The 72,089-nt window shown below is 36.9% G+C and overlaps 1 protein-coding gene across 3 annotated transcripts; it reads left to right on the top strand.

Annotated features, from left to right (window-relative positions):
- Positions 1-58,567: 58,567 nt before the first annotated feature.
- On the top strand, positions 58,568-70,207 carry LOC102229144 (T-cell leukemia homeobox protein 1-like). Of its 3 annotated transcripts, XM_023328365.1 has the most exons (5): positions 58,569-59,642; positions 65,116-65,328; positions 65,538-65,775; positions 69,172-69,352; positions 69,838-70,207. In XM_023328365.1, exons 1-5 carry the CDS (start codon positions 59,183-59,185, stop codon positions 69,847-69,849), a joined length of 1,104 nt encoding a protein of 367 aa, XP_023184133.1. In that variant the 5' UTR covers positions 58,569-59,182; the 3' UTR covers positions 69,850-70,207. The 3 variants fall into 3 exon arrangements, with proteins under 3 accessions (XP_014324833.1, XP_023184133.1, XP_023184134.1); XM_014469347.2 differs by lacking the exon at positions 69,838-70,207 and having other exon boundaries at positions 58,568-59,642; positions 69,172-69,388; XM_023328366.1 differs by lacking the exons at positions 65,116-65,328; positions 69,838-70,207 and having other exon boundaries at positions 69,172-69,388.
- Positions 70,208-72,089: the final 1,882 nt, after the last annotated feature.

Genomic DNA, 72,089 nt, shown 5'->3' with positions numbered 1-72,089 from the left:
GTATTGATATAATTTACATAAAATAATTAAAAAAACATTACTGTAAAGAAAGCAACGTTTATGCTGGGCCCATTTGTTTTCATTCTGCTCTCTTTCTTTTTTCTTTGATGTGTGTGACGCTGATGAAAAGGCTGCACCCCGCTGTTCACCCAAAGAGCAGCTTTGTAGCAGGAGGATGAGGGAAGACTCATCTCTGTGTTACTTTGATGCTTGTGAACCTGCAGCAGCTGTTTCCATCCACTAACTGACTGCTCAGAAGCTGAAGAATGACACATTAATCCTCTGTCTGATACGCGCTCATCTTGTTTTTTCTGCTGTGGTTTTGGTTTAAGCGGGAGATGATTGGCTTTTAAAAGCATGCAAAGCGTCAATCTGAAACAAACCACAACATCAGAGGCAGGCGAGTAACTTGCTGTGAGAGAGAAAGTGGGAAAGCGATGGAAATTAAATTTCCTCACAATTAGAACCTCTCCCTCATAATGAAATCTGAAAGGGGATTCTTCGGGCGTTGCTCATTATTTTCTTAGAAATCGCAGGCTTTTGACACAGGAAATTCAATTCATCAGGCACTTGGTAGACTTCATTTTGAATCAACGGGAAGTGAGAACAACCCTGCTAAAGGCGTTTTAATTCAGTGAGAGCTTTAGGCTGAGAGTAAAAAAAAAGAACAGAAAGAATTACAAATGTTAACCAGTTGGAAATACTTGAAAATATAGTTTGTTTATTTGAAGCAGTGTTCTGTGGTGTAGTAATGAGCAGTCAGTATCTTACCCACTGTAGACAGTAGTCAGCATGGTCATGAATCAAATAATCAGGGATAAATGGTGACATGAATGTCAGGCAAGCAGCCATATGTTTTAAATCTCTTCACCTATCACTTTAGTGTGATATATTTTTTTTCTTCAGTATTCTTGGATGAACATTCTCTTTCTTTACCTGTAAGTCAGGGGTCTGCATCTTCAGTCCAGTCCAGTACAACTCACCTGCAAATTTTAGATGCATCCCTGCTCCAATGGAAAATGGCAACAGCTTGGTCATTAGATGCAGAGATACATCCAGAAGTTGAAGGACACGGCACTTGAGGACTGGGATTGTGGAGCCCTAATGCGAGTTCTATGAATATGTTGAAAAGATATTTCAAGGCTATAATAAACAAATCTTCATCTCAAACTGATATAGTTTGGTATATTCTGTCAAATCAATGTTAATCACAGGCAGTCATCAGATTCATTCTCAAAATGTTTGGTATCCCAGTGAACTACAGCAGCCGTGAAAAACAAGTGGGTAACTAATTGGCATGCTTTGCAACATCAGTTTCCCTCCAATAAACATGTTTAACAAGTCCAGTGAACCACCTGGTTTCATGTTAGCAGTAAATCCTTGTTGGTTAGGGCAAGAAAAACATAATAGAGTCACCATCATCTCTGTAAAGCAAGTTACAAAGCTGAACAAACTCATACTGATAATATTTTAGTTTTGCCTGATAATGTATCACTCCACCAGTCGTTCACAGTTCAGTTCTGCTCAGTTTCCTCCTTCTAAGAAGAGTTAATTCTCTCCGCTGTCGCCAGATGTTTGCTCACAATGAGGGATTGGTGCAAAATCAGTGACTCACTGCAATTGACTGAGCCACTGCCTATTATGTGGCTATAATGTATGAGTTTAATATATTATAATTATAATCCAAGTGGCTTGTTATTACATATGAATGTAACTGTATTAATATGAATTGACTCTGGACTGATTTGAATTCTTTATACCTCAAATGAATTACAGAAGTTTGATTTGTAAAGTGCCTTGTGTCGAAAAATACAGTTAAAAGATATTTTATACACTTTATAAATATATGAGTACGGTAATCTCTTTGTTCCTCACTGTCTCACATTAAGTCAGACTAAACATTTTGTGTTTTTGGTCAGTAGAAATTACCTAGACAATTTGCCAAATGCCACAGTAATAAGAGGTTTTTTTTTTAAATTATGTTTTTAAATCAAACCTTAAAAAACTGAAATCTCTAAAATCTATTTATACTCAAAGAGAAAATATTGGCAATCCCTAAGACTACTTTAAATTCAAATCTTCATTTAGAAATTGCTTTTCATTTCTTTGTAATGCATTAGTAAAAAAGCAAGAAGAAGTCACATGTCCATCACTTAATTAATTTGTTAAAAATACATTTGTGATGTTTAAATTTAAACTGAAACTAACAGGTGGTTTGAAAAAAAATTTCAGGAGAGCCAGATTTGTGAACTTCTTCATTATTAGTTATTAAAACAGTTTCTTTGTGTTTTACATCCACTGAACCAAATCTTTGAAAGAAATATTAATACTTCATATTATTTTTTGTATGTTTGACACATCAAGACTTCCAGATTGTCACGAACTAACTTTAGGAACAAGACACGAGTCTGCTCAGGGTTGGTAATCAATGCCTGCAAATAAATCACCTGACCGGAGAAAAAAAAGACGGCCAAGCTCCAAATCAGAGATCAGGTTCACATGACTTGCAACAACAGAGTTACTGGATTTCACCAACAGGTGCACTTGACAGAATTTCTGCGTGTTTTCTTTTTATTTTGAAAAACACCTGCTCTTGCAAACTTTTCTGTTCTTTCAGATCAAGTGATCTTGTTTCCAGCAGTTATCCAGGGCAACACTAAAAGCCACCCAACCCAAGAGCAACCGGGAAACATTAACTGGCCGCTCCGCTACCCACTAATGGATCGGACCCATTTCATCAGCAATCTGACATTTAATGAATATATATTTTATCTTCCCATGCCAGTTATCGGAATTTCCTCCCCGTTCCGAGAAATGGTCGTCCTGGGACTCTTTGGAGCGGACCTTTTTTCTTCGACTGGCACCTGAACACCAATGATATTCTCTGCAACTGCTCCACAACCTTCCCTTGTTTTTCCCCCCTCTCTTCTCTCTCTGACTTCAATATGGTTGGTGGATTAATAATTCATGGCCAGTTATTAGGGCCAGTTCAATAGGAGATCTGCTGATGGAGGGCCGGTGCTCGGCGAGTGTGCCCGGAGGGATGCTGCGTGTTGTTGTGTCAGCCCCCATCTGCCAGAATGCAATAAGGCAAACAATGGAGGCCTTGATTTCCACCAGCAGGCCCATAATCTTTAAATGGCTATTAGCTGAAGAGTGCAACCAGTCAATAACGACAAAATCCTTTTAAAAGCCTTTCTCTCTCTCTCTCTCCATCTCTCTTTCAATCTTTCTCCTCTCAAGCTCTTTCCCTTTTTCACCATTTCTCAGTCTTGTTCCTCTTTCTGTCTTCTCTCAAGCTGAGGTAAGAATACAACTAAGCTCTTAATTTGAGAGTATAAAAAGCAGCCAAAGAAAGTGGCAGTAACAGAAGGAGCATCAAATCAGATCAAAATATGCTTTTAAATCATCTTATTATTTCTTTTCAACTCCAGTAACAATTCTTTCATTCATACTGTTGTGGAGCTTTTTGACCTTGTGGTTAACATTTTTCATACTGACATATTTTCAGGGCCAGAACTGAAATAAGCAGAAGTGAAAAAGGAATTTTCTCTTCTGTCAAGCGCTATTCAACAGGAGACAAGTCTTGAACCAGGAGGCAATTTTCTCTCTGACATTCTATGGATGACCAACTTCTGCTTTTGCCATCAATCACAAGAGATGCAGCTTGAAAAGGATTGAATTACTGTTTACAAGGATGAGATTAAATTGTTTTTAATATACAATGTTATGAAAGCAATAACCTTTTTGATGACCACAATCATATCCTAATAAAACTGATATTCATTAGTGTCACAGAAAATTCCCTGCTTCCAATCCTGTTGAGCTAATACGCTAGCTGAATCCCAGCAGCTGGTACACAACAAAACCTGTTGTTCCTCATGGCTGACGAGGTAAACACGACCGGTGCAGGATGTAAGACAGATCAGCCACAAGGGAGACATTGTGGTTTTGAAAACAAAAACAACACAAACTCTAAATTCTAGGACTCATACAGATCTAAGCAATTTACATCTGGAAACTCCTGATTCAGATGTTGAATCATTCTCTAATTCTGTTAATTTTTGTTTATTAATGTAGCGCTTCTCAACTAATGTCAGCTTCCAGGACTTTCCAAATTTAAATTCAATAAAACAAAATCAAATTAAGGCCAAAACCAATACGAGTCAATCTAAATTATTCCCGTTAAATCCAATCATGTAGTCAGATTCATATCCAGTTACATACATTCAAATGTAGTGGATCATTTAATGCCAACTGATGACAAGTAATTTAAGAATTGCATTCAGTCGTTGACTTTGCAGCAATTTCTTATCTCAAAAACAGGGCCTAAATGCTAGGCTAGGAATATTTCATATAGGAAGAAAAATCAGTGTAAGCAGAATTAGGGGCAGCATTATCTGCATCGACGGGTCTGTCCAGAATAAAACCAGAAAAAAAGAAAGTTATATTGTGTATGTTGGTGGACGACCCCACTTGACAAAATGTCCAAAATGTACACAATCAAGTAACAAGGGCAGCATAAAATGAGGAAAACATGGATGAGAAGAGGTTCCGAGACTGAAAGGGAACCTACAGGAGAAGCTGACAAGGAGAGAAAGAAAGTCTGCAAGTGAGTTGCTATGAAACTGGACAGTCTAGCCTTTAGATTTTTTCCTGCCCTTACCTCGGCATATGTCCTGTTGCCTAGCAACACTAGCTGGTAAAAATGAGGCTCAAAATCTTGCTGAGTTTTTTGTTATTTAATTTTTTTTATGTAGTTAAATGAATGAATAAAATAAATCAATTATTTTTTATGCAACAGCGCAACTGCATTGAGAGATTGTGTTTGGTCCTGCCAGATGGTGATACACTCATATTTAAAATTGCACTCCTCTTCTGCTTTGTCCACCACTTTTTGACAGAAACAAAGAAACAATGTATCCCAAGATTCATTTGGCTACAATGAATCTTGGGATACAGTGGGCTGAGAAGGATCACCTTGTCTGTCCTTCAAATCCTATAAAAAGGACACATTTATGAATTCAGTTGGAGAACCATTGGTGTATCGATGTGACGTAATCAGCATTTTAAATGGAGCCTTCGAGGGATGCAGCCCTAAAATTAAACCAAACTACATCAAAAGTGAATTAAAACAAAAACTCAAAGCTAAAGTAACAAAGGTACATCAAAGTCAAGCAGATCAGAACAAGAATGGCTAAATATGTGGTAAATGGGTCAGGCATACTTTCAATACAAAACAAAAAATAAGAGAGCTACCATGGAGTTAACAGCAGCAATACCTGCAAGTAATACAAACATTATCTCAGACTGAAGAGGTTCTACAGCCACCTAAACTTAAAGCAGCATAGCTACAGAAATAGCGCAGGGTTATCTAATTATATACTTTATCACAGTAGATAATATATGTGTGTCCGGTTCCACTGAAATGGTTCCTAATTAGTGGTGATCTCGTACTTTTTGAATTTCTAAGAACCGGGGGAACATAAAGAACAGTCAAATATTTCATATGAGAAGAAAATCTTTCAGCACTTTATATGTCAGAACTGGTAATATTAGTAGAAATATGATCTCTCCTATTATTTTTTTCTTATCGTTGTGTGATCATTCCTCCTTCTTTATAATACATTATTACAATAGCTATGCCTTGATATTATAAGTGCATTGAGAAGATTTTTGTTTCTTTAACTGCTTACAATTTTAAAGCCTCTACTTCAACTGTCTTGCACTTTGGTGAACATAATGTGCAAAGTATAAGTCTGACAAGACCCCCGAGCAAATCAAATGAGTAGATGAGACATAAAACATAAACTAAAGACTGGAAAATGCTGCCTCCAGTGGCCTTTCTAGGAACTGCTGTTATTGAAGGCACCTTGTGCTGAACGCATCTGACTGCAACGTCTTTCTTAAAATCTCTGATAGTAAGACGTTTACTTTACACAACCCAGAAAAGGAATTAGACCAGAGAATACTTAGTTATACTTTCTACCAACCGTGAATAGGAGTATCTAGTTTATCTAGTTTATATACTTTGAATCAACATCATTAGACTACTTTTTAGATTCCCGTTCTTCCAACCCAGAAATGGAATTAAACCAGAGGATTCTTATCTAGCAACCCTGAATAGGAGCACCTAGTTTACATACTTTAGATCAACATTAGATTATTTTTCTTCTGTTGCTCTTTCCTTTGGTTTGTTATTTTGTTTGTATTTCCCCTTTAGTCATGTAAAGCACTTTGTATTGCCTTGTTGCTGAAAATGTGCTATATAAATAAAATTACCTTCAGTTTTACCTTTACATAAAAATGAATTAGATTCCTATCCTCAATATGGCTTAAAACACTTTAATTGCAAGACTTAGTGAAACTCTAAATTTAAAGGTTGGCTTAATTTGTTTAGTGTGTTCCACAAATTTTAATTTTTGTGAAAATATGATTAATAAACTTTCAGTTTCTTTAGCCTATTCCTCGTGACAGGCTGGCGACCTGTCCAGGTGTACCCCGCCTCTCGCCCGAAACGTTTGCTGGAGATAGACACCAGCACCCTCCAGACCCCATAGGGACAAGGGGGTACAGAAAATGGATGGATGGATGGATGGATAGCCTATTCCTAAAATTGCGTTAATTTATTATAACTGTGTACTTTTCAAAACTGTTGCATAAAAAATGAAGCAGGACAGAAAACAATAATCCACCAAAAGTATTAGCTTCGAGTCACACAAATCATATTACAAAATTATGCATCATAAATGTTTCAGAATTCCACAAATTCTTCTGAAGCTAAATTATGCATTACCATTTTCCCATTATCTGAAACAATAACTCTGTGGTGCATCGCTCATTAACTCCCTCCACCACTCCCAGTCTACTGAAAACTGACAGTGTTGACAGGAGTGGAGTCAGTGAGTCATTGTCATGCGTCAGAGGTGGTGTTTTGACAAGCCAGTGTGACCCCTGTGTTTCACTATCACATGATCACAACAAGTCAGGTCAAAGGTCACTGCTAATGGATGGAGTAGCGAAGGGCAGCGGTTCTTTATGAAGGTGTGAACATATATGTGTGTGTGTGCTTCAAATGCCATTTTAAGGCCATAATTTATTCTGTAATCTGTGTATTTGCTTTGGAGTAAAGCCTAAAATAAACAAACTGAACAAGAGATACTCACTGTCAATTCAGTTCAGCTAATTTCAGCTCTTTTTCTTCAGTTCAATACGGCCAGGGGCAGGGTACCTGCTGTAGAGGTCACCAGTTCATAACAGTGAAAAGAGACAGGTCTGATCTTTTAAGAAAAGAACTGTTGAAAATGCTTCAGATTTTCACGCATTTTATGGTATATTTACTGGTGAATGTGACTCAAGTTTGTCTAAAAAGCTTCTCGGTTTAAATATTTAATTCACCCTCATGTAGATTGCTGTTTTTGATGGCAATCAGATCTAGCCTAAGTTGGACAACAGCAATGTTATTACAATCTGACTCAAACTTAGATAATAGATATCAGATATAGTAAGGAATAAAAATGGGACAAATGTGATGTATTTTCTCTGAAGTAAAGAGTGAATGTGTTAAGTTTATCTTTTAAGAATCAGTCCTTATTCTCTGGTTTTGGATCAAGTTGTGTCTCTGAACAGGAAGCTTCAAAGTGAAGGCCTAGAATGAATCGGAAAATTTCCATATGTTCTCCAACCTCCCCCAACTTTCTATCTCCTGTTTCTCTCACTACCTTGTATTCATCATCGCTTCATCTTCCTCGCTCTCATTTGTCTTTCCTTCCTCCCTCCCTTTCCGTTTTAATCTCTTACTTTCCCCCATCTCCTCCTCTGCCTTGCTTCAATTCGTTTTTGCATTCTTTCTTCATCCTTTCCCTCTCCTCCTTCCTTCTCCCACTCCTCCTCCGAATCCCTTCAGCATCCACCCGACAGAGAGTCATCCATCTTCATTGGGGTGACACATGCGCTGTTTTGACAGAAAGGGCTTTGGTGGAGCCAAAGGAAGGAAAGCAGCAACCCCATGACAGCAAAGACACATTATCGGTGGGAAAAAACACATCCGACCATCAATTACTGAAGCCCATCCAGCTCCACCAACGTTTAGGGTGTTAGCTATTGCCACTGTCGATAAACTCACTGACTCCATATCCTTGTGATGGTGTCAGATCTGTTTACTGGTACGATTCAGGGGTTTTGCTAACTTTATTTGTTGCAAATTTCAATCTGTCATATTTTTATATTATTATCTGAAATTAGTACTCACAGTTTTTCAACAAATACCTGCAATTTCTGATTCTGGAAGCATGATGCAAAGAGTTAAAGTGAAAGTCACCAATTATTTCTAAAGCTGCGAGTTATTAGTTCACTGACTGACCACTCATCAGGTTAATACCTTCTACAGATGTCAGTGAGAGTGATACAGGAACAATCAGCAACGCAGCTCATGTGGGCCTGGATTTGTTTGTAATTGCTGTCAGAGGTGATCCGAGTCGATGTCCTGCTCTGACATTTCTAGGACCATAAAGATGACATTTCAATTAAATAGTGTGTCTTCAGGCTGAGAGGATGTGACAGGAATGTCCTTGATAGTTGCCACGAGGACCGGGCGAACATCGGTGTCAAGCTGTCACTGCCTCTCCATTGTTTCGGTTTGTCATCTTGGAATTAAAAGAAGGAAAATGGCAGATGCAGAGTCAATAACTCAGTAAAAGTCTGAGTAAAGAGTTCTGATTTGGGGAGAAAATGGGATAATCCAATTTTAGTTGAGGGATTAGAACCATACGTGTTCATATTTGTAATAATATATTTTTTTTCTGAAAGCTATTTTGCCAAAAATCTTAAATTGTTGAAAATATTGAATCAGAACAAATAAATGACTGTGCAATTAATAAGAAATAGCAGTAATTTGGTGAATGAATGAATGAATGTAAAATTAATACAATTATTATATGTCAGTCATTATTTAATTCATTTATGGCTCCTCTGTTACACTCAATATATTTAATAATTACATTTGTTTTTTTCAAAGTATGTTTGTTACATTATTATATTTTATTTCACTATTATTTTTTAATTTTATTGAATGTGTCCCTTTTGAAGCTCTAGCATGAAATTTTGACATCAAATATTTTTTACAATTTAACAACTTTTTCCCACTGCTTTTTTCCTTGAAGATATTGCTTTGTTTTTTTTTGTCTATGTTTTTCCACAATTTCTTTTCTCACCCAGTGAGGGGTTTTGCTTCATGACTGCATAATAGCATGATTACTCTGTTAACTTCTTTATTTATTACAATTAATTAAAAATGATCAAACTTTGCACAAGTTAAGAATTTATTTTTGTCTTTTATGATATTTTATGTGAAAGTGTGGCTTTGAAATGTCAGAAGTGGACTTTAAAACATAAACTGCTGCTGGTTGTGAATGTTTTTAGTCAACAAGGTTTGAATTTGTTTTATAAATCTTGATCCCTTGTTGTTCATCAGTTTCCTCTAACGGTTCTCATGGTCGGCCTGAGTTGTTCAGTTTATCACAGTTAACATTAGGTCTGCTTTTATTTTCTATTATCAGTCAGAGGTAATGCAGAGCAGATGCTTTAAATCTAATTCATCCTGTCTCAAACTGCTTTAATGCAATGATAATGTAACACTGACAGAATGAAAGAAAACTTGATGTTGACAGGGACGGATTATGTAACTCAGGCAAGACTGATGGATCCAGAGATTTTTCATATTTGCTTTGATTGAAGTGGACTGGAAAATGCTACAGTAAAGATCATGTTTCAAGAATCACTAGAATCACTGTTCAACTATTCCTGCTGCTGTGAAAAAACAGAACCAAAAATCAAAGTTCTCAATTAACCAATCGATCTGTGTTCTTATCGCAGTTCCCAGCTAAAGAAAAGTAAGTTGTGGCCTCTTTCACATAGGAGGCCTGGGGAGTTCAAGGGCAGCGTGAGGATGATGTCACATGAACGTGAAGACCATGGCATTGTAATATGGCACCAAGAATGTGAAAAGTCACCTCACTGATGGAGAACGATCTGGATGAAAACTGTTAATGTTCTTGAAAAATGTTCCTGAAACTAGTTTAAACTAGTTTGCAACTAGTTTAAACTATGAGACATTGGTGCCATTAATACTCCTTGAACATATTAAACTTTATAGTCAAAAACTTGTATATGAATTATATACTGCTCAAAAAAATAAAGGGAACACTTAAACAACACAATATAACTCCAAGTAAATCAAACTTCTGTTAAATCAAGCTGTCCACTTAGGAAGCAACACTGATTGACAATCAATTTCACCTGCTGTTGTGCAAATGGAACTTTGTACAGAACAAAGTATTCAATGAGAATATTTCTTTCATTCAGATCTAGGATGTGTTATTTGAGTGTTCCCTTTATTTTTTTGAGCAGTGTACTTTTTTTAAAAATAAATATTTACAAAGAAATTTGAAAAGAATTTTATCTCACTTGAAGAATCAATGCTTCTTCATCATTAGCACTGATTATAAAGTACTAGTTCCACTGGTAAATTCTTTTTCACTTGTAACAGAAAAAATATCTTATAATTAAAAAAATTACCAGTGCACCTTTTTTAATCAATATTAAGAAATGTATATTTATATGTTACTGAATAATTACTTGTAGTGTAGAGGGGTGAAAAACAAGTTAGTAAACAAAACAAAGAAGTAAGAAAATAGGCACCCCAACATAATTTTTCATTTTGTATCTTTAATTTCTCATCGTAATAAGTTCTTTAGTGTTATTTCAGTTAGTGCGTGCAATTCTACACATGGCCGCTAGGGGCGCTGACGCGTTAGTGACCAAGAAAAGATTGAGCACACCAGAAGAATAAATCTTCCTGTTGAAGTTAAAATGAGCTCAACGTGTGTGTCGTCTTTTCTATATCGCAGGTCAGTAAAAATGTATGTTGATGCATAAATGTGGTGTCCTTTAAGAGTTAAGAGGTTATAGACTCGAGAATCAACGGTTAGGTCACTTTGTGCAGCTTTGGATGGACATTGTGTAGAAGGAGGCTAACTAATGCTAATGCGAGCGAACATTGTACTTATGTGTTGAGCTAGCTGAGAAACAGTTGAAGGACTAGAGATTTAATTCATTTTGAACTTATTGCATTTTTCACTTTTGAAACGGTAAAATACATTTTTCTGGTGTCTTTATGGGTTATTTCAATAACACAGAAACAATGTTGTCAAACTCAATGAGTAAATATTGTGCAGAATAAAAATTGTAAAAGCTATTAAAACAGTTAAAAGCAAATCCATATATTTTTATTTTGAAAGTTACAAATATAAAAGGTCTGAGGAAAAGGGACAAGATATTTGAGTTAAAACAAAGCTAAATGGTTTGGAGAATTAAAAGCTATCTAAAATATTTTGTCATTCAATAAAATTCATGATGGAGCATGTTAAAATAATTCTCGTTCGGTTTAAAGGGATATTGTGGTCATTTGTAATGTACTGAATCAAAGGGTTATTTGTTGAAGTTATACAGTGATACCTGAAGTATTTGATATGAAGTATTGCATATGTAGTGTTGTATATGGAGTACGGTTATCACGAGAAGAATAAATCTTCCTGTTGAAGGTAAAAGCTCAATGTGTGTTTCTCGTCTTTTCTATATCGCAGCATCACACGTTGAGGGAAGATCACCTACTACATTACTCTCAGCCAAGGTTGCAGGGTAACATAATTTAGTTTTGTCTCAATTCAAGTGTGCTGAGATATTTGCACTCAAAACTAGACAAAAAAATACTTAGTACAATTTTGTATTGTTCTGGTGTTGACCTGTTAAGTTCTATTCCTTGGTTTTCCTCATGATCTTTTCTGATGTTATGTAACAAACCCGAGGCCTTCACAGAGCTGGTGATTTATTCACATCACAGTCATGTGTTGATTTTTCTTGATATTACCAAAGAATCCCTACAAAATACATAGACGTTTGTGATTGTAACATTATAAAATGTGAAAAAGTTAGAGCAGTCCGAATACTTTTACGAGGCACTGAAAATATTTCAAAATGACATATTTTTACATGGAGGCATAAATGATTCTGGTTCATTTCAAACTTCTCGTCACTCAACATTTTATTGGCATAAAGAGGCAAGAAGTAATGCACCTACATGTTCTGATAATGAATTTAGTCAACGTTCATCTCCATAAAGTCTTGCATCATTACTTGTAAATGTGTTCTGCAAAATGCTTCCCTGCCATCTTGACATGATGTGGATCTCAGTAATAAGTCCTTGATTTACTAGCAAAATGATCCTTTGTGATTTTATTTGTGCCTAATGTTGTTTTTAAAGTTGTCACATAAATCAAGTCGAATCAAGAGGAGGAAGAGGTGATTCTCCCTTCCTCCCTCGTGCATTAGCTCATCCTCCTCCTGCAGACGCTCTCCCTGCCTGGCGCTCACTTCCCGTCTGTAGGCGCTCATGCCGGGACGGTGCTCGCTCAGCGCTTCCTCTTGACGACCCTCTGAGGTACATTTGATGTCAGTGTGAACAGCTTGTTTTCCTTTTCTACCACAGATTCCCCATCCTCTGCTTGCTCTCCGTATCGCCGTCCTTTTCTCTTCTTCAGTCTGAAGTAGCGTCATGTTATTGGACTCAGGTTTGAGTGGCTGAGGTACCAGATTGATGGCCACCAGGGAGTGAGTCCATGACATGCCGACCCTGAGAAGAAGCTCAGAAAGAGAGTGTTTGTGCCCCTATCCATCATCCCAGAGCCTTAATCACCCAGTGATGGAGAACATACAGGATGGAGGAAGAGAGCATTCAGGATGACAGACGTCTGCTGTACCAGGAAAGCCGTTCAGACATCTAGCTAAGTCTGAGATCTTTTCTCCGTCAACATATTGTCTTAAGTTGGCTGTTTTTTCATCCTGAAATACACAGAACTTTGTGATTGTAATTGTCACAAACATCTGCACTTGAGAGGTTTGTGACAGAAATAATTCTCTTTTTCTGATTTCAGTTTAAAAAAAAAACATTTTCCCCATGAATTGTTAGGATATTATGCTGTGGAATATTTTCAAAAACAATTGTGAGGAGGCGCATGATGCTTAACATTGTTAACTTATACCAAGGCTATAAAAGTATCAAGTTTCATTTACGCATTTCCTACAGTTTAAAATCCTCTTAATGTGATTCCAGAGAAAGTTCTGGAGTGTCTGGTACTTCCTTGAGCTATAATAATAAGAAGAAGAATCTAAAGGAGTTGTTCAGGACACTGATGTCTGGGAAAAACTTTTTTTTTTTCCATCAGCTGACTCATCAACTGATGTCTGTGTGTTAGATTCCCATCATAATACAAGATGACATAATGCAAGAATATATATTAATAAGTATTTTATCAAATTTATTGGGAGTTTTGCATATGTTTTACTTGAGCTTTGTATAACAAAATAATAAAAAATATTAGTAAGTGCTATACATAATATTTTAACAACTAAAATGATCATTTACAAATCACCAGGAAGCAGGGATTCATTTTCTCTCTTTTTTATGATCCACTTTTTTAATAATCAGGGATCTACTCAATCAATTAGGTCTTGGCACCCTTGATAATATTGAAGACCAGGAACAGCTCAACATTCTGTGCTACTTTCATAACTAATAATAGGTGATGCATCTACTGTATTAGTCTCCATGTACAAAACAATTTGATTAAAGTATTTAAGTTTATTATTAATTGTATGTCTTTTATTACATGTCTTTTTTCAGTTAGTTTCCAGTTTTCCTTAATTCTTGTATTACTTGTGATTTTTCACACTGCTTTAAGTGCTCTTCTTCTGCCTGACAGAACAGAAGGCGGTTTCAGTAGGTGTCAGTGTGGAACGGTTTTTGATGAGATCCAGCGCCGACTGCAGCGGATGTACTTGAAAAAAACACTCATGACATCCAGCCACACTCCTGACATTCCTGTCAGTTCACAGTCGGTTTGTTTTGTCAGACACTGTCGGGTAAAGATCACCGTTTGACTTAAAATAAACACTTTCACAGCATCAACCTCACATCAGAATGTAACCTCTCCCAGTTTGTCACAGAAGTCCCTTCTTTCTTGATAGATGAGTCCTGCTGACTGTCATGGCATGACAGCAACCCAAGCTCAAACTTTGGATTTTTGCCATGTTTTCCACTTTAAGAGTGCTGAAAGTAAGAATTTGAACAACCCTCCTCTATAATTGGAAAACATGCACTTGACAGGTTATTGTTGAGTATTGCAATTTCTTGTACATGTACTGAAAGAGAATCATCTGAAAACATTGAAAGTCTGTTTGAATGTCATCTGTTGGTCAAAAACAGAGAAGTTAGGGAACACATGGATGCATTTCTGACATTTGTCAGAAAGTAAGAGTCAGCAGTGTCAATGGATCAAATGCAGCAGCTAATCCAGGAGCACAACTACATAAGCATCAGATCCTGTAGCTAGAAAAATATTAAAATCCCTTAAAATTTCAAATTTTGTGCTGTGTAAGGCTTTTAAACCAGGCTGGAAGACCCCAGATATGCTACTCCTCCAAAAATGTCACCAATTAATAGTAATGTATTTAAAGAAGGATTTTAAAAAGAAAATGTGTTCAAAAGTTAATTATCAACCCCCCAGGCCAAGAAAGTCTGTTCAGCAAATATTCATCCATCACTTTAATTCATAATGTGATCAAATTAAATAAATTTCTACACACTGACTTTACAATGATTACTAAGCGCAAAAGGGCTACTTTTGTGTGGTTTAAATAATGCTAATTATAAAGGACCACTGAAATCTCATTTGTCACTTCTTCTAGATGCTAAAAATAAATCAAGCCAATACAAACATTGCTGTCAGTTCATGTAATTATCACGTCAAAGAAGAAATTGATGATGGTTATTGAAGAGCAGATTACATTGTGCACAAAAACGTAATATTATCAATCTTTGAATTTTATTTTTACAAAATGATTTTACATGTAGCAGCAGTTTTGTCTGGCTTAGTTTCAAAAATAGTTGAAGATTAATTTGCAAAAACAAATTTGGAATTTCACAATGTCAAGTATGGAGAAGATTTTTCATGGCCAACATCAATCAAACCTTTGCCTGCTGACATACCTTAGCCTCTTCTTGTTATTTGTCACAGAGGTGATTAATAGTCACTTAGCCTGTTACTGCACAGCATGCTGAAGCAGCACCTGCAATTACACAACATTTAGCTTCTCAGCTGTCAACGCTGCATGAGAAGAGGATGCTGCAGGCCCACATGTGCAGAGAAACGTCACTCTCAGCTTGTACATTTGCGTGATTGTCCACTTGAGTTGGTCCCATGAAGTTCAGTGTCTAAAGCAACAAATATCACCCTGAACACTCAAGACAGGGTGTTCAGGGTGATATTCCTAACACATTCCACTGCAGGAAAAAAAAAAAAAATCTATAATTAAATGATGGATTGTTGCAAAAAAAAAAAGTTTTGATTTACTGTAAATTTCTAAATTTGGTAGATTTAAACATACAGATAGATCCTGGGGTTTTCCTCAACTGATCTGCAAGTTAATGAAAGAAAACAAAGAAGTCTTGACATGAATTTGCAGTGGTGCGATCTGAAAACCCAAACAAACAGAAACCCCTGACCTCATTTAGTCATGCCATTAACATTGAACTAATGCATGAGCTGTTTTTCCAGGTAGGACTGCGCCCCATTTATCAGTGTCAGATGAAAGGTTCTGCAAGACAAACATCCATTAAGTGCTCAGACTAAGTGTTTCTTCTTTCGGAATATCATGTGATAGTCATTTGTTTTTTTTCTAGAGTAAAAAAATATTGATTTTCATTTAAGAAGGCAAAGAGTTTATTTCAAACTCAACTAATTTGCAAACATGATTTAATATTGGGATTAGAGTCAGTGTTCTTGTTAGAAGATACCTTTTCTGATTAATAAAAAAAAACATGTATGTATTTATTTTATTTTTTTTTACAATAAATACTCTTTAGGAGTGATGGGTAATAATAGGCTGCACTAAAACAGACTCATTGTGAAAAATCTCTTTTGCAGACATGTTGAAGAATGATCTTGGGCAACACTTAGTGATAAGTACAGGCAATGACAGGAGCACATTTATCTTAGTGCAGAATTTTACTCCTATATGGATTCACAAAGATACCATCAAACATTTGTGAAGCTATGACTCTTTGTTGTACTTGGACAGGGCATGTGTGCATCACAGACAGGCATCTTTCAACACAATTTTATTTTTACCAAACTGGGAAAGTTCCTCCCAGGACCCACATTTGGTGTTTTTAGTTATTTATTTTCAATCAAAACTTGGATGAATGGAAGTTGGATCAATTTTTGAGGGAAGTACCTTCTCTTAATTGGGTGTGCATGCAGGCCACCAAAATAAAGTCTGAATTATGTTAGAAAATGTGACTACATGTTAGTAAAGGAGGTAAAAGTCCTAGAAATGTCAATATGTTCGCCTATTTGAGCCACACAAAGACAAAGTCAAAACTTGACTCATCCTCAAGGTTTTAGCGTCTCAGACTAAACTCTGTAGTAAAATAAACTCTGACTTGAATTGTACCACTGTCCTGAAAAGAGTTTTCTATGTGGAACATATCAAATGGCAATTTACCCACACACTGGAAACACAGAAGAAGTATGGTGAGCCTTAAAGATCTTTTACGTATTAAATGTGGGCAAACTTTATCAAACTAAACAAGTGTGAAAACTGGATTTTTCTTTCACACTCCACAAAAAACCTCATTCAACATTTAATATATAGAAATGGGTAAAGAAACTAATTGGCCCTAACCATTGCTCAGCCAGATGAAAGCTTAAACATGTTTTTCAAATAAATAAATGAACCGTAGCAAGTGCTACTGGGTCACGCTAACAACAACACTCCTCTGTGAGAACACTTTTATTGACTGAATCAGTTAACTGTATTTATCATCACTGATGTGTTGATAAAATCACTTCAGAAAAATGTAAAGACCTGCTTACAAAGTAAACTACAATTTTTAAGAGAGAGAGAGCCCAATGTTTTCAGCCAATAACAGGAAGGGAGAATGTAATGTGTGCTGGATTTGGAATTATTGGCAACTTTTTTGGAAATGTTGCATTCAAGGAAGAATCTCTGAAATACTAGTAGCTACACACCCAAAGATAGCAGATTAGCTTATGTAAGATGCTAAACTCTGTTTAAAAAGTCAGCTCAATAGTCATTTAGTTTTATTTAAAAACTGTTGTTAAAGGCCATTTTACAATGGCGTGAGAAAGCAGAATGTGTTTATCCTTTTGTAGTTGTGAAAGGAAACTCAGAATCAAGAGACATTAATTAACAAAGAGATATTGGTCCAAAACAGTACATGCAGGAAGGTTTAAAGAAAATGTTTTAAGTCACCGAGACAAGCAGCAAAATATACATCTGGCTTGAAAGTTTTGCCTTACGTGACACGTGTTTACTTTAAAAATAGAGAACCTTTATTATTTGTTTGATTGACAAATGATGTTCTGTTTCATTCTGACAGAGTCACTGAAACAAAGAGAGAAAAACAAACATGAATCATCAATCCAGTTTTCTGAGAAAAGCTTTTAATTTGAAATTCATGTTTGTTTTGGCCTCCTGGACTGAAAGATCAGCATGGAAATCCCCCAGTTTTAGAAAAAAAAATCATGCATCCTCTTTGCATTCACTGGCCATTAAGGTGCTCAGACTGTTCACTTTATCATTCTTATGACTTCAGCATCGGTGCCGAGGCTTTCCTCCGCCTCTGCCTCTAATTCATCATCCTTTATAGAGACTAATAGGCGAGAGGTGACACCAGGGAGGGCTGCAGATGACTCCTGGCTGCTCAAATCCACTCAGAGTGAAGGGTTTTCATTTGCCTCAAAGACACGGTGGTATTCATTTGTTGCAATGGCACACAATTTTGTTCTGGCTCCGAGCACAAACTGTGTGAATCTTTACAAGACCTCCTAAACAGAGACGTACGGCAAGAGTTCACAAATGCTGATCCTGTTTGCCTCTCACTGTTATTATTACCTATTCCATATTAAATGGCTTATATTTTATTCAGTAACTGGAGGAAACATTGGGATATGAGCAAATTTATGGCTCTGAGGTAACAGATGTATAAATAAGAATATTCAACAAATAAAATGATGACACTCTGCATTTATTGAGCTTTGAGGAACATTTATTTGGATTGCAACAAAATGAGATGTACTAAATTTCTGCAAATTTAACTGAAGGATATGAATTTGTTACAATTTCAGCTGACAAAGTTTCTTCAGAAGTAGTAGAGGTAGAGCTGTGCAACTTTTCAGCTGAAAGCCACCAAAATATCTAAAATTAAATATAAATGAGAGAAACCGGTAGTCTGCACATCCGATTTCACTTGGCTCATGCTGGATTTTCACCAGCAGGAGTCTTTTGGACATCTGATTTGAAATTGTGTCACAGTATGCATCCGTCCAGATCACTGCTGAGTTGCTGAGCTCAGCAGGAATTGTGGTACTTTACTAATAAATATTCATCCTGCCCTGAGGAACCTGCACTCCTTTGTGAACTTGCAAAGTGTTGGATATGACAACTGCTGACCTCTGATTTGAGCTTCTAAATGCTGACTTTTGCCTTATCTGTACGCATTGTTTTATTAAAGTGTTAAATAAATAAATGTATATGGTGAGAATCTAGAATTAAAATGTATGAGTCATTTAAGAGTTATTCAGGTTGAGAGTGACTCAACTGTTGGTAGAACCAGAAAAGCAGATTGTTCAGAGGAGTGATTATTCGAAAGCTCATTTAATTGGACATTTCATCTGTTTCTCTTTTGCTGTCACACTTGCATGTATCATCAAACTAATTTTAATATTTGACAAAGACAACCTGAATAAATGTAAAAAGTTGTTTCCAAATAATGATTTTATTTACTTACAGGAAAGACTTTCTAAACCAACTTGGTCTATGTGAAAGTGTGCTACTGCTTACTTCTAAATCTAAAAACCTGATAAATGTTTAGAACATCAAGTGTTTATAACTGCAATGAGTGTTTTGTTTCACTGTGGCCCACCTTATTTCATCACATTGCAGAGTTTTCCACCATTAACTGCTTATTTGAAACCACTGATTATTTAAAGTCATTCAAATCATTCAAACTTTGACAAAACTTTGACAATGCAGATTTTCTGATTTCCTTCTGATCAATGTGCTGCAATACAACTTGGACTACTGGAAAATGTTATTTTATTTCATTCACACTGCATTTTACAACATGCAGGCACTCATTACTGTTGATCTTGCTGTAGTTCAGAATAATCTCTTTGATACGTCAAAATGAGTAGAATGTGACTCTTTCACACTGTGTAGAATTTTACGAGACACAATTATTTGTTATTTGCTACTGGCTTCGGAAAAGGAGGGACATCTGTGGTGCTGCTACTGTATATATGTGCTGTCATTCCTGTAAATAAATGAGAAATGTTCATTTTGCATACATTCTGATGTGTGGTTTCTCCCTCTGTAGACAACTTTAAAACAATCAAGGACTGTAGGGGAACTAATTTGAGTTGCCATCAATTGACCCTGAGCCAAACTTATCTGCTCCAGAACCAGCTTTTTTAAAAGTATTTTTAATATGTATAACCAAAGTACGTTTGAACTTAGGTTCACAAACAGATTCTGTCATGGTTTCCATGTTTCTGTCATGTTTCATCCTGGTCATGTAGTTTGCCCCTCCCACTCCTACTGGCTGCTGATTATTTACATTGGTTCTGCTTCCTATATAAACTCCTGGTCTGCTCACTCAGTGATTCCATTTATTTTGGAATATAATTACATCTATGGTAATCTTCCCTGAATACTGGGACTGTTTGTTGATACTAATCAATGCATAAACATATTGGCTGCATGGGATTTGGCCATATAGACATATTTTTTTAAAACTAATGTCCTAATTTCATCACACTCTTGTACATCTGCTATAAATTTCAATGGGAAAAGTAATATATTTCCAAAGCCACATTTTCTTTAATTTACAAGTATATAATTAACTGGCCGAGGTGAGTTATGAGCCTCATCATCTAAATAAATGAGAAATTATTAGATGAATTAACGAAGCTCTGATAATATCATTTTACCCCGCGCAGTTTAGGGTAACGTGGGAAGAAGATGCTAAATGGCTCCACTCAGAAACCACTCGTCTGTTAATGGTATTTCCAATAAAGACTAATAAGGTTTGACTAACCAGGACAGGTTCCTTTGGGAAAAAAAAATTAGCTTGAGAAACAATTTATTTCTATAAACTGGGAGGACAGAAGATCTATTCTTAACTTTTTCCTGAGTTGTGATGATTCTTGTAATTACAATCGTACTCAACTATAATTTATCTTTTTTAAAGATTAAAGGTAAAAAGGTAAAGGTAATTTTATTTATATAGCACATTTTCAGCAACAAGGCAATTCAAAGTACTTTACAGGATTTAAGAGGAAATACAAACAAAATAACAAACCAAAAGAAAGAGCAATAGAAGAAAAAGCTAATAATGTTGATCCAAAGTAAATAAACTAGATACTCCTATTCAGGGTTATGTTTACATATTTTCAAGGAGATTGGAGAATATGCAGCCCTTCCAAGGCAACATGGGGAAAACCAATTCAGATACAGAATGTCTTAAGTCAGGTAGATTATAAATTTCAATCTTCCCTAAAGTCTCTCCAATACATCTCAGTTCCCAATCATCCAAATTAATTTGCCCTTTCCACTGAACCAAAACTAGCAATTTCTCCAAGATCGATTCCATTCAGTTAGTGAGTTTTGGAGTCCTCACTGGGCTGCGAGTCTCAGCAAGACTCACATCCAACTTGTGTCTCTGTCCACACCAACAGTCTGAGTGTTCGCTAGTTCGGCCAAATCCGTCACAAATTTGTCGATAAGCCAGGTATCCGCAAGCTCCAAACAGCAGAAATACTGTTATCAAGAATAAATCCAGGTTGTATCCCGCCGGGTGTCCCTGCAGGACAAGAGGGCTCTCCTGTGCCCATTCTTCTCGTAGAGAAAATTTGATCAATTGCATTGAGAGACCGGTTGATCAGATCCATAATTTGTAGATTTGGAGGATGTGCAAAGAAAGGCTCCAAAAATATAGAAAAAGACAAGAGAAAAATAGAGCAAGCAGGGCAGGGAGGGAGCAGAAGAAAAAAGCGTCCGGTTTCACCGACAGCAAGAGAGGAAAAAAAAAACAAACTTTAAATGCACATAATGCTAATGTGCTTTATAAACTGAGTTATTTATATCCCAATAGCTGGCAAAGTGTAAACTTTTTAGGCTGAACAAAATATAGATTAAATAGTGAGTATGTGAGTACATCTCATTTTGGAGTGGATGAGAAGATCCACACTTAAGCCACAGTGGAAAGCATGAGGTGGCAGCTCATTATACAGTTTTTGGAGTCTAATGGCTGCACAATCAGACATCCTCATAACTTCCATGACTGATTCTCTCATTGACTGCATTTCTCCCCCTTGTTCCCATCAGGGTCTGTGCTTGTTTGGCCCCTGTAGGCTTTCCATACACATAAAATCCTGAGAAAAGACATAAAAGTTGACAAACTTTGTCATAAAGTGATTATACAGTAAGCATTACCATCTGCCTACTGTAAGGCTGATGGTAACACTGTTGCCTTACAGTAAGAAGGTCCTTGGTTCAAATCCCAACCTGGGGTTTTTCTGTGTAGTTCATTCTTGGTTTCTCACCAAATAACTTGCCAGAGATGGATAGAGTACTCAAGAAACATAGGCACTATTTCACTAAACTGAAGAAACAGTAGCTTTCTAAGACATTACTCAAGTAAGAGTAAAAAAAGTATTGCAATATTTTATTCAGGAAAGAACTGTTCCACAAATACATCCACACAGCTGAACAATCTTTGAAACTAATGTCTCATCCAGAAGAGCCTTAATAAAATGTAATATTTTAGTATTTTATAACTCAGTGATTCCCTTTCTCACCCCGACAATAATTTTAAGATATAGTTACAGCAAGAAAGTTGCAACCCAAACTTTCTAAAAGTAAACCGGATCTGCTCAGGAATATCTAATTCTGCTGATTTTCACTGTGGCAGTGTGTCTGTCAGAACTCACATAGAAACATGCAGACAAACTGTGGCCCCTGTGAAAGGAGTCAGATCTCAAGTCTCATGCAGATGATCACTAAGCAAAAGTTCCCATCTGCTCCGCCATGCTGACCCAAAATCCCAAGAGAGTGCTTAAACAGACTGTCCAGATATTAAAAGTGCAACCAAAAATCTTGAATGTGAGGGAAACTATTTTAGTGTTGCAGTCTTTGACTGCATCTCGTATTGCATGTTTAAATAGTTAAAATAGTTAAATAGTTAAGTAATAGAATTAATTTATTTAGACTGTATCTTCCCATCCTCTGATGGACTTGTGACACCAGAATAATGTTGCAAACAAGAAGTGAAACCTAACCAGTAGATCCTGGAGCTTTGCTTCAGTTCAGGCATGTAGTGAAGATCAGTGATGTATTCAGCACAAATTTCTGGATCTGTTTTCATCTTAAGTTCAACACTAACTGCTATTAATAACAGAACTACTTCCCTGCTAATTTAGGAGGATCCCTGCTCTATCACACCTGAATCAAATGAATGGCTCGTTACTCAGAGCTGAAGGAGAGAATCCAGCAGTTTAATCCAGGTGTATTGGAGCAAGGACACATCCAAAAGTTGCAGGATAGTACCTGTGATGGACTGGGCTTTGACTTAACATTTTACAATATAATATTTCTGATTGCATTGCCCTACAATTTTTAATATTTTACGATGTGAAGGAAACATATGCAGGACTCCAAGGGAAAAATAGACAAATAAACTGAGTATGATGACTGGTTTCTTACAAATGCTTGTTGGGTATTTCTCATATAGTAGTTGGCTGAGCTCTGCTGCGATCCTGATTCTACAAATGCATTTAGTGAGAAAGCAGCATCATAAAGTTTCTGTGCTTTATTTGCACAGAATAAAGCACAGAAAGCACAGAAAATAAAGCAGACTCCGCTCCAGCTCCTGTCTCCAGATTTTACATTCATTCTGCGATTCAGTTTGTTTGTGTCACGGTGATTTCTTCAAGATATCAAAGAAACAGAAAAGGATAGGATCAACTTTTGCTTGCATTCCTTGCTAAAACCTTTTAGATGGTTCCAAAGGTTAATTTAATATTCAAGAAATTCAAAACTCTTCTTAAAACTGTTTAACTGAAGAGTGTAAATGTTATTGTTAAATCTATTTGAATAATTTTAAAGACTTAATTTAGTGTCCTATTTTTTGGTTGTTTTATTTTGAGTGTAATTCTAAGTACTATGAAATTATTTTTGAACATTAATGCTAAGTTCACTATCCATATGTTCTGGCATGCATCCTCCATTTCCTGGTGACCTCATGTTTCCTGTATTCTGCACTTAATCCTGAACCCATTCCCAAAGTTGGGGCCATTGATTGGTAAGTTTGATGCCTGAACTTTGGCCCCCATCCAAAAATGATAACTGTTCATATGGGACTATGAAGCTAAGTGCTAAATCAATGGGGCCAGCCTCTCTGATCTGGATATAGCGTTACCAAAGAAGGCTGGTGGCATGCGGTGGGGCAGATGTTTCCCCTGGGAAAGCTTTTGGAGACACAGCACCTCTGACAGGAAGAAGTCTGGTCTGAAGATTGGTCATTCAAATTATCAATCAATTACACCACCTTTCTGAGGCACTTCAGTTCAGTTATTCTCAAGTGATGTTAGTCTGTGTTTATCAGTAGTTGCTGATAACGTCTTAGAAGTTCAGGATTTTCTGTAATGAGATGCTAATTGAGAATTTTTATTACATGGATCAGAAATAAGCAGAGTTCACAGCTTTGCACATGAGCTTTCAGAATCATTGTGACCTTTTGAACCCTGAGCATCACTTTCAAACCAATCTTCCCTTCTTTGTGGTTGGGTAAGAGCTTGATTGTAATCCAGGCCAGTTGAAGCAGCTGGGCTATCGTTATGGCTACCAAGATTTCGCCAAATTAGCTCACCCATCCCAGATGGACATTATGCCTGCACACAACTGCAAAGCTCACTGTTGGGGAGGAGTCTAAACGATGTTCCTGCCACATTAAGTTGTTTCCATCATTATCCTTGCAGTTGCTTATTTCCCTTGTGAGTCGTGTGTTTTTTTTTGTTTTGAGGGATTTGTCTATCAAGGTAGGATGAGAAGCTGAACTGTCCCGTTGAATGGTTGCATCAGTGATTATGGTTCCCACTATATGTGCGCTTTTTCTTTCTTTCTTTTTTTGCTTTTGCCTCTTTAAATTAAAAACAAATCCCCTGGAACACATCGATGAAAATGAGCATTTCGCTATCAGACAACATTGGCATTTGCCAAATGAGCAATTTCTTCTATAACACTGCGGTATCTCTAATCAGCCCCGCTGCAAGGGTCTCAGACTCTCACTGTGATAATGGTAGTTGATAAACTGGGTCCAAATTAGCCATTGGTTTTATTTTTCTCATTGCCTTGAATGTGACTGTGTCTGAATTTGCATTTCAGGATGGAACACATCGCCGAATTTGGATATAAGCGATCAGCTTATGCCTTGTCCACACATTTGAATAGTTTGTTGAATTTTGATATAGATAAATTATATGTTAAATGCATACATATTCATGCACTTAGACTAAGAGACCAAAATGTTGGATTTTCAAATAAATAGATGCAGTTCAGTTGTTGCCTTCGTGCTTGTAAAGGTGCGTTTTTCCTCTCTTTCTGCAGAGTTTAAGTGCACTGAAAGGCGTCCCCCATGCCTGGTTTGCTTGTGAACATAAGGGGGCTCTAAAGACGGAGCAGTTGTGTCTGGAAACCTGATAGAGCACCCCTCACCCTGAAACTCAAAATACCAGCAGAGATCAATAGTTGCAGCATGTTAGCTATTGTCCAGCAGAGAGTATCGCACATCCCTGTGTTTCAACTGGATAGAGACCCAGATCCACGCTTGAACTCTAACACCAGTCCAGCCTGCTGTATGTGGAAATGACTGAGATTAAATAAAATCTAATGAATGGAAGGATGGATAGGTGAGAAAAAAAAACAATCATGCAATATCTACTTTCTGTAGTTCTATAAAGCTACTATATATTCTATATCTACTCACATTAAAATAACCTTTCTAGAAATACACAGAGTAAAATTCTGACAACAGTCAACCCAAAGACTATCTGCAAATTATTTTCAATACTTCCCCAATTAGAAATTTGGGCTTTTTAATAAAATGATCTATTAATACCCATCCTGTTTTCACTTTGTGCAACTTCTTTTGAGAGCAGATGCAACACATATAGTACCTTGAAAATGTTGCATTGATTTAAAACTTGTTTAAAAAAATTAAAAACAAATAATTAAATGGTCTTAGTGGTATACTTGAATGTGTAGATTTCTGCCAGCCTTTTTAATTCATTATTGGAAATTAATGTTAAAATTTGCTCACAGAAGAAACTGAGCCAAAATTCATTTCACTCATTTTCCAGACAAAAACAACCTTTCCAGACTTAATTCACTCAAACTCTGTGACCAAATATCTAAACAAAATCATTATCTCTCATTTCCAATTTAAAAGAAATAAAACGAGTAATATATTTTTAACTGCTGCCCAAGAGGGTGCCTGAAGAAAAAAAAATGCAAATATGTGTACATTTAATAAACATTCTGTTATTGCACTGTTGTGAAGCTACGCTGAAAATGAAAGGAATTATTTTTTGCATTTTAAAAAGAAAATCAAACAGGTTGTTATATAATTAAAAACTTCTCTGCAGCCTCTGGGCCTTGCAGACATAAACTCAAACTGTGTTAAAAGATGAAAAACAGATCCTGCATCTAATCTACAAGCCCCTCTGCAAGTCAGTGAAAGTGCACCTTACTTAGACGCCTTTGTGGAATGCATTCAGCAGAACGTGCTGTCTGGACCCCCTGTCCATCACTCTGAAAACAGAACTCTAGTGGTTCTCCAAGGCAGATTTATGACCTGTTAACTTCTTACACCTCACCCTCTGTTTTCCTTCTGTCTTTGTTTTGCTGTGGCTGATTGCAGGCTGTGATTCTGCAGATTAAATTGTGATAAATTACAGAAGCATCAAGTCAAGCTGACTCACGCCCAGGCTTCCATTTGCTGGTTTGTCGATCAGGGTGGATATGACAACAGAGGTCAGTCAACCCCTCAGGGTGATGGGGTCAAGTTTAGGGAGACTTTTCAAGCAGATGGCGTTGGGATTTCTGTGTGTCGCAAAGGAGGAATATCGAAACAGGAAAAAAAAGACACTTTAAAGAATTCATTGATTCCTGTGTCTCAATATTGACCCAATTTCCCTTAAAACCACTTCCCCTCCCTGCCTCCTAAATGAGCCAGTTCAAGTCAAAACGCCATCAAAACAGTCCTTAAGTAGCACTTGTTCCTCAACTTAAATTTTGATGATTATCTAAGTGACTTGGCAGTCTTCTCATTTAATAGGAAATCAATTCTTTTAGTTTCTTTGGCAAACAGTTGAGTTGAACCTCATTAAATTTGTAAAATGGAAGTAATTCATTATTTTTCTGGGTGAAAATAAAGAGCTTATTACCTTCTGACTGGTGCAGCAGAAAGTTGTGAGACTTTTTGAAGAATTTACTCACAACAAACTAAGTAGTTCCACATTTTATGTGGTAATTGGTGAATATCAGTGTGTTGGCCTTTAAATGAGCATCTCCATGGGTTTGCTCATTATGGTTGTGTTTTATGTAAGGAATCCAAAGAAGGAGCAGTTCAATCAAATGATCAAATTAGGATTTTCTTGGATCATGATCAAAAGCAGCTGAAATGTGTTGGATACAGCTGCTTTCGGTCATGATCCATATCTTATGACCATTGATGAGGTTTGGAATGTAGATGGACTGGTAAATCGGGAGTTTATGCTTTTTGTCTCAGCTCTTTCTTCAACAGACCGGAGCAGCCCCATTACTGCAGACAACACCTGAATGTAACTACTAAACTAACTCTAAAAACATGTACATGCCTTTTACAATCAAAACTAAAAGCATGTGTCACTATTAAAGGTTTTGTTCTGGCCTTTTCCAAATTGTTTAAAGGTAGAGTAATATTAGTGTATTGTCACTTTGACCGGCAGAGGCTCTGCATTCAGAAAGGAGGCAAGGCAACAAAATGCAGCCGACGTAGATTTATGTGAAGCTGCAGGTCACATTTGAACCGACACCCATTTCCACAGTGAGACAAAGAAGCTGGCTTTTATACTTTGGGCAATTCTAACACTCATACCATGTAAAGGGGTGACAAAACAAAAGAAATTATTTACACAAACCTAACACAAAACAATAAATATTTACATGCATGCTAATCATTAGAACTAAACTAATCTAAGGTCAATCAAAGATTAAATTTAGCTTAATATAACTCCTCTGAGTATTACCCCTCTTAATTGAAAATGGTATGCTCCAGGAGCTTTCAGCAGCACCTAGAGCTTCACTCTGCCTAGGAGACACACCCTGAAAGTACTTAAACAATTAGCAAACTCAAATTAAACCAATAGAAATCAGGAACAAACTGGCATTTCCCCCCACATTCTCCCTGAACAGGAAAGTTGGCCAGTCTCCCTACACAAAAAGAATGTTCTTGTTTTTGGGTAGAATATCACAATGTAACTGAAATAAAGAACTGAAACAAAAAAACATTTGTTCTGTGAATAAATATAATATCAATAATCATTTATTAGGGAACCCCTGGTCTCCATCACATGTATATTAACTTCTTACTCTGGAAAAATTAAACACAAGTGTAAACCCCTGAAGGGTTGGTGTCCTGTGTCGTTGCTTCAACCCACTTGAGTAAAATATTCAGGGCTCTCTAGAACTTGACCTCATGCTGAGGAAGTAATTTAGCTATTTGATGAAAATGTTCTGGACCAGGGATAGATCTAATAGATTTAGGACACCGGCCCTGGATTCAAGTTTAACAACTCTGCTCTAAAAATAACCCTTCATGTTTCTAATTTAATTTCAGTTTATGCAGGGGAAAATGTTAGTTTTTACATTTTTAAACATCTGACATCAAATGTAGAATGTCCAATTTAATCTCCAGACATTTATGCCCTGTTTCTTCTAAGTGGCATGAATCAGGTCAGTGTGGTTCGGTACGCAGTTTCATCTGTTTCCTTTTTGAAACCACACCATTCCTTATCTCCGTTCAGTTGTAGGTTCATAGGACAATGTTGCAGTTGGGTTGGAGCTACTGGCATCAAATAACAGAGTCCATTGATTAGGGGACAGAGAGACATCACTGCTTGGGACAATCACAAAGACAAACTTGCTTGTCATGTTTGTCATTGTATTTTTACAGTGCTGGTTTAGACGTTTGGGTTTAACCCCCGTTGCAAGGAAAGCAGTATTCTGAATATGCCAGACCACAAAATGGTGGACACAAGCTAATAATTGGTTTACAAAAGAGAAGCTTGAAAAAGAAAATCCCTTTTTCAATTAGCTGTATCCCAAAAAAAAAAAACTGTGCAAGTTTGATTAAATTAGAGCAAGTAAACAATTTACAACCAAATACATTTTTTTTATAATGTTTTAAGTCAGTAACTTTTACTTACCACCAAATTTGGGCTAAAAGTTAGTTCTTTTACAGAAAGAGCTGTTGACCTCTTGCTTCATGTCAATCTCTTAATGGCAAACCAAAATACTTCCATGGTATGAAAGGAGAAGGCCTATTAAGGTTACAGTAACACCATTACTCTTCAAACAGTGAACTGGTTGTCTTCAGTTTGTCAAGGTACAAGATGAAAATAAATTTGTAAGCTCCAATGAGACAACAGGGGGTTCAGATAGAAAAATACACGGCAGAGATGTAGAAAATGTATTAAGCCTCCACTTGCTACAGACTAAATGAATGCTGCCCCTGCTCTGCTTCTTCTTTTCAGTTCTTAATTTTTTTCAAATCTTAATCAATCACCTGTTTTGTTGGTTGGGGAGCCATATTCATATCCCGATGTTAATCAAATAAACAACACATGTTTTACATGGGTTTACCATCCCACACTCATCACAGCTTGCTTGCATTCCAGTGGTGTAATTATTGTAATGTTGATTAAGCCACTTGGGTAATTAACGATTTTGATTGCGACTGCATCCGCAGGTGAATTAAAGGGAGGGAGTGGTAAAAGAACAGAGGCAGTTGACTTAAACACAGGATGTCAAAGAAGCTTGCAGCTGCTCAAAAAGGTTTTCAATCATTAGTGCAATACAGTAGATCTAATCTTCTGTTTCTTTGTCTTAACACCAACAACAAGTCTAAAACATACAAGCTGCTTATTTTAAAGGGTTGAAATCAGATTCCGGATGTAAGAGGTCTCAGTGAACTGAGCCAAAACTTAAGGAACCCCTCTTGGTGTCCACTTTTCTTGCTTTGGGAAAACATGTCTGTCAAAACAGTCAACAGAGTGCACTGACGCACGGTGGCCTTACTCTGCTTTACTCAGGTTACTCCATATGGACGCCTCACCACATGGTCCCTGTGGTCCAGCTGCAGCAGACCCAGCTCCCTGCCCTTCAGGGGGATGGAGAATATGTTTATTAGAGGCGCTGTGTGGGATTTTCTATGTGCAATGTGGATACTAACAGCACTTTGATTTAATGTGTTTGGTTTTTGTTTGTTCCTGCATCACAGTTAAGCCCCTCAAGGTCTTTGGAGAGAATCCCAAGTGGGTATAAAGAAATGTAAAATGATTCTATCTCAGTCCTTTCCTAAAATAATTATGTTGATTTCTACTATATTCTGGTGTCTTGTTTTTGTGTTGTCAAAAAAACAAAATTGTTTAATTTTGTCTAGCAGAATTTCTGTGGAACTAGGAAATTAGCAGCCTTAAATAACCAGACTACCAAATCTGATTACTGCCACGTTAAAAAATAAACAACCAATTCAACTCATCTGATTGTATTCTGATTAGGAAACAACTCTAGATTTTTGGTAGTTATTCAACGTAATGAGAATTTATTTACATTTGACTAAAAAGGTTTGTACTGTTCAAACTGCTGCTTAGACCGAGAAGGCAACCTTTAATTTTATGAACTCTACCCCCCATTTGATTATATTTAAATGCTCTTGCAACTTAGGAGTCAGACTAGTTCATTCATATGTCAAAAAAAAACATCCAGAATTTAATTTTAGCTTCCAAAAATTAAGTTACAGTGACTCCAGTGACTTCCTGGAGTCACTGTGGAAGGTTTTACTTATCCACGTACATTTACAAACTGCCCCATTCCAGCCTTCATAAACTGCAGCAGCACACATGTAAAGTGTTTTTACTCAAATGTTCCTGTGGTTTGGTTTATGTTGGACAAACTAAAACAGCTCTGAAGACACACACTAAACATGGACAATGGAATTTCACACATCCTTGAAGTTTTTGGAAAATTGAATGCTTTTTATAATATTTTATCTTTTGTATGTCTTGTTCGGTTTATGGTTTGAGCTTATGCTACTCTTTTTTTAGTGTTAGAAAGTTTGGGGGGTTTTAAAGTGGAACTTTGTCTGTTCACTATTTGCAGAGTCACCCATTTATTTTCCTGTGGAGCCTTACTCCAAACGATTCACATCAATTCAAATTATTCAAATCTTTACAGATTATTTTTATGGAGCATATCCAAAATATTCAAAAGAAAATGCAGCTTGGGAAGCCAAAAATACCTCAGCTCAATGCTACTTGACATGTTATAGCCTGATGTTTGCAAATAAGAAAATACCACTCATTTTTCTTAGTGCTGACTGGTTTTACCCCTAAGAGCAGAGATGAAGTAGACTGTAAATATTAGCCTCTGTATTAGTGGTAAGATGTTTTATTTTTGCTCCGCATATTAATGCATTCTAAGGTATATCTGGAGTTTGAACTATTAAAATAGGCAGTTTTAAGCATTTTCAGAGGGGGTCTCAGGTGTTAGTGGAGTTTAGCTATTTAGTTGTAGCCCCTAACCTTTGTGGATACTGGGGGTTCAACAGTACAGTGAACTCATCAGTGAAAGACATCTTTGTTTGTTTGATCAATAAGTTTTGCCGTGACTTTGCTGCTTGTCATTGTTTTTATGCCTTCTGCCAATCCTGAGCCAAGAACTTTCCGCATAAAGTCTGCATGCGCTCCCATTGCATGCAAGGATTTTCTCCAGTTGTTCCTCTGACAGTACATTTGTTCTAATGCCAACTCTTTCTCAATGTCTGCACCATGCTAAATTTTTCCATGCTAAAACTGCAACATAAGCAACTTCTTCTGCTGTTCAAATGTCAAGCTGCTTGCAGCAGCTGGCAAAAACTGAATCCAAATCAGGAGATTTTTCAACAATTAAAAAAACTATTTTACTCAAACTGGCTTTCTATATATTCTTTTCAATGTAGCTCAGACGTTTATCTGAAATCTCAGTTTAATAATTGTCCAAAACTTCCCTGATGGTCTTAAAAAATAATTCATTATCAGGTTTGTTTGTTGACTTTATTTTTTCTCTTTGAATCTACTTGCTGTCTATTGGAACTTTACATGTTGGTTTAATTTACAACTACTTAAAAACCTAAATTTGTCTAGAATACACCCTTTAGCTGTAAAACAGTATTAAAAAGACAGGTGCAGTGTGTACAAACAGAATGGATTTCATGTAAATAGCTTACCAGCTAATCCTCATAGACAAATTTAAACACAAGAAAACCCTTGGCTAGCTATGGACGAGGATGCATTTAACAATTAAAAACAAGACACATTCATAAAAATCCTTTTGAGCCTGTAGTTAAGGAAGGGATATTTAGGGATGGAAGAGGCAAAGCTAAAAGGTGCTTGATGCAAGGGCCTGATGGAGGTGGGGTATGATGAGCTGTAGTCCTCATCCATCAAGACCACTTACAGGCCATAGAATCTGCTCTATAGCTGAGGGGGGAAATTAAGTTATAGACCCACATCTGCTGATACCCGCTGGTTCATTAGAGGATCTGCTTGCTTAGGCAGCAACTGTACGACACTAAGGACACTGCAAAAAGTGAGGGGGCATTTCAAAGATTAATGTTTTTTAAAATTAAACTGAGGTAGAGTAAAAAACAACAACAATTTGTATAGTCCATTTCTAATTTCTGACAAAACAGAAATGTAATTTTGAGTAGAATGTTTTGCAAGAAAACCAGACTTCCCATTAGTAATCAGCAGAAAAAGCAAAACAGCTCCAATCACACATTTTTTGCAGTGCACCTTTTAAGTAGCAAAGCTCTTTAGGTGGGATCGGAAGAGCCTACAAAGTTAAGGGTTCATTTAGGGCGCCACACTCAGCTTGAGTCCACCATCAGAGCCCCATGCAAATTAAACTGATTGGAAGCAATTGGTTTGATGCTTGTGTTGCTGACAAAGACAAAAAAGTTAGCAGGATGTTGTTTCATTTAGTGGAACAGGATCTGCTGAGGGAGGAGATGGCTGCTTTTACTTATCCTCTCACAAGAAGGAACACAGCCATCCATCATGCAGCTTTGACTGAGCATTTCTGTCAAGAAAACAAATGGCAAATGAATTTGCCAGTAATATTCAGGCATATCGATAAGTTTAAATGCTGGGAAATTTTCCCTTTGTGTATTATTTATATTAGGTGTTATTGCAAGTCTTTAGGATGTCAAATGTGAAATCAAAAGAACATCACACCTACAGCTAAACAAAGGTGATATTTTGATGGTATGATTCTGCTTTGCTTCTTTAGGACCTTGACCACTAAGCATAAATTCTGCTCTGTAACAAAAATCCTGGAAGAAAATGTCTGATTATCAGTTCATGACCCGAAGCTGAAGAGCACTTGGGTTATGAAGACGAACAATAGCACCCAAACAAAAACACCTCTCAATGTTTTTAGAGTGACCTAGTCAAAGTCTGGATTTCAATTAAAATTAAATTCAGATTCATTCATGCTTGAGGAACTCTATCAGTTATCATAAATACTCAATGAATTCATGAGTGAATTAACAAATATACTTTATTAATCCCAGAGAAACATTTACAGATGGTGTCTTGCCACCAAGAAAGAGTTATGAAATCAACCTGCAATTATTACTTTTTCACTTAGGTGGGGGAAAAACTGGATTTTAATATTTACTCAGCAAAACTTGGTTTGGAACGAAGTAAATGTGAATCTACTGCAGCTGTCAAAGCGCTTCGTGTTTTCTTGGATCTGAGGGGCCGCTATTCTCAGGTTTGTTTGATATTAAGACTGGTTTGATGATTTGAAACATTTTAATAGGAAAAAAGCTGATGTCTGTAAAGAAGGCAAACGTTTTTATAGCACTGAACACATGCACCTAAAAGATGCCATCCATTTACACTTTAACAACAGCTATGTTTTCATTTAATTGTCAGACAAATTCAAGCAAACTTTTAAAATGTCACTAAAAAGAACATGCGAATTAGGTGTGTTTCCGTCTACTGGTTTGGAGCGAATCAACCAGGCTTCATGAAGTGTAATTTCATCAGATGATGACGTTACACATGGCTAATAATAAACAGGAAGTAAACATTGCAAACTAGCATGGACCAACTATCTCAGAAAAATTGACAGGTTTTCAGAGAGTTTTTTGTTCTGTCACATCGACTAGCATGATGTTACATGATGTTGATTATGGGTCATATGACAACCACATGTTCTATCCACACTGAGACAGCAGAAACAGCTGATCAGTCATGTAATGTCCCCTAAGTCAGAACGTATTTGGCAAATGTGTTTCCATCTCCCCTTTAGCGCATTAACTCTTTCAAAAAAAAAAAAAAAAAACCCTCTGGAGCATAAAAATGGTGCATGTCAGTGATTCAATGGAACCTGCTGGGTTTCCTTAGATGGAAAACATTTTAACCCAATTTGAATATTAAATTGAACTTGCATTGTTTGATAAACAGAATCCAATTGAATGACTTCGAATGTGCCTGGGTGACTGGACTGAACGTACCTTTTCCATGCATTGTCTTGAAATGACATGTTGTGAATTGGTGCTGTACAAGTCAACTAAACTGAAACTGAATTTAAGTAATTCAATTTCTGTAATGTGTTTGAATTGAAATATACGAACATGAGATTTTCCAAGTTTACACAAAATTTCTGGTCTCATTGCGGGAGGTGCTTGAAATTTTCTAAAATATCGAACTGAGTGTGTAAAATTATTTTATATAAAACAAGGCTCCATCTAGTGGTTGGTGCATGTAGCTCTTCGTCTTAGTCTTAAGAATCCTTTTCCAGTTTCATTGAAAATACTTGAAGATGCCTCAGATCCTCTTTCTTCCTCATGTTGCTGCAGACTGTAAAGCATTCTTCAATTATGCATTTCATTTCTGACAGTTGAAGCGAAACCACTGAGGCTTGAAAATGTATGAATGATGGCACTTAGTCAGACACTGCAGTCCACACCCCATTAACCACCATTGTCCGTGCACTAGGTTGCACGATTACAAGTCATGAGCCAAACATGCCTTCCTCTGGCCCCTATCTCCTCTCAGTTTCTGAATGTGCAGTGGTTGGAGATGTGAGAATCGGAGCATGCAGGCTCCTTGACTTCACCATCACATAGGGGTCCTTCCTTCCTCAGTATTGCTTCCCCCCTTATCTTGATATCCAGATTAGGCAATCTTGACTCTAAACAAAAGCTGGGAGAAGATGGTGCTAAGCAAGACAGTCACTGTAGACTAAACTAACTAAGATGACAGATGTGAGTTTAGTTTAACATTACGTTTATGGGTCAGATTACTTAAATAAATCCACACTAATCATATGATAGTTTTAACAAATTTGAACATTTGGTTCAGGCTGTAAGGACAGTTATCCATCAAGGCAAAGGTTCTGTCTTTTCTTTTCTAATATTTCATTTCTTGATCATGTTTTGTAAAGGTTTTTGTTATTTTCTTGTCACACAAACTAAAACACCTATATCCACATCAGTTCTTTCCTTTGATATGAATGAAACATTTAGTAAAGTAATACATGCATGACAGAAGCTTAAAAACAAATTTAAAAAATATTTAATGGAGCCACATCATAAGCTATTTTACAATTTCTTATGATGAAAAAGTAAATTGCATGTTTTTCTTGATTATTCAGATACTGCAGAAGCATATTTTCAGTTATAAATGTACAACGCTTAACTTAAGAACATTTACCTTAAGTTTTATTTTGTTTTTTAATGGCATAACAAAATCAGCATTAATTTGTATCTTAAAAAATCTAAATAAAATTGATTCAACACTTTTTCATATTTAGATTTTAATCAACTAGTAGTTTCTGAAAACCTGTTTCCATGTGATATAGCTCTGACTAAACACTGGGACACATTTAGGTTCCCAAAATGTGAAAAACAAGGAAACATGTTATATAAATGTGATCTCTATTGGGTGCAGCCAAAATCTGCATGCGTAAAACTGCTCACATATATTAGAAAAGTTTGACACAACTTGAACTTTGACAAATGAGGCAGGAAGATGCCTTAAGTTCATCTTGGCACTGTGCACAGTCAGGAATTGGGCAAGGACGGCAAAGTCTCCAAAACTAACTGTAGGATAACTAATCAAGTCTCCAGGACAACCGGAAAGATTATTTTAACACAACATAATTTTTTACTCATAGTTTTAATAACTGTGGATCTTGTTCTATGTAAATTCTAAATATACAGCTCTGGAGAAAATTAAGAGACCACTTTAAATGATCAGTTTCTACGGACAACATGTCTTCAAAATTCCAAGCAAAATTTAGTATTTATTTGCAGAAAATTAAAAATGGTCAAAATCACAAAAAAGATGCAGCACTTTCAGACCTCAAATAATGCAAAGAAAACAAGTTTATATTCATTTAAAAACAACAATACTAATGTTTTAACTCAGGAAGAGCTCAGAAATTAATATTTTGTGGAATAACCACAAGGCTTTCAATGGCATTCAATGCAGTGGTCTCTTCATTTTTTCCAGAGCTGCAGAAATCTATTTATTAAGTCCAAGGTCAGCTAACAGACAATTTTGATAGATATATTTTTTTTTATTAAAGATGCTTTGTAAGTATTTAGTGCGGCTCCACAAAAAGGTCCTAAACATTTTATGCAAATCAGTGATGCTGGAAATTCAATACAAATTTCCAGATAAAATACAACATGTGCAGCTTTCCATCTAAGCAGTAGTAGAACTGAAAAAACTCCAGCTGAAGTTCTTCCAATCAAGAACTTCTGTGTTTCACAACAGCGTTCATCTGAATGATTAATAGTTTCCTTCATCATAAAAACAACTTACAGCGTCAGTGACGAGGAAATCTGAGCGACACTCCTCTGCCTCATCAGAAAAGATCAAAGGTTTTATCTCTGTAACCATCTTGACTGTTAATGGCCATTAACCTGATCGCCTCTGCTTCTTTCAAGCTGAGGGTAACACAGCTCAAGCAGGAGATCAGAGACAGGCTGATGAATGAATGAGTCCGAAGACATGAGGGTAGCGTTTGTTTCCGTTTATCCTGGATTATTATGGCCCAGCATCAGTGCTTTGAGCTTCATACATCACCTGTTCAGAGATGGTGGCTGAGGGCGTCCTGGCATCCTGTGAAAACTCACATTTGTATCCAGACTCTATAAAAGTAGCAGAACTGAATGGGTCAGAGTGATTTCCCCCGATGATCCAAGCCGATGTTAATGACTGCAAATCTTGTCCCGTTCGAAGCGCGTCGAAAACAATCTTATGAGCTTCTTGAATTTATGTTTCACCCCTGTAGGTTCACATGCTGTTTGATGGTCTTGAGTGAATTTCAACAGATGTTTTAATGCAGTTGTTTTGTCTTTAATTGTTCTTTTATATGTTGCGTTTTCACAGAGGAACCATGGCAAAGACAATTTACTGTCACCTGCAGAGAGACAGACATTAAATTTTTGCTTATTCTATTTCTAATTATTCCTTAATGGAACATTTGGAAAAAGACTGCCATGTAATGCAGTTTGCTCATTACGAAAGTTTTGCACCAAGGTAAATATTGCTGCTGTAGTACCTTTAACAAGGCAATATTTTTCTTGGAATATTACACCCAGCTGGGTGTCCTGCTTGGTTGGCCTTATCTTGCGATCACATGACAGCATCGCGCTCATGTCAGCCTGAATCAAAAAGAGGGGGCTACAAGCGGGGAATGTGCCCCATTTCCCTTTAATTGAAATACTGTAGACCCCATTGCCCAAATGTAATTATAGCATCGAAGGTGGGCACAAGAGGAACCAGCGAGAAACAAATTGAAATTTAAGAGTGGAATGCAAACTGTCTCCAGCAGTGAGTAAGTGCTCACGATACCCATAAGACCTGAAGGGGCTGGTAACTACCAAACAACAAGGAGATGAGATGGAAATAACTGATGATGGACATTTTTGAAAAAGCTTTACACCCAAACTAAATTAAATGACATAATTTGTAATTTCGTGGATGCGCTAATTAACCCAAACAGAAATAAGGTGAAAGCAGCAAAACAAAGATAAATGCAAAACAGAATCCCACAGCAAAAATACAAAATCTTACCACGTAGTTTTGGTCAAGTTTTCAGAGCAAATATCTCAGTACACTTGAAATAAGACAAAACTTGATTTAATCAATAAGATGAAAAAGTACTAGTTCCATTGGCAGATAATTTCATTTATAACAATACCTTTCCCCCCATGTTTTAGGTAAAATTATCTAGTATTTTTTTTAATCAGTATTAAAGAGTTATTTACTTAATTCCAGCTCATTTATGTTACTAAAACGTTAGTTGTAAGTTAGTTTCTTTCGTATTTCAAGTGTACTAAGATAGTGCTAGAACTAGACCAAAATTACTTGGTAAGATTTTGTGTTTTTCTTCCATTCTTAAAAGAATTTGAGGACAAAATTAAAGAAGCAATCATGATTTAGTCATTTAATAAGCACCCAAGTTTAGAACAAAAACAGGTTGCAAAATCAAACAGTGTAATTTGTGGGGGGATGAAGTTCCTTCGCCACACTTTTCTGTTGGTACATAGAAATTAGTGCCTTTAGAGAAAAGATGATAATGCATTCAAGGTTTTTTCCTCTTGCACAGTACCACACTTATTGTCATCTTCTGGTAATCCAAGCTGCTTCTGATTATTTAGACATGTCAAAAAAGTGACATGGGCATTATCAAAGATGCAACACACCAGAGATATAAAATGTAGTTAAATGTCACAGTAATGACCTGATTAAAATGCTTATTAATCACATGCCATGCTATGCAGATGCTCTGTCTGCACTGATGAAGACTCACCATGAGTGCTTGAAGTAGCTGACTGCTTTGGCCTTACCGTCTCATTAACTCAGCTAATAATTATCTGACCACAAGTGGGCAGCCATTGTTTACCAATACAGAACTGAACTTTCATCCAGAGATAGTCAGGTAATCACCTGAATATAAAAGAAAAAAAGTAAGATGTTAGTGATTGGTAAAATGTAATAGCATAATGAATTTTACATGCTTCATCACAATAAAAAGGCATTAGTTTTAATGGAGGCAGATCATAAACTGTACATATTCCTCAAATCAGTGATCCTACTTAAAGTTTTAAGAGGTACCAACATACAGCAGTTTAAGAAACAGTGTGACATCAGGTTGTCAAATTAAACTACTGCTATACTGACTGAGTAATCTAAATTTTAAAGTTTAATAATTAGGGCAGACATTGATTTTGATTTATAACTTACATGTAAAATAAATAGACTGCAAGAATCAGGAGGATTGCAACATTCCCAGATGCATTCTTCACATTTTTTTCTGCGTTGCAATGTAGCATCTTCCTGATATGAATTCAGAAACTTGCTAAAACAAGTCGATGACAGTAACTTAAACATAAAACACACTTTAAAACTCATGTGAATATTGAATGCAAGTCTAGCAAATTTCTTTAAGCTACTAGTAGTTTACAGCTGCTTAGAATAGAAAAAAATTCAAAGCAAGCAACTCATTAACAAATCTGAAAACAATTAAAAGTTGTTTTCGGTGTTTGAAGGCATGCTCAGAACAGGAAGCAACCCTGAGCATGCACAAACAAGGCTGCAATGCCATTATCTGTCTGAGCCTTTCATGTTGGTAATGAAAGTACAGAGAAACAACCTTCCCTCAGGTAAGACATTTTCAAAAACAGTTTTTATTAACCTAGAACTTCATTTACATGCTACAGGTGCAAAAACAGGAAAAAAAAAAGTTTTGCAAAATCTCTGCTACTTTTGGACGTTAACATCCAAAAAAACCCCAACATATCTTTTGTTATGCATTTATTATTAGCTTATGAGCACAGCAGCGGGTAAATCCGTTTTGTTGCGTGTATTTTTACACTTATCTCTGGGCTGCCGGTGTTGCGACTCCCCTCACGTTCAGAGGCTGTCAGCAAGTCGGCTGCAGGAAGCTCAGAGTGCAGATGACAGGTGGAAGAGCAGAACGTCTGCGCTGGAATGAAAATGGTGCAGCCTGGACAGCATGGCGACAAAACGTTTCAAGAGGCTGGATGGTTCAGAGGATCCAGGCACGAGATGCTGTCCAGATGCCTGTCCTCCACCTCAGCTGAAGTGCTCATTCCATGAGTCAGCGTGTCGATCACTGGGTGAGAGCCGGGAGGGAGAAGCGGCTGTTTTTCTCAGAGCTCTGCTGCCTGTTTGCCAAACAATGGCAGATGGGAATGCTTGGATATTAATGGATGCCTTCTACGTGCTTGGACATGCTATGCAAAATTCAACAGTGTCACGCTCTGTCTCTGACTCTGCTGCCATGTATCACTTGTGAATGTGTTCCTTCACTGACCCTATTAGGTAACTTGTAAGCTGTAAAAACTTGTAGCAGCATGTTTCTCTGTTTGCCTGTGTAAAGATCCTTGGGGTTTGCTCCAGCAAAACATCATTACTCTGATTGATATTGTCTTTACGAACTGCTTATGATGTTAAGAAAAGTTAAGAAAACATTTAAATCCAGACACAATCTTGAAGTGAAGCCAGTTGCTCCGAGGTTACACTCCACACACCTGCTTCCTTGTTAACATAAGAAGCAGCAACAGGCTCATTTTAAGGTCCAACATAAATTAACTTGTGTCCTTCTGAATAAAAGCACCATATCTGGTTTCTATGGAACTGCTATCCGCTGGGACTAATGTGTTTTCCTCCTGCTAGAAGGCTGTGCTGTCAGCGAAAGAGACGTTTCACACAAGCTGCTGAAAATGGCCGCCGTTTCACTCATTTTCTAATCCACACACTTCAGTCTTGACACTTTTATGGGTGGACAGTCAACAGAGAGGAGAAGTCGCACTGCTGTGAACCACAACACTCCCTCTTAGTTACAGTAGTTGGAAATTTGGCAGCGCTGGAAACACACAGACGTGGAAGATTGGATTTCAGATACTCCAGTGACTCCAACAAGCCTCTGCAACAGCAGGTATGCTCCACACTTTCTATGGGTGATCAACTTTTTGATGACACATGAGGAGATTTCATCAAATACTTTCAACTCCTCTCTGAAGCACAAGCCACACAAAAAAGAGGTGGACAGCTGAAATGTTAAAAATACCAGACACGTCTGATGCGGCTGTGTGTTTTCCTCCACCTATACGGCGCCCTGAACACTAAAATCTAGTCACCACAAGTGGATTGACCTCCCTTTGTAACCAGATATGTAGTTGAACGTTGGAATTCACAAACTTTCATCTGTGCAGTCAAAACCTTTCATCACAATTGGCTCAGCGTCTTGATCTGCCGTCAGTTATCCATCCGGGAACGTAAACACGAAACAAAAGGCCCGCGCTTCAAGAAATATAGAGGACCAGACACGTTTTAATTATAAGAAGCTGATGCATGTTCAGTGAGATCAAGTGTTTCACAGCTTGTGAGATTGTGAGCAAGTCTAATTTATCATCTTTTTTATTTTATGAGGAAATACTTTTAAAAATCAACAAAGATATCTATTCAATGGCACTGAATAATATAGTAAAACTGGCATGAATGTAAAGATTCTTTAGTATTTTTATATTTTCTCCTTGTTAATAATTATCACACCACTTACCAGATATATGTATTCCTCTAATTGAAATATGAATCATTAATTATATTTGACTGTTTTTATGGACTAGTGAAGGATGGATTTGTTCAGCAAATTATTTTAATTTAACTATTTAACTCCTTATTTATCTCAGTTAAAGCTACATCTTAACCTCTATTCAGTAGTAATTTGCTAGTAATTATATAACTTATCTAAACTCAGCTCAAAATTATGTTTTTGCCTTCAGAAAAAAAGGGTTGTAATTAAAGGTCCAGTCGTCCTACTGTCATCACGCGTCAGGTAATATTTGGAGAAATCAAAGAACTTTTATTTATGAATTTATTCAAAATAACAGAATAATAATGGCCAGGAAAACATAAATTTCCTTTTTATTCTAACAGTCTATAGTAAATTGGTGCAATTATACAACATTGCTAGCAAGGAATGATTTTATGACTCAAGGTTTTAAAAATCCTATTTTTTTTATCCTCTTTTATAATATGAAGTGATGATGTAAAAACATCCACTCCACCTACTGACACCAACGTTCTGAAGAGAGAAATTGTGTCTTGTACAGATAAATTAAATCTTAAAATATAAAATAGTGCCTCATTTGCGCAAGACATAGAGGTCACTGTGTGGAAACATTTTTCATAATCTCTGATAATTTCTGGACCTGAAAAGAAATGTGACCTGATGGAAAATATGTGCTGATGATTAAATGTATTTAATGCAAAATGCTTCGTAGATCTAGGGCAGAAGTGAATGAATAATAATAATAATTAAAAAAAAAAATTACACAGTTTTGTGAATTTATCCATTATGTGTCTTTAACACATTTAATTGCAAGCTTTTGACTCAGAGTGGAAAAAAATTGTCATACTTTTATTCTTTATGTATTTTTGGTAATCGTTCATCTTTTTATTTCTATTTCACAAATATGCTGCACTTTGTGTTGGTCTTTCACATAAAATCCTATTAAAGTACAGTCAAAAAAGTCTGAATGCTTTTGCAAGGCACCATATTATCACTTTCCTAAAATAATGACCCAACTCACTTTTTGACACTGTACAAATTGGTGACAATTTGTACAGTGGAAAGATACTGACCTTTAAAACATGTTGTCTGGTTTAAAAAGAGACGAAACTCCTGATCTTATCTGCTGTGGTGAGAACACACCTTTCTTTAAACTGGAACTATGGTTAACAGAACTTGCTTGACTGTCTGTTGTCATGATGACACAATATGTCCACAGACATAGCCTCCTGTCAACACAAGTAAATAAACTGCATACATATCGCCATGGTGACGCACACACAAAAACCCCTAAATGTGAATTTATGTATGTTCAAGGGAACACCTTAAAACCTAAATTAGAGGGAAGTCACATAAATCAAAAGTCTGAATCCTGCACTAATGTAGTGTCATAATGCTGATCAGATTAATAGAAAATAATTAGCTGGATTTGGGGGTAATCTCCTTATACAATACAAAGAACAAGGCATCAAGTTTAAATGGCTGAAATTATTTTCTGAATTTCCATGCATACAGACTGCATTGGTTGGCAAAAACCAGGAGGTCACTGTGAAATCAACACTCAGAGAAAATAAGTATTTTATTTTCAAAGTTTCTAAGACATAAAATGAGAAGAAATAAGTATCATATGTTTTCAGATTTAAATTCAAGAAAAGGCCTGGGGACTGAGCTCAACAAGTGGACAAATGTTTTCTATCAGATGTAATATTACATCCTCTGCTACATGTTCTGTGAACAGGACATTTTGTTGTAAGACAATTTAAATACTTTTTTGTGGTCACATGTGAGCGGAGGGTTATATTTTAAATTATACTGAATGTACTTTTTAATAAAAAATTATCTCGGATTTTGGCAGCATTTTGGACTCACTCCAAGATGAAGTAACATAGCTAAAACAGTTAACTTCCATAATGTTAATCTTATACAGTGAAAACTATGAAAAATGACATTTTATGCCCTCAGGTGGGAGGGGAGTCAGAGGTGGGTGAACAGGAGGCATCTATGAGCTCCAGTTTGAGGCTTATTGATGTTACACAAAGATCCATACCAACATAGTGTAAAACGTCTTCATAATTGAAAAATAAATAAATAAATTGCTCATAGTAGAACAAAGATGCAGATTTCACTTTCACTTTCTGAAGGCTTCCACAATTTAGCGAGTCGCTGATGCCTCTGAACTAAAGAGTTCTCAGCCAACTTGGGGTTTTTTTTTTGTCTATTTTATTTTAATCCCTCCAAAAATTTGAACACTTGAATTGTTCATAGACCTTGGTGTGTATTTATGTGCACAACAATATTCGACCATTTCTTAATATGGCAGTGAAGCTTCTTTGTCAACCAGAGAGAAGATGCTAACACTCATGACATCACACTACTTTCCCAGTTTGACCTCAATGCTGATTTCCTGATCACTTGTCGTTTTCACCCCAAAAGAAATGAGTAAAGCAGGTTAACTGGCTCACAAGCCCATATATTGGATAGTAAGTAAGTCCACTTTATGAGCTCACAGCTTTGTCATTTATTTGAACTGATTTCTGCAGTGTTCAGAGCCAGTTTGTGCTGCTGCATCCAGTCATTGAGCTGCTGTACGAGTTCTTCTCCTTCTTGTTGCTGTAAAACAGCAATCATTTCTTCATTAGCCTTTTATTTGTTTCTAACTGTTCCACTTCAGGGGTAACACACACAGTTTATTTGGGTACTCTTAATTACAAAAGGGAGATTGTGTGCCCTCTTCACTAAAATGAATGTGTCTCTTCACCTCCCAAAGGGCAGTGTGGCTTAGAGTTGGACTGTATCTGATTACATTTTCCAAGATTGATTACGTTTTTGAAATGCTGACCAGACCGACTCAGACCTTATCTAACTTGGATGGAGGTAAGAAGTGTTTGACCTGTGTCTGTCACGTTTCAGGTGTGGAGGATTAAGAGGAGAGATGCTTTTATTTCCTATTTGTTACTTGTTTTTTTTTTCCTTCAAAGAAGAAGCCTAAGGGCTGTGAACTCACTCACAATAAATTGCATTGCAGTGCTGTTTCTCTCTCCAGATAGCCATTCAGGAGGTATCACTACCTTCAGGAGCTTTTCATTTTTCCTGTTATTAAACATAGTGAAAAGATTGGCTTTCGTGAGTTGATTTAGAAATGCAAGGTTGACAGCAGGAAAAAATAAGCAGCTTGCTGTAAAATAAGGCACTTAATGCTACAGTATGCATGCAAACTGAACCATTGATCACTACAATTGGTGTTGGAAAAAAAAATGCATCATTTACAGATGCCTGCAACAGGATTTTCCATTTTGATCTAACAATTTGAATCTATAAATTTTTTTATAATTTAGACTTGTTCAAATCTGAATTAAACAAGTCTGAATTGAACAAGTTGTAAGTGGTGTATGGTTATGAAACATAAAGCTTAAAACAATGTTGATAAGAGGAACTTCGAATGGTGTCTACTTGGGTGTTGGCATGTTGAAATCTTGACTTCTCCAACTGTAAACTGGAATGTTGCAGCTTCATCTTCCGACTTCCAGGTTGAAGGCAGCATTATTTTGTATTTCCAGTAAAATTGTTCATCTCAATTCTTACAGAATTTAGGTGGATGGATGTTTACCTTGTTCGTATTGACAACAGCAATATTGGATCAAAAGAAAGAAAACACAACTCGTTAACCAAAACATATGTTTATCTAGAGTCTCAGTGACTGAACCCAAAAGGCCTTAAATATTATCCACAACTGATTGTAGCTTCAGATCCAGCATACATTAATTCAGTTTGGAGCCATTAAAAAGAAAGAAAAAAAAACAGTGGTTAGGCTTGCAAACGGGAAACTATGACTGTCAACAGCATGATGTATGGGAGCTTATTATATCCCACTCATTATGATTAATAACATAGAAAGGTATCCTCTATTCTTGTCGAGATGGAAAATGCAATTAGCTGCCTTGGCTGCTGCTGCAGCCTGCTTGCTTTTCCAAGATAAAATGCCCCGTTTACAACGAGAGAATCATCGTCTGCTGCATGAAACTCTGCAAGTACTGATGCATCATGGATCTTCCTTAAGTAAATATTTCTTCTTTTCCCAAGGTTATCTTGTATTGTTAAGGTTTGACCCATTAAACTTTTAGGCAACAGCAATATGCATTACATCAGGTCACATGTCTTTTAAGAAGGAAAAAGTCCAACGTGAGTATTCTCCATAACTAATTTCTCTTCATACTGAGACAAAGTTGAAGTTTGTTGGGCTGACTCATTGTTTCTTTCACTGCACCTGCTGTCATCACCAGTTTTTACTAAACATCAACCAATGAAGCAATGCCCTCCTAAATATTGAGCTTATTTACTGGACTCACAGAACCAGACTCCTCACTTTGGTGAGAATGAATGCAACCAGGAAGGAAAGATTTAAGATGACATTGAATCTGTTTGCATTTTTTTACATTCAATGTGCAAGAAAAGCAAAGACATTGAACTTTGTCATTTTGTGTGTCACATTAGGGAACAGCAATAGGGATAGAAACTGTATTTTAGGGTGCAAAAATTCTTTGAGGTAACATACAATATCTTTCAGAAAGTATTTCATACCTACATTAAGTTTCTGTAGAACCAGACTGTGCTGATTTTCACCATGTGAACCACGTGAAAGACATTCCACATGTCTTTCAGACACTCAGCTGAAATTATTATTAGCTGTCTTATTGTTCATCATCTGACTAGTTGATCTTTGCTTTGTGGTGACTAAAAGATTAATGTCTGTTTAACAAGATGGAACCTTTTCAAACAGTTTTCTATAGAGAACATGTGAGATCATTCCTCATAAAGAAACATCTGCTACGTCAGGTTAAAGATATTTTATTCACTAAACCAGACGTCATTGAAGCAAATGGTGTCAATATCTACAGAGCCTTGCAAAAATATTAATACCTCATGCTGCAATTGCAGGAATATAGATGCTACCCATAACAGTTCTGATGCTCTGCTTGTAAATAGTGTTTTGGCAAGACTTTTATTTTGAAGGGTGGCTTTAGTAACAGTAGCAATAACTAATTGTAAATTGCATTTTTCTTACTCATAATGGGAATAAAGAGACACAGCTGAAGCCTGCAACTTTAAATAATAGTTGGAACGAGCAAATATTACGTAGAACAGCAATCACAACATCTCCCTTGATTGTTTTGCCATTATTTACATTTAATCTCTGTACTTCTTGCCTCTAAGAGCAAACTAGTACATTTGTTGTGAATGACGCAAAGGCTGGATGAAATGTGACATGACCATTCAGACTGAGGTCAACCCATTTCAGATAAACGACCACATATAGAAATGACCTGGGTATGATCGAAATTCATGAAATTTGTCATAAAAGAAAATCTGATCTTCAGTGTGACCATAGCCTGATTACTCTGCAGACATATTGAGTTTTTTTTTTAAATGTCACTCTTCATAATGTATGCATTCAGGTGTTGTGGAGTGCTAACATGTTCAATAAAAGACTTTCTTGCTGTCTTTTGTTCAACACTCCACTTGTCATAACAGGCATACCAGAAAGTCAAAATAAAAATGCTTTTGATGCAAAAATAAATATGACATGCTGACCTTATTTGATCTCCTGTCAACTGATACTTGAAACAGACTGAAGTTGCATCCAAAAATAAATGTGAAGTGTCAACAAACAAGGAAATATAAATCCAGTGTGACTCAGTAGCAGAAGCTAAAGTAGTTTTATGGTGTGAACATTGCTGCAGTTAGCGCCAGGAAGGCTCTTGCATCATTACTGGCTAAGGTTCAGTTTCCCTCCTGCCCTCCCTGTTGCATCCACCGCCCTCCTATAGACTCAATAAAGAAAATATAAGGTGCACGTCAGAGGACCGGCCAGCACTCCAATTAGAGGAGGAAAAGAAAAACACAAGCAGCAATCGACTAAAGGCAACCTGAGATGACGGGATCTCATCCATCACTCTGCATGCGCACAATTGCCATATGAAAACACAAACAAGCAATCAATTGTTTTGCTCACAGCTTGGGGCCTCCTAATAGAGCACATTTATCTGACGCCGTGGTGGTAGCCCCAGCAATACTTTAATTTGTGAGACATTATGTTGAGTTAATGCCTACCAGGTTGCCGTTCAACCAGGGGGACTTGGCACACGGCGATGTAAAAGCCGGCATCATGCTGTATTGTGCTGGGGCGCTGTGATGTAAATGATCTCATCCGCTGTATTATAATGGGCTTGTGGATTGAATTTATGTGGGAATCGTTGCAGAGGAATATTGCATTGTATCACGGCTTAATTAGAGAGCAGGAGGAGCGCTGCTCTGCACGAAGGCCTCCGCACGGTGGCCGACTCGGTTTGGCCTTTGACCGCCTCTGTGAGCTGGATGAAGAGCGTCTGGTGGAGGGAGGTTAGGGGTAGGGGGAGCATGGGAAGGTAGAAATGGAAAGAAAGGGAGAGGAGACAGGCTTTCTAATAATGATGTGCCCTCAGGCCTAATGTGCCATATTTTCCTCTGTGCTGGTAAACAAACATGCACACACACACACAACACTGTAGCTCATTCATTCATTAATCCCTGTAAAGAGTTCATTTATATGTGAGTAATGCAAACTGATTTAGCCTTTTAAACTCATTTTATTATTTTTTTACATACATATACATTGAATAAAAGTGAGTCAAGAAATTAAAAACACCAATCTCAGAATTTGATCAGTGAATGTTAAGTTGGGCTTTTGGTTTTCTTGATTATTGTAGAAAGATTTTTATTTTGTTCTGTTTCCAAAACTATAATTCTAACTAAGAAAATATGATTCTTTCTGGGGCAATATATGCATTTGGGAAGCAAAAATACCCCAGTGTTACTTATATTTGTTAATCATGGATGTAATAAAAATCATCATGCTGAGTGGCTACCACACATTTCTTTTTGTTGTAACATCTGTGGCGTTAATGAATCTGTAGATTATCACCATTAGGGACATAAAGCAATTATCAGAAACACATTATTCTTTAAAAAATAAAAAAATTTCTGCTTTATTTTTCCCGTGCCTGTCGTAAAATCGATGATTCCTCACACATACATTAGAAAACGTTGCACTAAAACACCTGATAACCAAAGTACCTCTTTTGTAGACAATTTTCCCATTTTGAGTGAAATCTAATGATGCAAAAAATTAAAGTTTGGAAGCAAATAATTAAAACGAAATATGCTATTTGAAAATTTGTCCGCTTAAAAAATTGCATGCAGAAGAGAACTCACATAATTCAAAAGCTTATTGACTAAAGTTGCTAATTTTCCGTGCATTATAAAAAGCCCATTTCTCTGAAGCTGTACTCCATTTTTTCTCAACACATCATTCATATTGACTTTTATTTGGAGGCAGATGTCGCCCTCCACCCTCCACTTGCCCTCCCCTGTTCTCCTCCCTCTCCAGAATGGCCCCGGGGCCTCTCCTGCCCTCTGCTCGGGGAAAGAGAGACTGTGCTCGGCCTGGCAGGCGGCTGGTGGCGCGTCAGAGCAGTGGAGGAAATTAAATTACAGCTCCTGTTGTCCGCTTTGTAAACAAGACAAAAGCCAATGATACGGCCAATTACACTTAAATACGGCACATGTGTACATAGAGGGGCTTCAGATCAAGGATCAGGGATGCAGCAAATGATGAACTAAACCTGAGGAGGAAATTTTGTAACTGTTTTTCAAGAGTATGTTGTTAAACAAAAAAGAATGACAGAAAATTAGAAGTCCATGCTGAGAAGGTATACATATTTGAAAAAGGAGGAAATGTACATTTGAATCTGATATATATATATATCATCAAAAGTTAAATGAAAAATTTTAATGAAGTACTGATACAAAGATTTTATTATAGCTCATTTAGTTCTGATCAACACATGATATTTGTTTTAAATTTGGAAGTTTTCTCCTCATGTAGCCTACAGCTGTACATAGAATCAAATACTACTTTCCTTAATAATTGAAAACATCCCATTAATTACTTGCTGGAAGTATTAGAGATTAAAACCCACTGTTTTTTCTTTCCTCAACAGAAACAGGAAGTTGCTGGTATGAAATAAATTCTGTCAGCTGCTGTGCCTTATGCTGTTGGACATCACCTGCAAAAAAGACGTAACATGAATATTAGAAATAATAATAATAATAATAATAATAATAATAATAATAATAATAATAATAATAATAATAATAATAATAATAATAATAATAATAATAATAATAATAATTTTTAACAAAAACAATTAAAATTGCCACGTGTCACCCCAGCTCTTTCCTCACACCCAGAACAAACCTGCGATGAAAATGGCTATCAGAGTAAATAAAATAGATGGTCTTTATCAAAGTAAATTAGATTCACCTAAATAGTTCACCGGAGGGGCAGAGCAGTTCCTGTAATTCACTTTAAGGCTCACCAACTTACTCAATAAAACCCCGGCTTGGAATCTAACTGATGTCTAATCGATAGGTTTATCCGAGGCAAACAGGCGAGAAGAGTGAAATGAAACGGTTTGCATTTAAAGGAAACGAGGAAAAAGTGGAGAAATCAGACGTCTGCTAATGAAATGATGGCTTTGATACTGCCTCTGCTGATTCTTCTATCATAATAATAATAATAATAATAATAATAATAATAATAACGTGATATTTTTACCTTTCTGTAACGTTTAGAAAATCCTCCATCCATCCCTCTAGTACCAAAGCTGCATTTCAGCGCGTCCTGCTCCTTTTTTCACAGTTTTTGCTTCCCCCACCTCCTCCACCTCCTCCACCTCCTCCACTCCTCTCTCCCGTTTCGAGTCGTCTGATACGGGCAGGAGGCGCCAGGTTTTCCCCTGAGGGAGGCGAAGAGTCAAGGACTGAACCCTCCGAAAGCAGAATAATGTAATTCTACACTCACAATAAAAAGGGTTCCGCGGCGCACGGCGCTTCTTGATGGCTTTCATAATTTGTTGCAGGACACTGGCGGCTCTGCATGCTCAAATTGGTGCTTCTTCCTGAGTGCTCTGAACGCTGAGAGGCTCCACTTGCAGCAACATGAACCTGGTCACAGTTTAGCTTCAAATGGTTTTGTTTTGTTATTATGACAGAAATGGCCCTTTGCCTGCATTAAATAATTTGCTTTTCTTGTGTTTCTGGTTTTTCTGGTGAGACACAATGAATATAAATCCCACTTTAAGTTAGTTTAAAACTGAGATCTCTAATAAGTAGTACATTTTCAAGAATTTAACAAGAAATGCATCTCTGTTACTTTATGATATTTCCCCAGGTTAATGTAAACTCAGAGACAAACCATCTGGATAGTTTTACTGTAACACATTTGTGCTTGGAACTCACTAAAGTGTTTTTGTTTGATCAGATTAGTTTTAAGGATTTAGTAATAAACCCTAAAAAATCTCACACACTCTTTATTTCCTTAAATGTTTGTATTTAATTCATATTTTTGGCATTGGAGCATGTTGGGCTGAGCAACAATCTAATTGTCCTATATTAGCACAGAGGTAATTTGAGTTTTAGCTTGCTCTCTTTAGAAATTAAGCTGTTGTCCTCCCATTCCACATGCAAGAAAAGATGTTGTGTTTATAAGTATTTGGATGCTTATTTTGCATACATTTCGTTTGCGTTTTTCCACTGTGATTGAATGTCTTTATGTAGGTCAAAGCATTGCTGTCTCTCTAGTTCCCTCCAAGCTTCTGTTTAGACAGGAGCTGGTTTGGCTTCAGAATTTCAATTAAATGATCATAAATGAATCATTCCAGGCTGACAGATCATTCAGTTTCTCTAGACTGTCTCACTTTTTTTTCACAATCCTGAACCAAGAAAGTAAGATTTTCAAGCAACTTGAAATTGATGCCAGGAAAAACTTTATTTTACCTTAAAAAATGTATTTTTCAATCCAAATACATCTCTGCAAGTAAAAATTTACATCTGAAACATTATAGAAGAAAAATAAAGAAATGTTTACCTTCTAAAAAGGTTATTTGCAATCACATCAAAACTGAAGGTCAACACACAACAACATTTATTCTTTACTGGGATTCATAAGAATGCAAGAAAAAATAGTTACAAAGCAGAAATCCAACTTTTAGACAAATCTCTCAAAGGAGGAGAAGATTAAGAACTGTGTGAATCATCCAGAAAGGATGTTAAGCTAACAAAGAAGTCCTGATTTTAATCAGTGTCATTTTTTTGTCACAAAGCAGACTCTTGGGCTTTACAGACTCTACTTTTTTCAGGTTGTGTCTGCTCTGAAGTTCAGCAGCAGAGTCCAACAGCACCGGGGAGAGGAGAAGATGACAGCCCCCATCACAGTAATCTCTGACATCCTGGACTGCAGAGGCACCCCCCCTCCACCCTCCTCCTTTCCAAGTCTGGGATCATTTCAGCTGTCAATTTAAATGAGTGTGTTATCGGACAACTTAGCAAGTGGACATTCATTATCAGGACGTCCCTGCTCCAGCTGCCTGATGTAGCTTTTCTCAGGTTTTCCTGCAGCTATCTTTAAATCTTTCTATTCTTAAATTCCCAGATTCTTATCTAGAGGCCTGCTTTAATTTTTCTGTTGAATAAATTGTCTGTAAACAACTCAAATTTGTACAATTTTAAGTGAAGTTTTCCAGTTTGATTATGTAACCTTAGCAAGAGAAAGGTCTTCTTTGGAAATCACAGATTGTCTAAGCATCTTTTCTTCACAGAATTAGTGTCTTGTGGGACCAAAAATGTTTAAAAGCTAGTGTAAAACAATACAAAAAAACTGTTTTCATAGTTGCTGCCTAATTTAATGAAACAATTACTAGAACAGTATTTATTAATATATTAAACAAGTTATTACAGAAATATATACCTCATTACAATTTTTATGCTTCATGAACCAGACATACTTTTTTATTTACTTAAAAAAGTTTTCTAAAATAAAGTTAAAATAAATAGATTTCACAAATGCATTTTCTTAATTTATATTATGACTTATATTATCATAAACACAACGTGTATATGTATTTAAAGAAGAGTTTTTTTGGCTTTAAATCAAGTAAAATACCTTTTGTCCCTCAAGTGTGCTAAACAATCGACTTGATTGTTTATAATTTATGCAAACTATAAATTATTGGCCTAATTTGATACTGCCTTTCTGTTGAATAAAAATATCAGCTTTAAGTTGAGTCATTCGCATAGACTGACTGAAAAGCCCGTTAACCAGTTGCTTTTCGGTGATCTACTCAGTCCAAAAGCTGCTTTCTTTGCGACCCATGCGCAAAGTATTGCATATTGCAGAAAACTACCGCAGCAAAAGGTCAATTGGAAATGAATAATGTGGTTATTTTTAGACGCATATATTTGTTTAGGCCCGGCAGGCGGCGTTAATTTAAAATAAAAATAAATGAACCTCCTCCAAAAGCCTCAGCCCGGCGTATCTAGCTTTGCATAACTTTGTCCTTTTGCTTGGTTCATTTTAATTTGGTGTGCACACCCCTCCCCGCTCTCCCCAGCCCTCCAAAATAAACCAAATGAAAGCTAAATCTGCCGGTAGGTCACTAATATATCGGGGGTGAAAAAGAGGGGGCGCAACTGTGACAAATTCCTTTTGTCTCCGCTTTGCTGGTACTTTATTACCCAGGCGAGCAGCATCGCCTGGAGATAACGATTCATCACGCACAGCCGGCAACCATAGACAACGCCTTTGGGCAAAGTCAGCAAAGGGCTTTCATTTTAAGAGAGAGGGGGAGTGCACGCGCGGCTGTTAGTGCACGAGCCTGAACAAAATGTGGCGGTGGTGAGGTACACCTTAATTGGCTACTAGGTTTAATTGCATTAGAAACATTGCAGCAACAGTCCTGCTCTGCATCATGTTTGTATTTCAAATGTCAGCCACTGAATGCTCTAAAATAATACAAAACCCTCAAAACGTAAGGAGCTTTTTTAAAAATAAAGTAACACAAAGCCCCTTATGGGTTATTTAGTGGAGTTTTAATCATGATGTTTAAACTCCACTAAATAATCTGTGGATCGAGTTTGGACGTTTAGATTTGGAGAGTTTTCCCTGATCAGTGTTTTGTTGTTGGGGTCCAGTGGTTCCTTAGCAGCTAGATGTAGGTCACAGGCCCAAGATGTCCAGGATAGAAGTAAAGGCTTCCCACTGGTCCCACTGCACCGTCAACCTATTTTTTTGTTGATATACTTTACCATTTTTGAATTCTGCATTGAAAACAACTTGTTTTGCAGCTATTTTAGTAACTCACTAAAGAATTACGACTACCAGAATGAATTTACTGACTCATCAATCACGTTACCCTATGGGATGAAATGCTAATAAAAAAACTGTGTTGTTTTATATTTATTCAGTTATTATTTAATGTTTAACGCTGTTCTTTAAAGTTTCCTGTAGGTTTTTTGTTTTAAAAAATCTGACTAAGCAATCATTCATTTCAGCCATGCACTGAAAGTAAAAAGTGAATTCTATTAAATTTTAGTTTATTCCATTTTATTTTCAGACATTGACACAGTGTGGCGGTTGTTTGGCTCAACATCTACAGTAACATTATAGTGAAATGTAATTAATATTTTTTAATCTCACTTAAACCATTTCCAGAACCTGAAGGCCAAGTTGTTGTTGCATTCTCAGGAAAAGCTTGCTTTGTTTACAGGCTCTGACAGCATGGAATATTTGATCAAATCAGCTATAAATTATGACCCTGATAACATATGAATGCTTTCCTGCTACTGGTAAATTTATCCTGTGTGAATTCAAGTGCCCTAAGCCACCGCAAACTTCACTTATACCTCAGGCTGGCCCTGGTCATAGGCGTATGTGGAAACAGCTATAAACAGAGCTGAATATGAATTATTTTCTAAGATGTGTCCTTAAAAATATGTGTGTTCTGGTGCTTTTAAAATGATTGAATAAAATCCTTTCATCACAATCCCAAAATACCCCAATCAATACAAACACATTCACACACATCCAGAAAGAGTCCCAGACTGCACATTAGAAATGAGATAACTTTAAAACAAATCTCTGTCATCCCCTGGTGCTTCCCTCCAACAGCAGACGCGGGAGCTAATCACGGCCAACAGCCTGAACTGGTGAGAATAATGAAAAGAGACACTTGGTGTCCTGATGAGGACGGATCGGCTTGTCAGTCTCAATAAAGAGATCTGTGATATTGCTCCTGATGGTTACAGGTTTTACAGCTGCGCTCAGCGTGCAAATAGACAAACACCAAATGAAGAACTGACTCATAAAATTGCTTATATAAAAACTTTTTTTATTCTTCAACTGAATATTTTACATAAACGTATCAACAGAGTCTGTTGAAGCTTTGATGGGGCCGGAACAAGAATGGGATGGGGGGCATACTTTTGGTGTTTTATCTGATTTGATCTGAAATTGAAATTTCCACAGTCGTTAAATTGTTTTTAATCTGCAATGATATGTTTTGAAGTACTAAAATTATCATCAAAATATGAAAAAAACCCTACAATTTATCAAAGCTTGACCTTTCCTCTTCAAGTCTTTAATAATGCAAAATATGGATATGATACTGATATTTCAAATTTATAGGTGTAGCCATTGCCCCCTCGCCTTAGCAAACCAATAACACTGATAATAAAGAACATAGCAGCTCTAAATGAATTGAGGAGGAAGAATTATTAGTCTCATGTATCATAGAAAGTTGGAAATTATTCATTAAGATTTGCTTATAGTTATAGTAAGCATAAAATATTAAATTTGTTGCATGTTTGTAATTACTACATTTGTCAATCTGTTAATTTGACAATTTAAATATTATATACCAAATGATTATGAATGTTTGAACTCATTTTTAAGAAACAAACTGAATTTTGTGATTTTAGTTTTCCATCTTAGCATAAAAGGTTTTGCTGAATCTTAGCAATTTTAATAGAATAAAATATGTTCTTTGATTAATTGCCAGTATGGTTTTAAAGCTATCAGGTCCACCTGGATGGGAGTAATGTAGCTAGTTGAAGATTTAAATAAACAATGTTAAACTCACTGCTCAGATATTACAGCAACACCACATTCATATTGATGTTTGCTACCTTAATAACAAAAATCAATATGTTCAGAGATAGAATGTAACCTGTGGTTTACCACAGGTTCCATATAGGTACTAAACTTTTTTTACAATACATACATGGTATATAATTTGAAAATTCTAAATTCACTTAATTTGCTGAAGATACAAAAATTATGTCAGTCTAATAAAACTTTGGGATACTTTATGATTGCAATGGAGAGATAAATGAAATATTTCAAGAAATTATTTTATATAAATAAATTATAAATAATTATAACAATACTGAACTTGGAACATTTGATAAAAGGCAAAAATTAAACAAGGCCACAATGAATAAAGTTTCTACAGACTGTATTTGTATGACATCTGATTTTCGCTAAGTAATAGTTGATTATAAATTGTGCTGGAATATAACCATTGCAAAGACATTTTACTTATCTAACAAACATGAGCTATGATCATAGTAAAATTTTATTACATTTCAAACGTCCCAAATTAATGCACATCTTCAAGAATATATCTCTATTTATTTATTTATTTATTTATTTATTTTTTGTTTAGTTTTTTGTTCTGTCAAAGAACAGTCAATGTTAATAAATGCAAAAATTCATATCTTTAATGTTTGTGTGTTTGGGACCCGCTGTTGGTTCGCTTGTTCTTTGGGCCGGCTGGTCTTCGTGACGAATAGTCCGGCTTAATTAGAAAATCACAAAATGTTCTTATAAAACTGTATAAAGTGCAATTCAGAAGGGGAGGCGCCTTATTTCTGATAGTTTTCGACTGATTCAGTTGGCAGGGTTGCTATCGGGAAGCCCAGCTTTGGGAGCTGCACAATGCTCCCAAATATTGTGCAAATTGCATTACATTTCTGCAGCAGCATTACACATGCACAGAAAAAGAGAGATGTCTTACAGCCCAAACAGTCTATCCAACATTATTTTCCCTCCTCCTGCCCCTAGATCCTCCTGGTTTTGCATAAATGGCCAATTACCTCGTCGGTAAACTGATCTGAGGCTCGTTGCATCCTTTCCTCCCTGTTCAATTCATTTCCCAGTGACGCGCAAACATAAACAGGCCGAACTGCAGCGGTGTTTTCCTTCGCGCCCGTTCATCGTCCGCGAGCCGCGTTATTGATATGGCCCCGCATTCACGCAATTGATTTTTATGCTTCCCTCTAGCCACCTTGTGCAGTTGAGAGATATCTTTATTCGCACGGAAAGTGAAATAAGTGCGTAATAAAACGGTGATATATTAAATCCGTTTTTCCCCGTGTCGCGCTTTTATTATGAACCATTTTTCATCTTTATTGAATTGATACCCCGGCGATCAACGTCGTCGCTTCGGGCGAAGAAAGGTTAAATAATTTGTGCAAATCAGATGCGCCACATTTCACAGCAGAATCTATCTATCTATCTATCTATCTATCTATCTATCTATCTATCTATCTATCTATCTATCTATCTATCTATCTATCTATCTATCTATCTATCTATCTATCTATCTATCTATCTATCTATCTATCTATCTATCTATCTATCTATCTATCTATCTATCTATCTATCTATCTATCTATCTATCTATCTATCTATCTATCTATCTATCTATCTATCTATCTATCTATCTATCTATCTATCTATCTATCTATCTATCTATCTATCTATCTATCTATCTATCTATCTATCTATCTATCTATCTATCTATCTATCTATCTATCTATCTATCTATCTATCTATCTCTCACTGGGTTTACATTTCATTACTTTGTGGTGAAATGGGCCCATCAGTGCCTTTTAACCAGGCCTATATGCGCCTCGCACTTCCCGACATCATCTAATTTATGGCTTCATTCTCCTTCAAAGTGCAACAAATTATTGCTTCAACCGGCCTCACGCGCATAAATCTGCTCGCTGTGCATCGTAGCGCACGCATTCTGCAAAATGCATTGATGTAAACTCCAACACTTAGGATCTGGGTATGATATAATGCCATTTTAGTCTTGTTGGCCATTTGATATTTTTTGTTGGTGTTTGTTTGTTTGTTGACCAGCTTTGATGGTTCATGTGTTTTCCTTTTAATTGCATGAGCAACGAGGACCAGTAAATAAGACCATCATGAACTTAATATCCTCTGCTGGGAAGTTCCCAAACAAATTCAACAACAGACGCCTTCTCAAGAGTCCAAAATGGGTCCCTTCTGCACCCTTCAGTCTTTGGCCCAAAAACTTGTGAAGGAAACCTTACAGATCAATGATCCTGATTGGATAAACATATTATACTATCTGATATTAATGAAAAAAGTGAATTTGTTGGTTTAATGTATTAGTTTTTTGAAACAGCGACTATGGAGCTCCAGCAGTGTCACAATTCAATACATATATAAACATTTAAACAACAGCTGAAAGCAGACACAAATAATTTACTAAGTGTACAATTTAACAAATGTTTTTCATGTAGTTTTTATTAACAAATGTAATAATTTTGACCATGCTGCAGAAGAGCAAATAATTGTTTGACAAGTGAGACATTCCCTTCAAAATGAAAGGGCGGGGCTTACAGTGCTGTAGTTAAGACAATTGGTTGGATATGCATTTATTAGGCAGGTTACAGTAACAGTAACAATAAAAGTCTTGAGTCAATATTTTCAAATTGTAATAAACAATCACAGTAAACTATTAAATTAAGATTTTTAGCCATTTTTAAATGATTATTTATTTTTATGTTGTATTTGAAGGATTATCTTTTTTTATTTATTTGTTTATTTATAATCTTTTATGACTACATAGGTTACAGTTACAAGAAAAATAAATCGGATGTCTCAAAATATTTTATGTCAGAACAGTTTTTATTAGAGATGGTTCAGTCAGAAATTTCGTAGTCCATACCTACTTCCGGTTTTATTTTGGGCTGGAATCAGAATTGGTTTGGCCGAATCTCTTTTTTTTCTTCTTTTCCTGATGACTTTACCATGGTGTATAAAAGAGAGGAAATGCGCTGCAAGCTCTGATGAAGGCAGCGGGTTTGACTCAAACAGAAAGTTCCTGAACCAAAGTTCAATAACTAATTAAGCATGCTTTTGGATGATACATTTATAGTAAAAACATTGTGTGAGTCACTTATTGTAAAGAAATCTATGCTTGACCCACTTAATAGAGATCGCTGGCGGATTGATTGTTGCATCTTTAGTTTCAATTTAAAAGCGCACTGCTGTTGAATTAAAACGCACAAATCCTAAAACACCAGAAAAGCTGTGCACAACATTTGCTGCGGCCTCTTTAAGACATCCGAGCAAAACAACTGTCCTGATGGAGGGAGGAGGAGGAGAATGAGGGATGAGAGGGAGGGCTGGCTGGCTGGAGGACCGAATGGCTGCGTTTTACGCTGTTACGCAGAGGGCAGGCTCACCTGCTGAAACGCCTGCAAGTGCACTTCGCCATTCAGCACAACAGAGCCCTCTTTCAGCGCTCACCTCCAATTAATATCCGAGCCTGCGAGGTCAGCGCTTTGTTATTATACTGTTGTTGTTTTTCCTTTTTTTCCCGCTTCCTCGGGTTTGTCCCGGTTTTTCTTGCTTTGTTTTTGATCCGAGGAGCTCGGTTATTTTGCCATGTTTCCTGCGTATGGATTGCCTCTGCGATAGTAGGCGAACAAAGCGCATCAAGTCTCTCCAGAGAGCTGCTTCATCCCAGAATCACGGATTTTGGTCAGTGAGTAAACTTCTTTGGATAAACCATCGTCGACGGGTTTTCCTCGTTGATCAGCTCTTCGTTGCTAATTCACTGGGAAAGAGAGCTCTGTTAAAGATGGATAGGCTACGCCAGACGGATTGGCATTTAATTTAGGAAACACCCGATCCCAATGCAGGACAGAAATAATGGCATGATTTTGGATAGCACCGGACGCGTTATTGGTTTCCTGGGAGTTGATGCTTAAATTCAGCAGAACAGTCTTGTAACAGCAAGTGCTTAATTTCCCCAGACTCGAAAAATACTACAAATCTAAAATAGTGAGACCATCACTGAAATAAACTATGGAACATACTGGGATCGAGGAGGTGAACCAGACACACCAGCAGCAGCATGAGCCTATCAGCTTCGGAATCGACCAAATCCTCAACAGCTCGGACCAGTCCAGCGGCTGCATGCTGCCCAACCGGACCGGCGACCCGGATTACGCGCTGGCCCCCAACGTCTACAGCAACGGCTACAACAGCGTCTACAACCCGGCCTGCTCCTACAACGTCAACATGAACATGAACGTCAGCATGAACATGAACATGAACGTAAATGTGAACTCCGGGAACTCGGGCGGGGTGATCCGGGTGCCGGCCCACAGACCGATGCCCCCTCCGCCTCCACCGTCAGCGGCTGCCGCGCCGCATCCGCCCCCAGGAATCCCCGCTGTGCCTGGCATGGGGATGGGCAACCCGGCCAACTTCACCTTCCCATGGATGGAGAGCAGTAGGAGGTTTGCCAAGGACAGACTAACAGGTAAAAAAACAAACAAACAAACAAAAAAAAAAAAACACTTTTTCTTTCATTTTTCTTTCCAGGTGGATTTACTCTACTGTGAAATTAAATTCAGACAATTTAGTCACTAACTGATACAAATAGAAAATGACTGATGGATTGTGCAGGCAAAGCGAAGATATGTTTTAATTTTTAGGTTGTAATCTGTAACGAATCATATGAGCTCACAGAGTCACTTTTATTATGCTGGAAGGGCAGCCTGATGAACGAGAGCTGAAATTGACACAGACGTGCTGATGAATCAGTATTGGACGATCACTCTCCATTTACAGCGGATGACGGATAACGACTCTCCCCGCTTTTTTATGAGAATGAATGATTTTTTTTCTTCTTCTTTGAGACAATGGAGAAAAGGATGTGTCACAGAAAATACATTATTATTATTATTATTATTATTATTATTATTATTATTATTATTATTATTATTATTATTATTATTATTATTATTATTATTGAAATAAAATAAAATTGAAATGAGTTCAGGACTGAACTCCAGTTTATTCTGATTATTTCGCTACTGCTTAAAATAAAAAAAAAATTCACAGAATAATAACCTAAATGTTGTAATTAACTGTATGAGCTTCGTGGTTTCTGCTCCTAATTTATTTGTTTAATAGAAACATAAATAATAAAAGTAATCGTAACATTTAACTAATTAAAATAAAACCTAATTTCTTATTTTAAAAACGAAAACTGACTATTTTTTAGTGATATTTTGTCAGTTTATCTTAATCTCATTATCTGTTGCATATGGTTAAATGTATTTTTATACGTGACCCACATTCACAGATGTTTAAAAAATAAATAGAAAATGAACTGAATCCTTATTTGCCTTTTGAGTGGAATTTCCAAAAACTTTTGCTTTTATGATTTTTCATATTTCTATTAACTATAACACGTAACCCGTAATTAAGTTTGTAAAACAATAAATTGAGTTATAAAAACAAGCAGATATATATTTTATAGATTATGTTACTGCTTATTATTCTATAAAACGGGCTTTTTATTTTGGGAAACATCGATTCATATTTTTACTTTTTCAATAAGCGCTTAGATTTAAGAATAAAAATGATAAACTTCCTGGAAATGCGTCGTCCTCGCCACTCATTAAATATTCATATTTCAGCTCCTTCTGCGTAATTAATTATTCAATACTAGTGGACGATATGTCATCTGCAAAAAGATACAGTGTAAATAGACTTATCAATTTTACTCATAGTCACAGAGGGCCCTTCGTTTAACTTCTCTCGGCTTTGTGTAATTATTTTGCTGCTTATATTCGTCCCTCTGTATTGATCAGCCAAAGATCCGCAGCAGCAGCGCCTGCGTGGTTCTTTCCCTCATCAGGACGCAGAAACACTCCAGATTTGTCCCGTTTCGTTTCCTATAAAAAACTAGAAATCATCTCTCCTTCCAGCAAGTTTGAATGTTTCTCCGCGTTTCTTTTTTCTCCTCCTCGCCTCTCCAGGATGAAACCAGAGGAGGAAAAAATGCCCTGCAGTGCAGCTCAAATCAGCTCAACGTTTTGCCAAAAGGCTTTCGGGCTCTGCAACTCTGGCGTTCATTGCAGCTCGTTTAGCGCGGATGTAAACAAAACCCGTTAAACTGCGCCGCAGATTCTCGTCTTTCACGTAATATGGGGCAGAAATTCACCACCATTCATCACGGTGGCCAACGCAAAAGCAGACAGGCGCAAAAAAAAAAAAAAAATGAAGATGTATACAGGACGTTATGAGCCTCAATCTGCAAAAAGAGTCATAATCTAATACCCAATCACTCAGAGCTGATTTATGTCATATTTTAGGTTCATTTTGCCTAAATATGATCAATTCATCCCGTAATCAATCCTAGTTGATGTGTGATAATATCTTGTTAAATAGATTATAAAGTTTAAAGTTTTAGGTTTACTATTTGATTTTCTAATTTTGGTGGAGGGGGGTACCGCTCAGATGATCATAACAAAGAAAGAGAATAAATAAATTGCATATATATAATTTCAATTAGTTATTAGCTTTAATAAGCAAAATTAAGACGTGAAATTAAATATCAATCAAAGAAACAAGAACAATACGTTCGATATTAAGTAGTTCATGGAGGTATAACCTCAAACAATAAAACCCCTTAAAACAACCAACTAAATATGCAATAAATAAATAGTAAATGTAAACAATGTGTTAGATGAAACATAATTCACAGCCGAATCTGAGCACGACTTATTTAAATGAATAAATCCGAGCAAAATCTTAAGTAATCCAGGTAATAAATGACCAATTTTAGCATTTACACTTCCGCCAATAATAAGAATAAAGATGATCACGATTATCATGCATCAATAATGTGGATTGTTGACGCATTTCAGTGTCATGATACAGATGAGCAGCTCCATAATTCACCTAGCAGCAATAAAGCATAATTAGAGTCTTTTCTCTCTGCAGTAAATGTGTGTGAGAGCAGCGGAACTCCTCCCCGCGCTGCTTGTTTTTATTTCACGGTGACGGAAAACAGAGTCCTCTCCTTTTTGTCCCGTGTTGTGTAATAAATAGCAATGTATGTTCACGTTATATTTCAATATCCCCCCTTAGAATCCTTCGCGGATATATTTATTAGATTGCTGCGGAGGTAATATCCGCAGTGGGGAAGGGAGGCGCTGTCACTGAGAAGTGTTATTAAGTATAAGTGGTTTTATTATGGGAAACATATTCTCCACGGTGGCATTTTATTTTTTCGATAATGCGTATGCTAAATTGTGTTACAGAGGGAAAAAGATTTTGTATTTCCACCCGTTTCTTTCTTCTTTTTCGCTTCTTCATCTTAATAAAGAAGGAGTAAAAGTCCAATTATTTTGTAGAATTTCTGCTTTTATTTCCTTTTCCCTTTATGTTGGAAGAGTTTCATGTGACCCATGAAGGATCGACTCCACACAGGCCGTTAAACTGATTACACCTTTCTATGTCAACACTATTAAATTGATAATTATACATAAAATTACTAACACTGTTATTTTATTGTAATAAATGTTATTATTAAATAAAGCAGCTCCTTGAATAATATAATACAATGTTATTTATGATCATTTGTTACCACTGTACATATGAAAATTCAAATATCTAATATTCACAAGAAAAAGTCACAAAATATGCTCATATTCTACAAACAATTGAATTGTGCTTTGGCAATTTTGGCTATAAACTATAAAACTTATCATTTTTCTGCCATTTCCTTATATTCTGCACAGTTTCTACAACCTCAGGTCATGAAAGCTTTTACAGCTGGCTCATGCATTACAGCAGCACACATGTGATACAAGTTCAGCTGCATTTCAGAGTCTGTAAGGCAATGCCTTGCTGCAGTTGGCAGCTCCAAAAGAGCCTGCAGCTCGTTTGGTTGCCTCTGAACGTGCTCGTATGTGCCTGGCCCATTAGTTAGGCCACAGATGGCCTGAAATAGCCTCCTAATGTAGGATTATTTGGCCAGACCTGCGGCTGGGAGCAACAACAGGCCTCCTCCGTGTTCTCCCTCCGTGACCTGTAAGGCTCCAAGATGATTTAAGCAACAATTTCTCTAAAAATCAAGGATAATGGCTATAAAGGTGTTGCAGTCCACTTATAGTGAAGTTATAGAAATAAAACTGAGTTTTTGTTTGTGTAAAGTCCTGATTAAATACCATGGAGGGTTATCCATGTCCCAAAAGGTGCATCAGTTGGGTGCAATTGCCGTTTTATTGTTATTGAGCGATTATCAAAGTGAACACATAATGTTAAGTTGTATTATGAGCCAATAAAAATATCACAGAAGATTAAAAATAACAATAAGAGGAGGAAACAGAGAGGTCAGGGTTAGGCCTGCTTTCTGTGTCAGGCTCTAAATGTGTGCTGCTAATTCACACAGCGCCGATGTAAACTTTATGTGACCCACTGTTACAGCACAATCTAGTAGCTCATCTGTTCTTTACAGATCATTTGCTCGTGTGCGCCTCAATTTGCCAATCGTGTTCAGCACCATCAGGGGACTCTCGCAGCTCCTTGGAAATGACTGCAGCACGGATAATAGCTTCGTGTTCCATTTCCCATCCAAATTGTCATCGTGTGTACGGGCAAATGAATTTTCAGCTTGCTGAAACTCTGATAGCAGCAGCAGCCGCAGCCCCGGGGGGGACACCTATGCAGATGTTTTCATATTCATTTTGGCTCCTGGTGAGCTTCTCTGACAAAACAAAAACAAATAAACAGCCTGTAAGACAGCAGGCAAACAGCTTGCTGGGAAAGAACGACACAAACATGCACTGTTTGTTTAATTTTTTCTTGCTTTTTTCTTTTCTCTTTTTTTAGCATTTGATTTCCATTCAGCTTCAGAAGGAGAATGTGGGCTGCAGAGTGGATCTATGGCCGACGATCTCATTACATTTATTGATCACCTGTTTACCCACGGCTGACAAAATAGACAGGATTCATAGATATTTTATGATGCAGAGGATAAGTTGTCATTAATACCCTGCATGTGAGGTTCGGAAAACACAAACTGTGTGCATGTTAGCTTTAGCACAGCCCTGAACAAGTCAGATTTAACCTGCAGTGGTTTTTATGCTTCTCTTAATTGAGAGTAGTCCAAATGCCTTTTGTGTACTTTTACAAACCAATCAGAGGAAAGGTTTTATGAATTTTAAATTTCATTTCAAATGATCCAGTTTAAGCTTAACTAGTCAGAATATTTTAAATTTTGAAGTGAATTTGGTTTATTTATATTCTATCAAGTTATTCTTAAATTCAAAAACAATAAAACATCCCTTTAATTATTGCTATGCTGAATAGCTGCAGTCCGCAGTGATGCATTCTTAAGCTTTCACCTTGCTAACTTCAAAGTGGAATCCAACTGTCATTTACCAGATATGCAAAAAAGCAATTTGTCGTTTTGGCTCTAACTGAGAAAGTGTTTTTTTTTTTCTGTCATTCTTGACAGGATGACGTCCTGAGTAGTTGCCACATAACAGATTTCGAAAGCATTGTGCAGAGAAAATCATTGTTTACATACAAACCATTTCACTTGACAGAATTTAAAGCTTTAGTGACAGAATTAAACGATTTTTGTGCAAATATCCATTTTGTTTAAATCTGATTGTGCTTTGTTTAAATAGAATTTGCTTCTAGCTTCTGTGTTTTTACGTTCCAGCTCATTCAAGCTTTCTCTGGATGGCCTGTTTGTGCTTGATTTATCTTAATAACCCTGCAAGTCCACTCTCATTTTCTCTGAATGAGACATATCTCATTTTGTGGTAAAAATGACCAACTTTAAGAGAGCAGCAGTAAATGTCATTAAAATAGAGTCTGTTCATCATTCAGGCCCTCTTCATATGATTAGCTGCTATGGGTCGGTGCCAGCCCGACTGCTGCTGCTGTACTCCAGATGTGGGACCTGACTATGTCTCCCTTTCCTTTAGGGGAGGAGGCAGAGGAGAGCCGAGCTGGGGAGGCCACAGGGGGGCCGGAGGCTGCCGGGTCACTCTGTCCTCTCCCCAAGGGAGACATCGGCAGGGTCCCTGTCTGGAGCACGGTGGAGACATTAGCAAAATGCTATTACCCAGAACTCGCTCACCTGCGAGACAGCAATGGTCTTCTGGCAGACTATCCTTTTCCAAAGGGGGCTTGCCCAGGTGAGTCTCCCCTGACAATTAAATAATCATATTTTATCAAATCAGGTCTCTTTTAAAGCGTTGTGTTTAAAATAAGTGCTGCTTATTCATCTAGGTTTTGCATTTTCTATATTGTGTCCATATGAGTCTTCAAAAACCTGTGAAATATAATTTATATCTTAAATTTTGTAAAAGTGAAACAAGTTATTTCTCCCCACTCAATTTTCCAGCCGCCCTCTCACCCTTCTCGGTGACCCGACGCATCGGCCACCCCTACCAGAACCGGACGCCGCCCAAGAGAAAAAAGCCCCGCACGTCCTTCAGCCGGGTGCAGATCTGTGAGCTGGAGAAACGCTTCCATCGGCAGAAGTACCTGGCATCGGCTGAGCGTGCCACTCTGGCGAAGGCCCTCAAGATGACAGATGCACAAGTCAAGACCTGGTTTCAGAACAGGCGGACAAAATGGCGGTAAGACTGCAGAAAGGGGAAGGGGTGTTCATTTCTGTTTTCTTCACTTCAAATCGGATCCCTTAAAGCAAAACAAAGAGATTTAAGACATTTTATCTGACAAGGATGTCAGCTTTTACTTCTGTCATAAACGGACAGCTCTGGATGTCACTACTTTCTTAAACTGCTCACCTACATCTTACCTTAAGCACAATGGCCTGAAGCTGAAGCATTGAAGAGCTTGTAAAACTCAACACCTATTCTGCTTAGCTTAGCTGCCTGTCGAGGCCAGTTCGCTTGACCAAGCACAATTACTGGTGAGGCTCCTGAAAGGCCTTTTAGAAACCTGCTGTCCAAAGCAATACTGAAACACTCACAGGAGGAGCCGTCTGCCAAATCCATACACACACATACACACACACATGCTCTTTCACTTCATTCCAACTGTTGTTTATAGTCATTTGGAGGTAAACGAGTAGAAAATCAAATTATAATGCCCTGCCCATTGTTAAAGGAGCAGGACGCATATTTCAAAAGCAAATTACAGAGAGCTAAATTACCTTAAGTCATTACCTTAAGGGTTTTTATGTTTAAATGACCTTAATGATTTTTAAATGACTTTTTTTATAATCGTTGCAGTTAGAAAACAGGTAAAAAGTTTTTGCAGGTTGGAGTAAATTTATTGATACGGTGATTTACGAATTTAATACCACCTCTTTTCTTAAATTGCAACCACAAACTTGGTTGTATATTTTTGGGATTTTGTGTGGGAGAGAAACACAACATAATGTTTAATCTTGACATAAAAAGAAATTGATGACTAAAGCATGAATTTGTGTTGTGAATTAAAATCTGTAAAGTGTGGCTTAGATTAATTCATATTGTAGAGAGGAAATTAGAATTTGCAAGTGTTTTGTGGCTTTGCAGCTTTAGATGTTTAGAAAGTACAAGTTTTTCTTCTCATTTAATTCTTTTTTTTTTTCAAAAAGTTGCTATGAATGTGAATTTGTAAGTATGGGCACAAACTCTCAGTTAGATTTTGGTCAAGCCTTGTCTAAACCATTTCCTTGGAGCTCTGGCTTTATGTTTTGAGTCTCCTGCTGTCTCTAGTCATTTTTCCCATTAACTTTGGAAAGCTTCCCCACAGCATGATGCTGTCATCACCAAGATTCACAGTAGGAATAGTGTGTAAAGAATGTAAGATTATATCACACACAAACAAACTTCATTTCCTGACGAAGCAATATCTGCAGACAATTGAATTTTATTTGTTGCTATCAAAGAGAAAGGGCCTGAATGCAAAATTTAAAAAGTTTTTCCACCTCATAGTTATGGATTATTTTATGGTGGACTGTCATAAGAAATTCCAATACAAAATATTTTGAAGTTTGTTGCTTTTACATAAATTATTGTAAAAAAAAAGGTTAGAATGGCATAAATACTTTTGTCAAGTTCTGTAGTTTATTGTATTTTGCTATAGAAAAAAAAAACTGCTTTTGCATGAAAATCCTCCAAACAATTACATCATCCAGTCTGAGTCTGCACCACAGGCTGTAATAAAATGAGTCTGCTCACAATAAAACACCAGCAAAGCGTATCCTGACTGAGCGCCATGTCACAAGCGCAACGGGGGAATTGGCTTAACTCATTTTTCTGATTCCTACTTTTGCTGAGATTTATGCCACGCTCCCCCCGTTAGTCTTGCATCTGATCGGATGAGCGTGAGGGATGTCTTTGCGTGACGACCACGCTGGTAACAAGACGATGATCAAATCAACAGCAGGGGAATCGGATTATGATAATGCTGTTAACAATAATGTGTGGCTAATGGATGGAGGTTGGTGTGCGTGAAAGAGGGGGTGTTCAGAGGTGTGCTCCTGACTCCTACCTACCATTCAGATTTCACCGTTGAGCAGCTATTTTTGTTCACTACTCTCCTTTCTGAAGATTTATTGCTGCAATTTGCACAAACATCAAGAACAGAGTCCCAAATTACTAATGTTTCAAACACGTGATTGATCTGAATGTTAAATTTAGTTCTTTAATCATATAGGTTCTAAATAAAATCAATATTTCACCTACATCTAAGGAGAAACGGAGGTACATTTAGAAACTCAAATATCCCCATGTCAGTATAAGCTCCTCTATTAATGGTCGTACCGGATGTACAGGATGTGCTTTACTGGTGTTGCTCTGAAATAAACAGAAAAGCAGATGTAAGTTTTCACCTTGAGGCACACCCTCCCACCGCTCCTCCCCAGCTCTTGTGACTCGTGTCAATCAGCAGCCGTCTGGGCCTGGAGCTGATCCTGCAGTGCAGGAGCTGAATAAATATTCAGGTGCAGCAACCAGTTTGCAGATAAGGAGCTTTTCACATGCAACGTGTTTCCCTTTCTGTTTATAGCCTTGCTCTCTGCATAACATTAGATTCATCAGAAAAAATATTATTAGTGATCTTTCTAGGAAATCAGGAAATTAATGTTAATAAAAGTTCTACCATTTCTGCAATTTTATAAGGAAATTTGAGTTTGTTGTGAATTATTTTTTCAACTAAATTCCAGCAGTGCCTGATTTTAGCATTTTTGTTTACAACTTCTTAGAATGAACAGTTACTGTAAATACTTGTTTTTTCTTTTTTCTTTACAAAAAATAAACAAATCAATGAAACTAAGGAATTGGTGAAAATAAATTTGTATTTTAATTGATTATTTTGTTCGTTTTTTTATGGAAATAGAATTAAAATGTTCTCTCTTTATAGCATTTTGGCTGTAAAAAATTTTATTAATGAGTTATTTTTCTTAATATGTACCTTTTCATAATGCAATTATTTTGATATTTTAACTCACTTTGTATATTAGTTATCTAATTTTTTAACAGTTTGGTCAAGACGTTACTTTTTACTTGTTAAATAAAAATATAAAAATAACAGCAAAAAAGGATTTCCTAAAGAATAGATATTTGCAGCCAACATATTTTGTTGCTGTTATTTGTTTTGTCCATAATATCTTTTCTATCTTATTTTTTTCTGCAATGTTTTTATTGTGAATTTTATATTTTGTCAGATTTTGATTTTTGCCAATTCATATGCTGCACATGAATCGGCTCCTTCATGTGCAGCATATATTGTTTTCCCTTCCTTATTCTATTTTTTATTAATTTGTTTCAGAACTGATTGTTTTAAGGTCACAAAATTGTTTACACATATTTAAATGTCTATATTTGTTTTGTCCTATTTATTTGTTTTAGGCAAGTCAAAAAAAACAAAAACTAACCAACCCAAATTAATTACTGGATTTGACACCCTGCTTAAAATGCAATGATGTAACATGTTTTTTTTCTGTACATGCCTAATAAAATAAAACATAATTTTGGTTTGAAAGGATTCTCCGCTGACCATCCGTCTCCTCCTTCCTACAGGAGACAAACTGCAGAGGAAAGGGAGGCGGAGAGGCAGCAGGCCAACCGACTGATGCTGCAGCTTCAGCAGGAAGCTTTCCAGAAGACGTTGAGCCAGCCGCTGCAGCCAGATCCCCTCTGCCTGCATAACTCCTCCCTCTACGCCCTGCAGAACTTGCAGCCTTGGGCAGAAGACAATAAGGTGACCTCCGTCACCTCTGTGGCTTCTGTGGTGTGACCGTGTGGGTGTGAATGTGTGTCTGGAAGAGAAAAGGGAGGGAGGGGAAAGGGACAAAGTTTGGAATGAAATGCCTATATCCAAGTGCCGTCAGAATAAAAAGGACAAAAGTGAGGAAATTCCTCATATTCTCCTAAAACCTTCTCACTAATCTGGGAGATCATAGACAAAGGAAAATGGTGCTTGCTTTGCAGGGTAAGACTGAGTGGACATTGTCCTTCCTCACTCACTGATCATTACCAGCAACATGGTGGGGGAGCAAACCTAGAAAGAGACGGCTATATGTTACTGTCAGGATCTACAGAAAAACACTGTGTGGACCTCAGAGCACAGGAGCCGCACTTAGATGCTGTTTGTCAAAATTAAGCAAGTCTACAAGTGTTATCTAAGAAATCTAAAGTCTGTTGAGTCATACCCTGCCTTACACCAAGTTTCCGCTTTTCCTTCAGCTGTCGGTCTAAAAGAGAAGAAGGCACTTTCCCCACTAAGTGCCAGGAAACAAATGGACACCTCTGTACATGCCCAACTACTGAGACTGCCCCTCATTTGCCTCCGGATCCATCATGCAAGGCAGCAGGAGGCTCATTGCCAGTGGCGGAAAATATACAGCCTCCATTTTTTTCGCTTATGACTTTGTACAATGTAGTAAAATGCATGTTTCAATCCTTTTCTGTGTGCACTCGGAGGACCCACTGGAGTCAGCTGCGGTCGAGGTGGATCTTCTCCCCAGCTGCAGAGCTCAAGTGGTAGTGGAGTGGTCCTGATGATGGATTCCTCATTATGTTAAAAAAGTGTTTTATATTAAAAGATATTGTGACTTTTTGAAACGATGACCAACTTCTCTGCTTTTCTTGCCTCTTTCTGTTGTTTGTTGGGTTCTTTCACCAACTGACTGTTCGTATTTTTTATCTCCATTATGAAAAAGATGCAATAATGCTTTATGATTTTAGAAAACAGTCAGCCTCATGGGATTTACTTGTGATTACGTATTAAAGTTTCAAACCACCCAAAGGTAAGATGCCAACAGACCTGCATCTGTAAAAGAGCACAGTAGCTATTTTTTAATCCATAAAAACTGATGACTGCAGCTCCCATGTGTGCATGTGGAGCAGGGCGGTGCCAAACGACAGTACAAAAAACCCTCCATGGATAAATTAAAGTTTGAAATCAATACCAGCACAAGCTAAAATGTGGGGACAAAGAAAAGTATGAGTTTTGCTTCAGTACGGCATAGGCTTAAAATGAAGAAACCTGGATTTGTTTGTTCGTTTTCTGCAATTTACTGTTGCAATTTAAAGGAACATTTGTTCAGCGGATCAGGAAGAAAACTAAATTACATTACATTTGTGTCATTCCTCCAGGTTGTCTCACGCTTTCCAGTCTTCCTGTTTGCCTTGTCTCGTTTTGGCTGTAAATGAAGATAAATACTTGCATTAATAGGACTATTATTTGTATAAAAATATATTATTTTGTGCAAGTTAAATCTACCTTGCAGAAATAATTAATAACTCAGTGTTGGGGAAAAGCATTGTTTTTAGAGATTCTTTGGTTCATTTACACGCAGTATCATACAAAAACAAACAGTGATAATCAGATTTTCTTCATTCAGCAAAACAGCTATTCAAACCAACCTGGCTCTAATTTGAAAAATATGTATACCCTTTGTTAAATTATAGATTAACTATGATCAACAAACATTTTGAATCTGAGTTCAGTTTCATTAGCCAAAACCACAGATTTCTAAAAAACCCAAGTGAAGGAACTATACCCAGATATTGGAGAAAATATGAAACACTAGTAAATCTCAGTGCCTTGCTTACCTAACTTACTCCCAGAATGCATCAGCAGCTCATCCAGAAGGTGAAAAAAACCTGAAAAAACATTCAAAGCACTGAGTGCATCAATTGCCTCACTTAAGGTCAGAGTTTAGTATCTACAAACAAACTGGGTAAAAATGTAGAGTTCCCTGGTCAAAACCACAGCTGATCATGAAGAAAACAAAGACCCTCCTCACATCTTCCCAAAAACTGGCACAAAAGATTCTGGGGAAAATATTCTATGTACTGACAAGGTGAATGTAGAGCGTTCTGGAAATTGTGCTTCTTGTTACATTATAAAACAAATGGATCATTTCAAAAACATCAGCCCAGAAGTCAAACATGGTGGTGGCAGAGTGATGGTCTGGGGCGGCTTTACTGTTTCAGCACCTGCACAGCTGCTGCAACCGATGGAGGCATGAATTCTGCTTCCTGTTAGAAAATCCTGAAGGGAAATGCCGAGCTATCAGCCTTTCAGATCAAGAACACATTGGTTATGCTGTTGGACAATTATCAAAGGCAAGTCTGACTTGTGATGGCTAAAAAAAAGTAAAACAAGTAAAAAAAAAAATAGTAAAAGTAAAGGCCAGTGAAAGTGAAAGAGTTAAATCGGGTCTCCTCTGGCCCGACCTTAAACAGGCTGTTCAGGTTAACAAACCCGCACTGTGCCTGAATTGAACCAGTTGAAGAGCGAAGTCAAAGTCTCATTGCTTGTTATTGTAAATGGTGAATGGCATGTGAAGGGTAGCACAAGCAGTTATTAGAGTGAGGACCCCAAAATGTATGTGTCCTCATCTTCTGTGCCTTTCAAGTTAAGTGGGCGTGGCCAGGTGTCAGCAGCTGACTGGGAACAGTGGGCTACTGTTCCCAGTCAAAACTGGGTT

The sequence above is a fragment of the Xiphophorus maculatus genome, chromosome 23 (genome assembly GCF_002775205.1).
Source record: "Xiphophorus maculatus strain JP 163 A chromosome 23, X_maculatus-5.0-male, whole genome shotgun sequence".
Taxonomy (NCBI): Eukaryota; Metazoa; Chordata; class Actinopteri; order Cyprinodontiformes; family Poeciliidae; genus Xiphophorus; species Xiphophorus maculatus.
This window is presented reverse-complemented; position numbering and strand designations above follow the sequence as displayed.

Bases quoted from the DNA above. Each gene is read 5' to 3' on its own strand.
- LOC102229144 (XM_014469347.2), top strand. From the start codon at position 59,183: ATGGAACATACTGGGATCGAGGAGGTGAACCAGACACACCAGCAGCAG. The intron at 65,329-65,537 runs GTGAGTCTCCCC...TCAATTTTCCAG, and splicing joins TCCAAAGGGGGCTTGCCCAG to CCGCCCTCTCACCCTTCTCG. The intron at 65,776-69,171 runs GTAAGACTGCAG...TCCTTCCTACAG, and splicing joins AACAGGCGGACAAAATGGCG to GAGACAAACTGCAGAGGAAA.